The sequence below is a fragment of the Rhinolophus ferrumequinum genome, chromosome 9 (genome assembly GCF_004115265.2).
Source record: "Rhinolophus ferrumequinum isolate MPI-CBG mRhiFer1 chromosome 9, mRhiFer1_v1.p, whole genome shotgun sequence".
NCBI classification, from domain to species: Eukaryota; Metazoa; Chordata; class Mammalia; order Chiroptera; family Rhinolophidae; genus Rhinolophus; species Rhinolophus ferrumequinum.
Window position 1 is genome coordinate 8,864,418 of NC_046292.1, and position 72,089 is coordinate 8,936,506.

The 72,089-nt window shown below is 43.9% G+C and overlaps 1 protein-coding gene and 1 non-coding gene across 3 annotated transcripts; both read left to right on the plus strand.

The window, feature by feature from the left end:
• Positions 1-5,572: 5,572 nt before the first annotated feature.
• On the plus strand, positions 5,573-32,279 carry PDPN (podoplanin). Of its 2 annotated transcripts, none has more exons than XM_033113209.1 (6): positions 5,573-5,854; positions 22,334-22,470; positions 25,722-25,848; positions 29,364-29,390; positions 29,957-30,068; positions 30,840-32,279. In XM_033113209.1, exons 1-6 carry the CDS (start codon positions 5,794-5,796, stop codon positions 30,844-30,846), a joined length of 471 nt encoding a protein of 156 aa, XP_032969100.1. In that variant the 5' UTR covers positions 5,573-5,793; the 3' UTR covers positions 30,847-32,279. The 2 variants fall into 2 exon arrangements, with proteins under 2 accessions (XP_032969100.1, XP_032969102.1); XM_033113211.1 differs by having other exon boundaries at positions 29,957-30,062.
• Positions 14,400-14,503, plus strand: LOC117027914 (U6 spliceosomal RNA). Its single transcript, XR_004424028.1, has one exon. It is a non-coding gene; the product is annotated as a U6 spliceosomal RNA (small nuclear RNA).
• Positions 32,280-72,089: the final 39,810 nt, after the last annotated feature.

The following is a 72,089-nucleotide window of genomic DNA, read 5'->3' on the forward strand; positions in this document are numbered from 1 at the left end:
AGACTCAATCCTTTAATTACAGCACGAGGGTGAGGTGGCCCTAATGCTGGGAGGAGGTCCAGCCAGGCAGGGGGATGGGACAGGGGTCTCCAACTGGGGGGGGGGGGAACCTACAGATTTCCCCAGGGGCATGCCAGCAAGAGATGTGCTTCCCAGATCCTCAATGTGCATACGTTTTCCTCTAAAACTGCTGGAAGAAGGCAGCACCTTCACAATAAGCTTTCTCCCATTTGTGAAAGAAAGGCAGCTCCTTATCCATCCCAAGTCCTATTATGGAACATTTTCTGGGTGTGAAGGAACGCTTTTGTCCCAGACCAAAATATCGTGAAATATTGTCTGTCCTCATTTGGCAAACATGGCGGAGTTGGGTAATCTGAATTCAGGATAAGATTCCTGTAACCAAAGGGTCAAAGGTAATACTCCTGAGCACTGGGCACTGACGTGTGTCCTGGACCTCCTCAGGTGACTCACTGAGAAAACACAGCATTACAATATCCAACCAGAAATGCACACCTGCATCTAATCATGAGCAAAGAGCAGACAAACCCAAACTGAAGAATGGTCTACAAAATAAGGCCCATAGCATTTGAAAAACATCAAGTTCAAGAAGGACAAAGAACGGCGGAAGCAGAGTTCCAGTATCTTCTGGAGACGGGACAGCCAACTGCATTGTGCGGTCCTGGATTAGATTCTTGTGCATGGGGAGCGGGGGAGGGCTGTAAAGGGTATCACTGGGAAATTTGTCAAAATGTGAATGTGCAGCGTGGATTAGACAATAGTGTTTTAATATTAGATTTTGTGATTTGACAATTCCCACTGTGACTGTCAAAGAGAATGTCCCTGACCTCAGGAAATTCACACCCAACTATTTAGGGCCAGAAGGCACCAGTATCTTCATGACTCTCAAGGGTTTCAGAATAAGACCAATATGAAAATGTGTATCAATAGAGAGATAATGATGAGGAAAACGGGGCAAAACACAAACAGATTGGTGAATCTGGAGGAAAGGTATATGGGAATGCTTGCACTTGCAACTTTTCTGCAGATTTGCAATTTTGTCAAGAGAAAAAGTAGTAAACAAATACACAAAGAAATCTGGCCAAATGATCATTTTTCTACTTTCCTGCTTTTTCTACATTTTCTTTAATAAATGTATATTTTTATAATGAAAAATTAATAAACGCATATCATTTTTAAAAAGACGGTTAGTGATGCTAACCCTTTTAAGTGTAACTGGAAAGGTTTCCAGATCTATCAAAAAAAAATTATCAAGCTGTATGAATTAAAATTCACAGATAAGGGCCGGCTCGGTGGCTCAGGCAGTTGGAGCTCCATGCTCCTATCTCCAAAGGCTACCGGTTCAATTTGCACATGGGCCAGTGGGCTCTCAACCATGAGGTTGCCGGTTCGACTCCCGCAAGGGATGGTGGGCTGCGCCCCCTGCAACTAGCAACGGCAACTGGACTGGAGCTGAGCTGCGCCCTCCACAACTAAGACTGAAAGAACAACAACTTGAAGCTGAAGGGCACCCTCCACAACTAAGATTGAAAGGACAACAACTTGACTTGGAAAAAAGTCCTGGAAGTACACTGTTCCCCAATAAAGTCCTGTTTCCCTTCCCCAATAAAATCTTTAAAAAAAAAAAATTCACAGATAAAAATTTTATGTAATTTTTTTTCATGGTCAGTGTGCTTACTCGGCCAATATTATTGTCATCTCATTAAATATGTTTTCCAATTACAGTCAGTCTTCATCTTTCTTTTTATGAAGTGTTTAATACCTTGTTTCCCCGAAAATAAGACGAGGTCTTATATTAAGGTTTGCTCCAAAAGACGTACTAGGGCTTATGTTCAGGGGATGTCATCCTGACGAAATCATGTTAGGGATGATTTCCCAGTTAGGTCTTATTTTCGGAGAAGCACAGTATGTTCTACCTCCAGTGAAACATATACTTATTCAACTGTTCAATGAAGATTCATTGGTACCTAGTTTTTAAACATTCCTTGAGGGGGTCTGTACAATTGTGTGCAGCCCACTGGAATAGGGCATGAGACAGTTTGAGTGTGACAATAGGAGGGGTCACTAAGCACTGGGGAGACCCCTGGCAAAGCAATGGGGTGTTCTGGCAGACAGAGACAGCCCAGTGAGTCAGAAATCCAATCTAGCTTCCTATTCATGCAATGAATGCAGGAGCCAGCCTCCAAGTCGCAGTGCAGAAGCTAGCTAGTTCCTGGGTGGAACTGGGAGGTAATCTGCATCCCAGAGGGGACCTTGGACCCAGAGAGATGAACAAGGATCCAGGTGGGGCCTCTCAGGAATAAGGCCCAAGGTGAGGGTTGGACTAGCAGAGAGGACGAGTTGATGCTGAATCCCTGTGTGTGGGACCAGCTGGGTTTCCTAAGGTTGAAAAGAACCAGTTCTATTGGGTCCATGTCAAGAACCTCTGCCCTGCAGGTGGTGCTGGCCAGTGTTCGGGTGAGGACAGGTGGGCACCCGAGGACTCAAGAGGCTGAGAACCAGGCAGGACAAGGCAGGGACTAATCATAGCAATCACAGCAGTCACACTCTTTGCTGTGCATAGAACTCTCCAAAGTAGGAATTACATGCCCATTTTAAAGAAGCAGAAACTGAGGCCTATGCTGCCCAAGGCCACCAGGGAGCTGAATTTTGATTCCAAAACACTGAGGCTTTTCCCAGCAAACCAAGCTGCTCTGGGTTCCTTCAGTCCCCGTGCCTCTCCCCACTCACCATCCCCGCCCCCGTCCCCCGCAGGCTTGTTCCATTCTTGCTAACCCCAGCTCGTACCTCCAACTGCAGATCTATTCCTGAGTCACAGAGGCGCCTCTGACATCAGAGATCCCATCAGGTGCTGCCTCAGCTCCGAGGGAGGGTGTGTTGGGAAGCCAGGGAAGAAGCTGAGAAATCTTCCCAGGCAGCCTGGGAAGCTTGGCCCGCTGCTCCCAGAATGCAGGGAACATGAGAGATCCTCATTCACTCTCCAGCATCCCTCAGTGTGGAGAGTCCCAGGCTGGATGCTCTGGCTGGATTCCTTCTCTTGCAGCCTAGTCCCCAACCCCGGGGGACAGGGCAGGGACTCTTGCTTCTTAAAGGCAACTTACAGACCTCTCCCCCTAGATCCTGAAGCGAGACACAGCACTAGTCCTGCAATAGAGGGACGGTGGCTCCATCTCTCGTTATGGACCACCCCCACCCCCACTGCTGGAGAATTTGTGTGGTCTCTAACCCAGTGCTTCTCAAAGTAGGGCCCCAGAAACTTGTCAGAAATGCGACTTCTTGGGCCCCACCCAGGCAAATCGATGCACACGCCTCAGAAAACCACTTTGCTCTGGAAACCCGTGTCCTTGTTCATAAAGTATTATCAGTGTTCTCACCCTGGGTCGTTTCGAGAAGTCAGGGAGATAGTGCTGGATTCCTGGAGTTCCTGGTGTGCTGGGTAAATGTCCCCGCTATCTAACCAGTCAGCACTTTAGGAGCCCAAGCTGTTTCACAAGCAGGGAGGAATCTTCTGGTGTGTTCCCTGCTTGTCCCTTTCTTCCCCTCATCTGGGCTGGTCTCAGGCTTCTGAATTTCACCCGTTCACTGACGCCTCTTTACTTACCCCGAGTCACTCAGGTGCCCCACTCAGGTGCACTGAGGCTGCATCCCCTCCCTCTGCTCTGCCGTTTGCCTTGTTGAGGAAGGTTCCCCACCCCAAGCCCAGCCATTCTCCTCAGTTACTCAAACCCACAGCACCAGGACCCCGTCCTTACACTCCCCGGTCCTGGCCCCTCTCCCCATCCCCAGGATGGCCTCCAACACGATGCAATTCCCTGTTACCTGCTCCTCCATCTTCTACCAGAAGGTCAGGTGATCAACCTGGTAGAATCTAGACACTTCCCTGCGGGGGCAGAGGGTAGAGGAGGCATCTCTGTTAATAATAACCTGGCCCTAAGCAGCCTCTAAATCAGCGGCACTTAACCTGTTCTCCCACCTAGCTTCATTTCATCTCCATTTCCGAGTGAAGGTGGCCTTTTTGTTTTTTTCTTGACTTTGGAGTGGATTTGCATCTATTCTCCGTCTAGCGGTTTCAACAGACAATGCCTGCTCTGAACATGCAGTAATAATAATAAAATGTAATAGCAAGGTGGGCAAGTCACTTCAGATTTGATCTATTTCCAGTTTTCTCTTTACCTTTCCACTGCCTTGCCTCTCTGGGCCCCTTCCTCTGCTTCCTTCAGGTGTCAGCTCCCGGACCAGGCATCACGTGGGGGATCTTTGGAAATGCAGACTTCCTTCCTCCCCCCCAGACCCATAGAGGCTGCACCTGCATTTTAACACTAAATATCCCTGTGGACAAGTTCTCTGGGGACACTGGCTTCAAATATGAATTCCCAAAGGGTATGGATAATGAGTAGGGGTGGAATCCAGGAATCTGAGCTCTTAAAGCAGTCTTCCTAGGTAACTTTTAAGTGAATTTGGATAAGTAAGTCTAGGATAAAGATCTGAAAACCACCAATTTTCACCCCCATATGGAGCTTTAGGGTGTTAGTCTTCAGGTTTTTTATTGAATGAAATTGGTGACAGCTGGGAGTGGGTCCAGGGCCACTTCCCCAAGTCCTCTTCTTAATTTTTTGTGTTTTTCAATTCCAACAGTTCAGAAGGAAATAAAGTATTAGGTTGGTGCAAAAGTAATTGCGGTTTAACAGGTTAAAAATAATTGCAAAAACCTCAATTAGTTTTGCACCAACCTAATACAAACTCTGCTTGTTGCTAGCATCCGGTACTTGCGATCAGGGTGATTGCTGAACAGGCAGAGTGGGGATTATGGGGTCAAACTCCGGGATTACAGAGAACCAGCTGGAACTGGAAGTGAACACAGGTTTGGTGACCAGGTGGGCCTGCTGACGTCCTCGGGCTGCAGACCTCATCCCACTGCCCACAATCAACCATGGGCCCCAGCATCGCAGCGCTACTTCCAAAATCAGGAGGGCTAGTCTGGAGCTCAGCCTTTTCTCTGGAACTGCCACAGCCACAGCGTCTGCCAAGCTCTCTGCCAGGTCTCTCCGGCAGCTACTGCTCCAGTCCCCCCTGGACAAGGGCGCAATTTACCAGCATGAGTGGCCTCTGGCCCACCCAGATGAGGAGCCCTCCCCCCCCCCCTTTTTGAAGCCATCCAATTCAGTGTTTACGAGAACAATCCCATGCTTGGTTCTAAAATTACTGGCCACACAAGGAACAGTTTACTTCTCATAACAAGAAAAACCTAGGCTTTGTGCCTTGCGCTTAAAAAACCAGAATAATAAAATAAAGTTTAAAATTTTTAAAAAATAAATCGCTTACTGCATGCGCCCCCTTTCCCTCCTGTTGGGGAACAGAGTAAAAACAATTTTGCCAGCGCTCAGGGCCCTTCACGCGTCCTGGCAGCCCCCACAGCTGCAGCCCTGTAACTTTAAACCTGGCCTGAGGTCATCGTTTTCACGCTGGCCAAACAGAGCAAGAGGGCGGTCCCAGGGAGCCCAGACTGAGACCACCTTACAGCGGGACGCTCCCGCCCTCCTCGGGAGAGATAAATGCTGACTCCACTCCCAAAGTTTCCAACTGCAAAGTTTGCTCCTCCAGCTGCCGCGGGCGAAGGAAGCTTAGGGACCCCTCCCGCGCTGGGACTTTTGCTCCCCGCATTCCAGCCCCCACGTTCGCGCTCTGCCAGGAGAGGCCTGTGTCTGCAGATTTTTCATCTTCCCTCAGCACAGAAACGAGCTGCTCGACCCCCAAGGGAGCAAGTTAAGGAAGAAGATGTGGAAGGTGCCAGTTTTGCTGTTGGTTTTGGGAAGAGCATCGGGAATTCTGGCAGGAGGTAAGTAAGACTCGGTGCGAGGCGCTGGTGGGGGTGAGCTAGCCCTGACTTGCTGAAATGCCCGGGTCTGGGATTTGAGGTTGCCCGGGGGAGCAGAGGGCGGGCCGGGAGTGTGTGAGTACTCGAGTCTGGAGGACCCAGGAGAAGGAGAGACAGCGGCTTATCGGGTGCCAGGTCCCATAGAAAGAGCTGAGCGGGATTCGAGGAGGAGCCCCGGAACCCTACAGGCAGCAAGGGTGGGGAGCAGAGGGGGCCTCTCTCCCTGTCAGCCCACCTCCTGCTGTCCCCTGCTCGGCTCGCAAGAGGTAGGGTGACAGATAAGAGCAAGGAGGCTTCCCACTGGCAGGACTGGGCTTTCCTACAGGGCTGTACTGGAGAAATGCCATGGCCTCAGAAGAGATGGGGCCCATGGAATGGGGAGGGACATTCAGGAGTGCTGGGGTTGGGGGGAGGGTTCCCCCTGTGCAGTGGTGGTCTCTCTCTGGGGGCTGCCAGGTCTTACACCCTGTGCACCCACATAAAACACACTTAGGACCCAACCAACAGGGATGAGCTGGAAGAGGCCCCGTCTCCTCCTAGAGAGGGGTAGTGTGGATGGACAGGACTGAAGTGGACGGCTCCTGAGTAACGCAAGCGAATGGAAGGTGGCTCTTTGGGGCTGTGTGTCGAACTTGGCCAACAATCTGAGTTACTGCAGGAATGCTGGTGACTCCTTAGATTTCAAATGTATCAGATCCGATGCTGGGGGCACTGCCTGCCGGTCGCCTACATCTTTCCATCTCATTGCCCTCTTCTTCCTCTCATCCTCTTCTCATTCCTTTGCGTCTTTCTGTGGAGCGCACTGCGTGGATGGCATCCGTGAACATTTGTCATCACTTTATTTCTTTTCTTGGGTCTTTATTATCTGTTTTCCCCCGTAGAATATAAGCGCCCAAGGACACAGCTGTGTCTTAGCCTTGATCCCCAGGAACAAACCAATGTCCTGCGTGCCAGAGTTGCTCACTCAATGTTGGCTGAAGGAGTTGTAAGCTAACGCGTGATCTTTGAGGTTGGAGCTGGCCGAGCTCTGTGCTCTGAAAAGTAAACTCTTACATGGTCCAAACTGAAGATCCAGGTTAGAGAAATCCTTGGAGGGCGTGATTTGAGGGAAGAGCAGACGTCACCTAGGCTTCCTTATTTCCACACAAAGGAGAGCATCCTTAGCCCTAGGGAAAAGATACCGGGAGTAGTGTGCTCAGTGCTGGGCTGGTTGCTTTGGAGAGAAGGAACTACTCTGTCTATAGGCCCGGGGGGGCTATTCTCGTGGTGGCCCTATTTTGGAACTTCTCTTTCCACTGTGATATAGACAGCTCTGCCTTTCAGTTACATTTCCTTTTTGGCGAGACAGAGTGCACATGACACCATTTTGTGCTCACCAGGGCGAGGTGTGGGAGGTCCCCCAAACCGAGCCACCTCCCAGCCCTGCTGAGCAAAGACGGCATTCTCTGTTTGTGACCGGGGAAGGGTTAGCTGTAATTATCTTTAAGCCAGTTCCTGAGTGTCAAAGGGACTCCTAAAAGGTAGCGGTAAACCTTGTCTGAAAATACAGCCGTGGTTGGTACTAGAAACTGGACTGCTAAAGACGGAAGCCCCCTAGGCTGTGGGGGGTGAGGGGAGATGGCTGTGTGGGGACACTGATTTGCTGGCCTGCTGGCAAGGAGCTGAGGCCCAGGAGGGGTTTTGTCTGAGGATAATGAGTGAGGCAACTTGCATATGGATGAATAACTTCATTGAGCTGAGCTATTGTCGGCTCTTGTTGGGGAGCTGGGGGCGGGGGGGGGCAGTGGGTAATTATGGTGATGAATTTTATGATCCGTCTCACAGGATCCCACTCTCCCACTGGGCTTCCCTCCTCTAGTGTTATAATCTGGCTCAGTTTTATAATCTGGTCCCGTGGGTTGTCTCTTTGGATGTGCGTGGACTCAAAGGCCCTCTGTTGTCCACACATCTGGCATTTTCCTCAATTGTCAGGCCCCACCCTCCCTCTGAACTTTCATCCAAAACATACCTCAGGGCCTCTCCATTAGATCGTTTGTTTGGTGAAATTCTGCAGGCTGCTGCTTGCTGCAAACCCACAAGTGCGTGCTTTTCCGGGATCAATCCACCCAGGATTAATCATGAGGCAAACAAACTTGCCTGTGATTTCCCCGAAACCCTTGCCAGTTTCAGAGGCCTTGAAATCTTCATCGGTTGCTCAGACTGTGTGTAGCACATAAGGCATTGATCAAGCATTTAATAAAGATCAGATCTGTTAGAGCCTTCGTGAGGGAGGCCTATCCATTACACGGGTGTGTAGGAGCCAAAATAGCATTTAATACAGAAAAGCACATTTTAAAAAAGTATCCCAGCACGAGAAGGCTAAGTCAGGACATGGCAGACAGGGAGGAGGAGCCCTGGCTGAGCAGAGGTATGCGGCAGGCCCCTGGTCTCTTTCTCTGGCCTCTGAAATCAGTGGCCCATGAGTAACTCCATTCCCTAGAATGATAAAGACCCCAAACCTTGGCATCACGTGGATGGTCTGCCCAAGTAGGAAGGATGTCACCTCCCAGCTATTCCCGCTCCCTTCCCCGCCACGCGCCAGGTGTGTCACAGTTACCTCATGTAATCATCACCACTCCTTAAATTTTATTTTAATCTTCAGACTTTGCCAGAGTTGAGATTAAAAATGGGTCTAACTCCAAACCCCAAGCTCTTTTTGCTACCGTCCACTGCCGGAAAAACAAAAACCTGAAACAATAACAACCACCACAAAATGAAGGTTGAACTTGAAATTAAAAGTTAACCTCACTTTAAGCTCCTTAAACTTGAAAGCAAAATTTTTTTAAGAGATGTAAGAAGCCCTTTATGTTAAATACATACCGTAATAGTCCTTAACAATGAAGCTGTCACAGTACATTGCAATACGATTCATTCATTCATTCATCCCACAGATGGTAATTCAGCATCTCCTGAGTGCTTGGTATGTTAGATGCGGACTTTCCTGTACTTTTGAGAAAGGCACACCTACCATTCTAAAGTGCACTCTGAATTCTTCACCAGCAAAGCAACAGACCTGTGCTTTAAATTCCATTGGCTTATCTGAATATTTGTCATATTTCTGGCTGCTAAGAACAGGCGCACCAGGTTAGAACTTGTGGAAATATTATAGGGGAGGACATGGAGAGAGGAAAGGCTCAAATACCTAGGACTACTCTTGTGAAGCTCCCTTGAGGAATCTGAATAAGATCCTGCCAGGCTCTGCAAGGACGCCTGGCCGTTCCTGACGCCTCTCAAGGAAATAGCCAGTGAGAGCATTTTGTTGGAAAAGAACCCAATGTTTGAGGGGATGGCGGTACGTAGGTGGGGGTACTTTTCAAGCCAAGTAAACAGTTACTGAGACACGTCTTAGGATTCCCATGGGGTGAGCAAGAGAGAAAAACAGCTCTCGATGGGAAGTTTGAATCCTTTCCCTACTGATTTCTTAAAACTTTCGGAGAGGAAAGAGAACAGGTATTTTATCTGAGGGCTAGGCGAGGGAGCCAGGTTAGGGAACAAGAGGTATGCTGCCAAGGTCATCCAGCGCAGGAAGACAAGGTGTCTGGCTTTTTCCTTCCCTCCTGTCTCACCCCAGCACCCACCAACCAGTCCACTCACAGAAGGCCAGTCAGGACGAGTGCTCCCTTGAGCTTCTACCTATGTGTGGGTGGGCTCTCCTTTTCTTCTGCTTTCCCGTTCCTTTGCCTCGCTTGGGAGGAGATGTTTTTTCTCCTTTGAGGTCAATCCAGCTGAGTCCAGAAGGAAACCAGCGAAACTGGTCATCCCATTCACCTAGCTGTCTGAGGACCTGCAAACTGAAATTGTTAGGGCAACACTAAATTTCACGCAGGGGAGAAAACAAAGTACACACCAAAACAGCAAACCTGCCAAAAGGATGATCACTTTTCCGGAGAAAGATGTGCTCCTGACCTCTGTGAGTAGAGAGAGAATATCCCTGGGGTAATCGTTGCCATTGTTACATTGGTAGCGGGCAGGGGAACGCCAGTTCCAGAGAGTATGGATGGGAAGCAGGGCAGGGGGGCATGCTAGAATGTGTGTAAACATATGACTGATGAGAATGGAGTATTTCCTGCAATTCATCAAGGTGTCTCCATCTGGGAGAATAAACCACAACTAATACTAACCAAAGCTATGACCCAAGGAATAGTGTCCTGCCCAACGGAGATGGGAGTCAGTTTGCCTCGAATCTGGAAGGGCCGAGGAAAGGAACGAGGATTTGGTGATGTCAGACCTGTTCCAAGGAATGCATTTACTGAACAAACATTCCTTGAGTAACTGCTTTGCAAGTGAGGGAAGGCAAACATTATGCCTGCTTGCAGCTAGTAAGCAAGAGGTCATATCGGGTGGCTGTGGGGATTCAGATCTCAGTGATGGTTTTTTTTTTTTTTAATTTTTTTTTTTTGTTAATTTATTGGGGTGACAATTGTTAGTAAAATTACATAGATTTCAGGTGTACAATTCTGTATCACATCATCTATAAATTACATTGTGTGTTCACCACCCAGAGTCACTTCTCCTTCCATCACCATATATTTGATCCCCCTGACCCTCATCTCCCACCCCCCAACCCCCTTACCCTCTGGTAACCACTAAATTACGTTCCCCAGATTAATTTTCAAAACCCCGTGGCCATCTTGTGGTTACTGATTGTTTTCTAATCCCCTCACCTTCCCCTTTACCCCCACACCTCACCCCACCCCCCACATCTAGCAACCCTCAGAGATGCGGGTTTTAGGATGAATCAGAGATGCCTGTTCTATCACAGTCTGGAAATGATTCCACTCACCGGCCTCACCCTTTGCCTGTGTCCTGTATACGCCGAACAGCATCCCAGGTGATTTCACTCTTGAAAAGGGCATGCCAGGACCGCAACTATGTGTATAAAGCATTGACAAAAATGATTTCCTGTTCTATTTAAACGATTTGGTTTCCTGGTTTTCTTGTGAGTTTGGCCAATGTGAACCAGTTTCATCTGAGCTGGATTTTCCCCTAATGAGATTAATATTCTGAATCTGTAAAACTAAGGGAACTAGACTCTGGGTGGACGGTGGTAATAGCGTGACTGTGTAATAACTGCTGCCCTTTACTGAGCGCTTAGCGGGCGCCAAGCACTTTCCAAGCCTTGCTTCACTGAATCTGCACAACGGACCTACAGGGTGGGCACTATTTGTGTGTTTTATAGACGAGTAAAGAGGCTCAGAGAGGTTCAGTAACTTACACACAGACACAGAGCAAGTAAATGGCGGTGGTGAGACTTAAATGTAGGCAGCCAGTCCCAGAGTCCCTAACTATTCAGCACAACAACCAGCTATGCTCAGAGTTGAGGCCGCAAGGACACCCAGAACAGTCAGCCAGCTGATTTCTTCAAGTGCTTCTCTTAGAGCAACACTGCTTGTTATTTGTTAAATACATCATTCAGATGGAAGAACTAGATGGCTCCAGAGGCACCGAATTGAAGAACCCGGTCCCTGGCCCCTTAAGCATTTACAGAGCGTGCTTGTTATTAAGAACTTGTTATTAAGAATTAGAGAGGAAGCATAAAGTGGGATCACAGCTCGCAAAGAGAGGCAAGACAGATGCGTGTGTGGTGTATAGTACGTAAAAGAACATATGAGGCCGCGTAAAATGTCATGCCCTGAGCGGCACATACGGTTATCTGCTGCTAGGAGTTTGGAGATGAGATTCCTATGGCCTATGGGAGCCAGAAAAAAGCCTTGTGGGGAAGATGGGACTTGATCTTGGCTGTGGAAAGGGTGGGGTTGGTTGGACGGGTGGCAGGGAAGGGCAGTGCAGGCAGGAGAGACTCCCTGGCCTGAGAACAATCTAGAGTTTATGTGGGAAGAGGTGTGGGTGTCAAGGGCTGGTAAGGGCCATGAAGGCTGGCCGTGAAGGTTGTCGGAGTCAAGGTGGTTGAGTTGGCAAGTGGCAGGAAATCAGAGAGAAGAATGAGACCATGTTTAGTGGAAGAGGTGAACCTTCTTCTGTAGGCAGTAACAGAAAATGGGAGTGGGGAAGCCATGAATAGTGGTTGTCAGAAGAAAATGATGAGGGCACAATACGGGATTGAGTCTAGTTTATGGGACCAGTGTTTTGGGGGAGGAGAGATTCAGGACGTAAAGAGACTGAGTGTGGTGACACTAGAAGAGGGCGTGAAATCAGATTTGGGGGAATAAGAGAGAGCAAGACTCGCAGCTCAGTATTTCCTGATTTCTTGTTATTCATCTCTCACAACACTCATCACTCTAATGAAAACTTTTTTATTAATATGCATTTCACGTGTCATAAAATTAACCCCTTGAAATTGAACAATCCAGTGGGTTTCAGTGTATCCAGAGTTGTACAACCGTCACCACTGTCAATCTTAGAATGTTTTCATTACCCGTCCCCCCAAACTCTCAAACCATTAGCAGTTTCTCCCATTCTCCCCTCCCCCGTCCCCTGGCAATCATGAATCTTCTTTCGGTCTCTATGGATTTACCTATTCTGGAGATTTCTCATAAACGGACTCCTACAAGAGGTGACTTTTTGTGTCTGGCTTCTTTCATGTAGCATGATGTTTTCAAGGTTCATCCATGTTGTAGCAGGTCATCATTTCATTCCTTTTTATGGATGAATAATATTCCGTTGTATGGATAGACCACATTTTGTTTATCCATTCACCAGTTGATGGACATTTGGGTTGTTTTCCACTTCGGTGGATGGTGGTAATAGCGTGACTATGTAATAACTGCTGCCATTTACTGAGCGCTTAGCGGGCACCAAGCACTTTCCAAGCCTTGCTTCACTGAATCTGCACAACGGACCTACAGGGTGGGCACTATTTGTGTTTTATAGACGAGTAAAGAGGCTCAGAGAGGTTCAGTAACTTACACACAGACACAGAACAAGTAAATGGCGGTGGTGAGACTTAAATGTAGGCAGCCTATCCCCAGAGCCCCTTTTCTGTTTTTTGTTTCTGGCTTCCCCACTCCCATTTTCTGTTACTGCCTACAGAAGAAGGTTCACCTTTGCCATTATGAATAAAGCTGCTCCCAATATTCATGTACAAGTCTTGTGTGGATATATATTTTTATTTCTTTCAAGTATATACCTAGGAGTAGAATTGCCAGCTCATATGGTAACTCTGTGTTTAACTTTTTGAGGAACTGCCAGGCGGTGTTCCAAAGCGGATGCACCATGTTACATTCCCACCAACAATGCAAAAGTGTTCTAGTTTCTTTACATCTTACCAACACTTGTTATATTCTGTTTATTTTTAATAGTAGCCATCCTAATGGATATGAAATGGATTGTCATTGGTAGTTTTGATTTGCGTTTCCCTGATGACTAATGATGTTGAACATCTTTTCATGTGCTTCTTGGCTCCTTTTCGGCTTTTAAAATTGGGTTGTCTTTTTATTGGTGAATTTTTAAATATACTCTGAATCCTAGACCCTTGTCAGACATAGGAATTGCAAATATTACTCCCATTCTGTGGATTGTCTTTCCAATCTCTTGATAAGTGTCCACGGAAGCACAAATTTTAAAAATGTTGGTAAAGTCCAATTTATCTATTTTTTTGTTTCCTATAGTGTTGGTGTGATACCTGGGAAGCCATTGTTTAATCCAAGGCCACAAAGATTTACTCTTAGGTTTTCTTCCAACAGTTGCAAAGTTTTAGCTCCTCCATTTAGGCCTCTGATTCATTTGGAGTTAATTTTTATATGTGATGTGACGTAGAAATCCAACTCCATTCTTTTGCATGTGGGTATTGAGTTGTCCCAGCACTATTTATTGAAAAGATGATTCTTTCCCCCACTAAATTATCTTGGTGCCTTTGTCAGAATCAATTGCCCATAAATGTATGGGTTTATTTCTGGATGCGCAATTCTATTCCATTGACCTATACGTCTGTCCTGAGGCCAAGACCACAGTCTGATTTGTGGTCAGCAGCTTTGTAGTAAGTGTTGAAATCCGGAAGCGTGAGTCCTCCGTCTTTGTTCTTTTGCAAGATTGCTTTGGCTTGTCTTGTCACTGTATTTTAATTACCTGTGTACATCCTGCCCCTTAGAGAAGAGAGCAGGACCCGTGTGTTCTTCAGCACTTTAAAAGAACCCATGGTTGGTACAGAGCAAACATTTGGCAGGAGGAAGAGGGAAGAAACTCAGTGACCCAAGCCTTTTGGCAGGAATGACAGGAAGACGGGTGATAGAACTCAGGTGGGAGGGTGAGAGGTTCGGATCCCGTTTGCTGAGAAGGAGCAGCTGTTTATGCACTCTGTCACAGACACACGGAGTTTGCAGTAATAGTAAGACATCCAATTTGTGTATCTGATGAGTTCCTGGGGAGATGCCCCACTAAAATGACATCAGAAATCAGCCCTGGAGACAAAGTTTGCTGCCTGAATTCCCCATTCATTGGAACAAGGGGAAAAAGATGACAGGGAGGGTCAGAGAGACCCTCCCGGCTAAGAACAATGACTAAAAATCTAGTGCTCGCTTCGGCAGCACATATACTAAAATTGGAACGATACAGAGATTAGCATGGCCCCTGCGCAAGGATGACACGCAAATTCGTGAAGCGTTCCATAATTAAAAAAAAAAAAAATCTACCACAGCACACTTCAAACTCTCCAACCAGGCTCAGGATCAAGGCCAAGGGCAGCTCATGGAAACACTGCACATTCTGCGCATTCCTGCAGGCCCTCATCCTCCTGGGCTCACAGCTGGGCTGTCTGCAAGCTGCATGGGTGGACGGTGAGGTCAGATCCAAAGGGGCTTCTCTTTTCGCTCTTGCAACATCAGGGACTGCTCAGCTGACGGCCCGGAGTGAATCAGTTTCCTAGCAGATGGTGTGTTTCCCAAACACTCCACCACCCCGTGGAGATGCCTGCTCGGAGCAGCACTGAGGAAGCCGGCTTTAGTCATTTGGTTATTCGTGTACTAAGCCATCCTTCCTGTGAAGTGGCCTTTCATGTAGGACTCCAGCCCCAGCGAGGTCTAGAAACGTGAGACCCGAGGTGCTGATGCCAGTCTGAAAGACCGGGAACTCGTTTCCTCTTTGAGAACATTCTGCTCTTGGTCAAGAGGGAAACGTCTCCCCAGGTTGAGTAATCTTGGTTGAGGTCGTAATCAGCAGCCCCTCGTTTGAACATTTGAGGACTTCTGAGCCCAGTTTGTGGTTGGGGGTGACTGGGTAAGTTCCTGTGAACCCGGAACCTAGTCATTCATTCAGCGCTCAGAGACTGTGCTGGTGGTTGGGCCATAAACCCACCACAAAGCGGAATGGGATGTGGCCCTGAAGGAGCCTCTCGATGACAGCAGGGAGAGAATAGGGTATGCCCAAGGTGTCAAGTCCTAGACGAGTTTAGAGGAGATAGCTTTCTCCTGGCCCCTTGGGAGGGCTCTGAAGGAAGAGGTATTTGACCTGGGCCAGGTAGAACAGTAGGTAGGGTTTAGATGGCGTTGAAAGATGAACCTGCATGTGACCTTGGTGTTCCGAAGCCCACAATCAGAGCAGCTCCAATTCTACTCCAGCCCTTTCCATGTGGAGTAGAGAGGGATGTGAGTGGGACCTGTGGGAAAGTGGCCAGTACGTGCAAAGGCTGTGTAATGTGGTGATTAGAGCGGGGCTTTTGGGGTCTGATACAGCCTGATGTTTAACGTCTGCATCACCACCTGCTGGCTACATGGGCAGTTTACTCTCAGGCTCATCACCCTCCTCTACAAAAAGGAGGAGGATATTAGTTCGCAAGGCTTTTGTAAAGATGAAGGGAGTGCTTAGCACCACGTTTTGCACATTCTCCTATAAATTCAATAAATAGTAGCCATTATTAAAACATCTGCCTCGTGGATGGTCCTGGAGATTAATTGCAAAGATTTGTAAAGGGTCCACAGTAGGTCTCCGTTCCCTTTCCCCCATCAAAGGGCAGAGAGAACGGATGTGGACGGGAGGCCTGGTGTCGTTTTATAGACTGTATGTCCTGTTCCTTCCATGGCTGGTGACCTCGGGTGAGTCCCTGCTATTGAAATGAAAGGAAGTCCTCAGCCTCTCTTTCATTGCCCATCTTCAGCTGCAGGGACCTGCAGAATGCTGGGGTGAGTCAGAGGGGCCACCCCACCCTCAGCCCCCTGGAAGGCATCCTTGGGCCATTGTATATTAACCACCCGGCTCTGAAATCGGGGTGCTTGCTGCTCCAAATCGGAACGTGTAGCACTATTCTGATTTCTCTCAAGGAACTCGTACTACTCATCTGATCTCCTCAGCCTTGACATGTTTCTCTTGAATTTCATGGGAAAGGCACACGTCCCCGATGCCGCCAGTGGGCAATGAAGTCTCATCGTTGGCCTCGGCCTCCAGGGGCTGACGGGACCTGACAGTGAGCAGACAGACTGCTACTCATTAAAAATTAAACCGCAGGGCAGCCCAGTTCGTCCTCAGCGGTGGATTGTTCTGTTTTCAGCCACGCTGTCTCTTTCATCAGGGGAAAGCATTTAACAACTCTTGGGTGAAGCACAGCGGACAGTGGCGGGAAGTTTATAATATAAGGGATAACTGAAAAGAAATTGCCTACTTGGCTGTAGGGGTACTCTTTCAGTCAGTTGCTCAGTAAACATCTGCTAAATACCAGTGCCAGGTCCTGGGGGGTATGTACAGTGTGGGCTTTAGGTGGCACTTTGCTGCCTGGAGGAAACATGAATGTGCCATTTCTGTGGGATACTGAGTGGCAGGGCCAAGTCTTCTAGGAGTTGCCTAGATTTTTCCATGATCAAACTTCTGATCCAGTAAGCAATGTGCCAGGATCCATGAAAAGGGTGGGCGTGGCGGGGAAGCCCACTGGCCACATCAGTGATTATATTGACCACAACCTAATGTCTGCCAGGAGTGGAGGGTCCGGCATACAGCTCTGGGTCAGAGAATGGCTTTCAATATTTCATAGAGAGGCTTTTACACAAGGTGAGGAGATGGGCCAGCCTATAAGACATAGGGCATAACTCGAAAGATGTGGTAAGTAAAAACAGAGTCCTAACACCTTTCTTCCGGTTACAGAAATCCACTTCACGGTAACTAAGGGATCACCATCGAAAACAGCTAAATGTGGGATGTTGTGAATTTAGGTGCGGGACTGTACAAAGATCTGAGTATCTGGGTGCTCACCGTGGGTGGTCTGCAGAGTCCTGGAAAATGTTGGGGGTTGGCATCTTTCTCCAGTTTGGGGGTATATTGATTCTCCGGCTTCTGAGCACAGTATTGAGACATAATAGGAAAACAATTTGCAAAAGCCTGTGTCTGGGCAAAGGAACGGAAGTGAATGTTTTTGTTTCCCAAATAGATGTTTTGACTTCCTTCTGAAAGCAATACTTCTTCCCAAATGTAATTGGAAGGAGGGGGAATGCTAGAATTAATTGTTCATTAATTTTCCTACCGGGGGAAACCAGAACTTCCCAGGATATTGTAAGAAAAAAAAAAGAGATTCTAGTTCTCAGTGGCCACAGAAGTCATTCCAGGGCTCTGTAGTCAACCATTTCAAAGGCTTATTTGTGCATTTAGACACTAGCGAAGCTCAATAGTCTAGAGAACAGCAGGCAACACGAAAGAGGCCTGACTCTGTTGGGTAACCCCACAGGTTTTCTTTGAAAACCCCGAGGGTAACTTAGCTTGTGACTTCTTTCTTTTTAAAATCAACTTTCCCATTTCAAGATAAAACATGGTTGAAGCTGCTTCTCCAGCTGTCCAATTTTCAAGCTTCAGGTCAGCAGGCGTAAAGCAGAGGAGACCTGCATCTGCTCACGGAGAGATGGAAACGGGCAGGGGCTCTGTACCTAAAGTTATGTAGGGGGCGTCTGTGGCTGTCCTAATAAAATGAGGTGAGGCCCAGCAAAGGACTCAGCATCCCGTAGGAACATCCTACTTTCCTTTGCTGCTGCCTTAACTTGTATAGTCAACAGGAGAGTTGATGCTCAGAGAGGTGCACCTTTCTCAAGCAAATCACACCTTCTTTGTAATCTGCCACGTCTGAAAGCTTAGTCCTAGAAGGGGGCTCATTTAAGGACATTGACATTGTGGTATCTAAGCAGATCGGAGCATTCTAACAAGATGCCCGAGCAGGCGGTTGCTTCTGACAACCAGAATTAAAATTTATGAAAGGATGAGGACGGGGGCCAAAGAGGAAGGATGTCAGAACCCAGGAGGGGGCAGCGGGCTTTGCAGCCCACAGCTGCCAGGGTGGTGCAAACGTGCTTCTGGATGTGTTTTGGTGAGGACTCACCAACCAGGCAAACTTGGGGAATCATTTCACTTGGGATGTTGTTAAAGAAAAAATTACTTTGACACTTGTTAAAACAGTGGGAAAACTATTGCAATAGGGGAGAGAGATAGGGCTCAACTCTGGATGCAACAAAGACGGCTGGGGATTTATAGCCAAGGAACAGAACCGAGGGCCAGTGGATGGAGAAATTAACTAAGAAGAGACACCGAGGATAGGGAGATTCTTGCTAAAAATAGCCTAACAGATCCCTACTAAAGGCAGGCCAAGGACTTGGACATCAAAGTTGGGGGTTGGGGAACTTGATCAGACACCAAGGTTAGGCAGAGTCTCTCTAAACTGACTTAGCAGGGTTCTTGCTGAAACTGGACTATCCAACGACGAACATGGAAGCCCAGGGTCGTGGCCTCATTGAGAAGGGCTCAGAGGAGCCTAACTAAAGTCTGGTCAAGGAGAGTGTCAACCTCACTTTCCTCATCTGAAAAATGGAGACAATAATGCCAGTGCAAGCCGCCCAAGGTGCCGTTGTGAAATAAAGTCAGCCAGAAGGTACCATGTAGACCCATCCATGGCTGAACAAATGTGAGAGAGGATCTGGTTATAAAGCTGTGCCTCCTGTGTTAAGGAGAGCCTACAACTCGGAAAGACCTCTGGGCACTTCTGTTCTCTGAGCCCCACTCATCCTCCTGTTCTCTGTGCCCCATGTTATTCTAGCGACATCCTTGGCACTGAATTAATTAACTTGGCAGTGACCAGCTGATGTGAGGGAGGAAGAGGAGCTGATGTGAGGGGCATGGATTTAGGAATTTGTTCTGGAAAGAATATGTAGACAGGGCAGTAGATAACCGGGGGCAGTCGGCAGTGCTCAGGCCATTTAATCAGTTCCTTGTGCTGAAAGGTTTCTCCACGACCGTGACATAGTGTTAGAAAGAAGACATTGTCTCCCTGAGAGCTGATTTTGAAGCACTAAGGCAAAGAGGATTTATTGGAATGACAGCCAGATCTTTTGGGGGAAATCCAATGATATTCCCATTTCACAATATACTTCAAAATAAACACTAGACAAATAGAAATATTAAGTGTAAGCACAAAACCATAAGGAAAATATAGGTGAATATTTATATAATCTTGAAAGTAGGATTGGTAACTGTGACATCAAAGGGACAAAAGAAGCTTAAGTTTGATTAGCGACAGAACTTGCCACTTACAAAAGGGAGGCAAATGCCAACTAGTGAAAAAAAATGTTTGCAGCATTTATTGCAAAGACTATATTCTTAAGGTTATAAAGAACACTTACAAAACTATAAAAAAAGGTGAATACCGTAAGAGAAAAATGTTCACAAAAGAAGACATTGTTAAGAGCCAACAAACAGATGGAACAACTCACTACTACTAATCAAAAGAAATGTAAATAAAACTGAAAAATTGAAAATGCTTATTCAAAAGATTTTTATCAAGAATGTGGCATATTACATAAAGTGATAATAGCAGTGTGATTTAACATGGCATCTCAATTTTAAGTCTTTTTAAAGAAATGCCATCCCATAAATGTATGTAAACTAGAATAATTTCTTTGGCGACATTAGGCTTTAATGCAAAGATAAAAATTATTCGTAATTAGCACTTTCGTACCAAGAAGCCTCTCTTCAGTTTTTGTTTGTCCTCAAACTTAACCTTAAGGTAAAATCAAGGTATCCACATCGTCTTCTCAGAGGTAGTATAAACTTAGGCCTAGCTGAAGAATAACACACACACACACAAAATTCCAAAGCAAATGGATGGGTTGCCACTTTATTTGGAAACTTCCATTGGTTCTGACACACAGCTGGGTGAGGCTGGGTGTGGCAGGAAAATGTGTTCATGTGAGCATGAGGGGACAGCGCTTCGGAACTGACAGTGTTATTGTAGGTTCATCACTGCACTTAGATAAACAGTTGTGCGTGTCACCTGCGCACACGTACGTCTTAGGAAGACAAAAGGGATTGGAGAGTGTAGGCATCAATATGTGATTTGAATTTCACCATTCAAGGGAAAAGGATGGCAAATACTGGCTGGAAACTCGGCAGCTGGGCTAGAGGAACTCTTCACCCAGGAAAGCCTTTGGCCAAAATAATAAGAGGGACAATTGAGTATCTCTTGTTAAAGATCAACTTTCCCATGGAGCAAAAAGAATGCCTGGGCAGTGAGACAAAGGACATGCATCTTAATCATGGGTGTCATTCATAAAACGCCCTTTGTCTATTCAGAGCGATTTTAGTACTTGGCTCTGTGGACCAAGAGTAGAAAAGAACCAGAAGGAATTTTTATCAAGTTACGCTTTCAATGAACTGAACTTTCTATGAAAGAATTCAAACCAACTTCATTCAGTACTTGTGTTTTTTGTTTTTGTGTTTTGTTTTCTTTTTAAGCAAGGGTGGTTTTGTTTTGTTTTTTTCAAGTCAGAGGATGCCCTGTAGTAAGTGATTTTGCTGAACAGTCCCAGAAAATGTTTTAAAATCGATAATTTGTTCACTGAGTTCAAAGAGGGGAGGAAGAAAAGAAAATGATATGCTTAGGGGTTTTTTTTTTAATGTTTTTTTTTTTCTTTTTAAATTAGGACTACTTGCCCCGCAATGGGGTATTTCCCCCTTGAGCTCAATAAATGCATTCCACATTTGCCTCCACCAGAGTCATAAATCCCTGTGGGAGCCAATCACTACCCCCACCCCCACCCCGGCAAATAGCCAGGAGGGGTGGCCAACCATTTGCCTTCACTGAGGTATTCAGTTATTGCTAACTGGTGAAAGCCTTTCGCCACCCAGACCGAAAAATAGATGCATGTACTTAAGAGGTTCATCCAAAGCCATTGAATGGCAGCACTGGATTAGGTCTCTAGATACAAAGAGAATACACAGATTTTAGAGGCTTTCTCCCTCTGTGTATCAGCAAAGAAGTTGTGATCAAATATTTATTAGCTGTGCCTTTGGCTGGGCCGTCTAAGCTTAGGGAGAAATACGGTATCTTAAGGCAAGGACAGGCTGCTGACTGCAGCTCTGTGATACAAACCTCTGCTCTAATGACCCAGAGCAGCCCCCGAGCACCTCCTCCCGCTGGCTCCTGGGATGTGCTGGCTCCTGGGATGTGCGTGCTCCCTTATTTTGCAATTGTATGTAGTCATGGAATTTCCAGAGCCACTCTGAGTCTGGGGAGGCAGCCTGTGGCCAATGAGTCAGACTTTTAAATTGTGAAAACGTTTATTTGGTGAGTTGAGATGCTGCTCTGGCATGGTCATGATTAGTTCAGATCATTGTGACAGAGATGGAAGAAGAGGACGCTGTTGGTGATCTGTTCTCTGCCCGGTCGTGGAATTCCACCTGCTTCCCCACCCTAGCCATCCCCTGCTCCTCTGGAAACCTTTTTCCTTGGCATAGCAGGGTCATTCAGCCAATGTTAATGTAGTAAAGCCAGGGCCAGGGCCAGTGAGGTCTCTTGTTAGTATAGCTCTTGATGTACTAAGCGTTGTTAGTTGTCTCCGGCAGCCTTAAATCTATTACTGACCTTCCCCTGTAGATGTTGACCCAACTGTAAAATAAGAGGTTGAACTCTATGTGATCCCTGAGGTCTGTGGTCAAAGCCAGAGGTGCTAATCACTCAGGTACACCGCAGTCTCAAAATTAAATGGAGAGCAAGCGTGATTTTGAAAAGATGGAGACCCTGCTTTTGGACAGTCTGATTCAGAAGGTTTGAGATAGAGCCTGCAAATTGGTATTTATGGAAGTCTTTCAAGGTGACTCTATCTTAGAATTTTTCCAGGTCTAAATGATATTCTATTAACCAGATACATTAATTGATTGTATGAAATGACACCAGGAAGAATCTGGTTCATTACTGCAAAAGGAAGGTATATATCCCTCTGTTCAACCTGTCTCAGTGGAATACAGGGAGGCTGGGTCCTTCCCCTTTTTGTGTTTGCATCTTCCTTTCTTTGGCAATGGAGACAACCAGGCCATCATATGTGCCAGAGGTACAGCAAGGAGAATGGTTTGTGGTAAGCAAGAAAGGTGGCCCCCCCCAAAATGTCCCCAAAACAAATAGGAAAAAAATTATCTTATTGTACCCAGCCAGTTAGTTCTGTCCGCACTACTTGCACCAAAAGCCCTGACTCAGTCTTTCTTTTTTAGCCATCACGGTCCTGCCGGAAGATGACATCACGACTCCAGGTGTGGAAGATGTCCTGGTGACCCGAGGTGTGGAAGATGACGTGGTGACCCCACATGCCAGTAAAGAGCCCTATTGGTCTACTGGCTTGACAGCTGTGGTGAGTGTCCCAGGAAGAAAGGAATTTGTTTTGTAGGCACACAATTACATGCACGGATATATATATATGCATATATATATACATATATATATGCATATATATATAATATTCATTCAGCAGAAGCCACCATACGTAGAATTGGTACATGGTTTGCAACAAAAGCTACTTCCCAGTTCCATCCAACTAGCAGGTAGCTGGTGTGCTGATTGCAGGTGATTTGAGAGTGTACACCAGGGTTCTCAAACTAGTAAGGAAGTAGGTTTATAGATGTCCAATCTATTACAGCCCAGTTTTCAATACAGGAAAAGTCTTGGATCTTGCAGCACCATTATTGCTATAAAAGTTTCTGAATATGTGTTCACAGTCTCTTGCCTTTTTGTAGACTAGCAATAAACACAGACTAGAGCCCATCCACAGACCGTGCTGGTATAGACTATGTGGAGTCTCAACTGACACATTCTTAACCTAATGAATTTTAATTAATTCGTAATGTGTCTTAAGCACCTGCCATGGTCAAAACAGGATGCCAGGCTCTGGGAGGCATTGAGGAAATATACAAGGCACACTCTCCACCCTTGAGTTTATAATTTAGTTAGTAACATGGAACAGAGGCTCCTGCCTGCCTCTCTAACCTCATTGCACCGCAGCTCCCCTCACTTTCTCTATTTCAGCCATGTTGACCCTTCTGACCTTTGAACTTATTCCAACTTAGGTTTTTGTTTCCTGTGCTTAGAACACTCCCCAGATCTTTACATGGCTGACTTTTTCTCGTGAGTCTCAGGAACAAATGTCATCTCAAAGAGGTCTAAAGTATTCCTGTCCCTTCCACCCTCTTTTCCCCTCAGGAGTTACTTTCTAGACCTGAGGTCAGCAAACTACCCACCACCTTTGGCCCACCACCTGTTTTTGCAAATAAAGTTTTATTGGAACACAGCAATGCCTATTCAATTGAGAATTATCTGAGGCTGCTTTCATACTATAAAAGCAGAATTGAATAGTTAGTTGCAATAGAGACCAAATGGCCTACAAAGATGAAAATATTTACCATTTGGCCCTCTACAGAGAAGTGTGCCAACCTCTGTTCTAGTATATTCCCAGGGTTTGGAACCATGCCAAGCACTCAGTAGATACTCATGAGCACATAACATAAAATTTACCATCTTAACGACTTTTAATTGTACAGTTTGGTGGTGGTAAGTATATTCATCTTGTTGTGAAATAGATCTCCAGAGTGTTTATATCTTGTTTAATCTGAATTTCCACACCCGTTAAACAACAACTTTACTTTTTATCTCTATGATTTTGACTACTCTAAGTACTCCATATAAGTGGACTCATACAGTATTTGTCTTTTGGTGACTGGTTTATTTCACTTAGCATAATGTCCTCAAGGTTCATCCATGTTGTCGCGTGTGACAGGATTTCCTTCTTTTTTAAGGTTGAATAATATTCCATTGTATGGGTGGATATACCGTTTTTGTTTATTCATTCAATGTTGATTTATACTTGGGTTGCTTCCAACTTTTGGCTAGTGTGAATAGTGCTGATATGAACATGAGTGTGCACCATCTCTTCAAAACCTTGCTTTCAGTTCTTTGGGGTCTATACTCAGAAGTGGGATTGTTGTACCATACGGTAATTCTATTTTTAATTTATTTTTTTTTTAGGAAACTCTGTCCTGTTTTCCCTAGCGGTTACACCATTTTAGAGTCCCACCAACAGTGCACAATGGTTCCAATTTCTCCACATCCTTGCCAACACATTATTTCCTGTTCTTTTTTTTTTGTAATTTTTTACATTTTTTAAATTTTTAATTTTTTTTTATTGGAGAATATTGGGGAACAGTGTGTTTCTCCAGGGCCCATCAGCTCCAAGTCGTCCTTCAATCTAGTTGTGGAGGGCGCAGCTCAGCTCCAAGTCCAGTTGCCGTTTTCAGTCTTTAGTTGCAGGGGGCACAGCCCATGATCCCATGTGTGAATTGAACCGGCAACCTTGTTGTTGAGAGCTCGCGCTCTAACCAACTGAGCCATCCGGCCGCCCTATTTTCTGTTCTTTTGATAGTAGCCTTCCTAACGGGAATACTCTCATTGTGGTGCCGATTTGCATTTCTCTGATGATTTGTGATATTGAGAATTTTCATCTCCTTGTTAGCCATTGTATATTATCTTTGGATAAATGTCTAGGCAAGTCCTTTGCCCATTTTTAAATCAGGTTATTTGATTTTTTTGTTGTTGAGTTCTAGAAGTTCTTTATATCCTTATCAGGTATATGATTTGCAAATACTTTCTCATATTCCGTAGGTTGCCTTTTCACTTTGCTTTTGGTTTTTTAATGAAAGTTTATTGGAGTGACAATGATTAGTAAAGTGACATAGGCTTCAGGTGTGCAATTCTGTAATACCTCATCTATATATCACATTGTGTATTCACCACCAAGAGTCAGTTCTCCTTCCATCACCATATATTGGATCCCATTTATCCTCATCAACCAACCCCGTCCCCGCCTTTTCACTTTGTTAATTTGTGTCTTTTAATGCATAAAGTTTTTAAGTTTGATATCCTATTGATCTAGTTTTGCTTTTGTTGTCTGTGCTCATTGGCATATTTGTTGAATGTTACTCAGGCATAAACTTTGGAGTCCACAGAACCAATCCCAAGTCTTGTTCTGTCATTCGTTGGCTATGTGAGTTTGGTCACATTACCTAATCTCTAAGCCTTGTTCATACTACAGGACTAATAATGGGATCTACTTCATGTATGGGGTGTGTGTGTGTGTGTGTGTATGTGTGGTAAATGAGGTGTTTAAATGGGCTGGCACATAATAAGCTCTCAATAAAGTCTAGCCTATTATTTTCATTAGTAGAGGGTGGGCATTGAAGGGTGATACAACATAATATGTACCCAGTAAATGTTGCAGGGAAAAAGTGCCATTCAACTTCAAGGGAGAGAAAGAATTAAAGCTAAGTGATCTGGTATTTTTTGAAGAATTAAGACCCCAGGAAGTCAGCAAGAATTAAGACCCATGGAAGTAAAGAATTAACACCCATTTGGCATTCATTTCTGGAGGAGACTTGGTTTTATTCTTGTTCCCCCTGTTGTTGTTTGTTTTCTTATTTCCACTTTAAATGTATGTCGTCATATATTTTATGTATTTATGCCAGCTTAAAGAAATTCTTTTCTGTTGTAAGGTAGAGGATATATTTTAAAACATTCTGTTCTATTTCTGTTTTGCCTCATTTGCATCTCCAACAGGTGCCCACAAGTACAAAGAGCACAGCCATTTATAGAGATGATCAGTCAACTCCAGAAAGTACAGTCCATGCCCGAGAAGAGAGCCAGAGCACCACAACCTCGTATGTGGCCACGAGTCACTCCATGGGTAAGAAAACAGGTCACCCCATAGGGATTGATCTCTTTTTTTGCATAATCAGCGTGTTCCGTAAACTATGAACAAATATAATAATCAATGCATAGTGGAATGCACGAGCAAATTCTGAACCGAGCTTTATGTGGTGGGTTCACAATTCAATGTCTTAGGTTGCTAAATCAACTTCCATTTCTTGGGTTGCTGGACACAGCTTTCTACCTTGAATGGCAACTAGTGATAATGCCCCCACAAGGGCAAATTAAGTAGCTCCTGGTGTCATGTTGCTGACCCTAAGATGATGCTACACTAAGAACTTTGTGTTGACACCCTAGGCCGTAAAACTCAGCCAACCAATGTAAATCTTAATTGATTCTGTACTAATATTTACCATTACATATTGAGTTCGTGTCTGTACATATGGAGCAAGAATCTTTTTCTAAAACAGTCTTGCCAGGATTTGGGGTTGTAATTGTGGTTCATAGTTGGCACCTGCTGCAGTGTGAATAGAACACCTTGGAGAGAAACTGTGAAGGAAGACTTTGGGTCTTCACCATTATTATGAGGTTTAAACCCTCCCTGATAAGCACGAGGAAAGATCATTGCCATTACAACTCAGCAATACAAAGAGATAGCTTTGTATTTCTAGAGCTTTCCTAAGAGAAACTCAGTTGTTTGGGATTTTAAAAAAAATAAGCCCTAATTTGTAGCAGATAAGGATGGCAGAGGAAAGGAACTAATCCTTCAATAACTGCAATGAGTGCCTGCTCACTTGAGCAATTTCATATAAATCATTTTATCTTGACAGGTATTTCTACCTTTAAATGAAAGTAAATACAGAGACCTTGCTTAACGCAGGGGCCCCTCAAACCAATTTGCACATCTGAACACCTAGAAAGTTATTTTTTATTGTCAATATACATTCCCAGACCCAAAAGCCAATTTGGTTTTACAGACTCTATAGCACTTCTGAGACTTTAAACCTTTACATTTGTACACCCATGTTCATAGCAGCATTATTCACAACAGCTGAAATGTGGAATTCATTGACAAATGGATGGATAAACCTAAAATCTGTGTAACTTTGCTATTTAGGTGGGTGCAAAAGTAATTGTGGTTTAGAAGGTTAAAAATAATTGCAAAAACTGCAAATACTTTTGCACCAACCTAATAACAGTAGTCACCCCAATGAACTTTAATTAAAAAAAAAAAAGGGTATATGCATACAATGGAATATTTTTCAGCCTTTAAAAGGAAGAGAATTCTGATGCATGCCACAACATAGATAAACTTTGAGGATATTATACTAAATGGAATAATCCAGTCACCAAAAGCCAAATGTTGTATGAATCCACTTAGGTGAGTGGTAAAATTATGGAGACAGAAAGTAGAAGAGCGGTTGCCAGGGGTTGGTGGGAAGAGGGCATGGGGAGTTACTGTTTAACCGCTATAAAATGTCAGTCTTTCGAGATGGAAGGGTTCTGCAGATGGCTGGTGGTGACGATCGCACAACGGTATGAATGTACTTAATTGTACACAAAAATGGTGAAAATAGTAAATGTTATGTGTATTTCATCACAGTAGGAAAAAAAAAGCTTCATCAAATGCGTTGAAAATAAAGCCTAAAGGTCACTCCAAAATGCTAAAAAAAAAAAGTGGTTAACATTTAAATACCAGAGAAAACCAAATAGGGCTACGCTAGGAAAGAATCATCATTGTAATTGATCATTAGAAAGCATTTCAAATTTTTGGAGAAGAATTGATCATTTGTAAGATGAGTTGACAGCTAATCAGCAGCAGGAAAAAAAATTCACTTGCCTGAAAATACCCATGGTTACTCTCCTGTTCTGGCCCCTGCCCCACCCTGTCACAAAAAGTGTGACTTATAGCATATTCCTACTTCAGACATCCCAAGAAAATTTCGTATGTGAGTTAATATATAATTAGAAGCACTCGGGTTGTTTAAGAGGTAATTTTATTAGGGCAGCAGGTCTTTCCCATGAAACGCCCAGGTTCGATGATGTTCTCATGGATGACATATTTTATGATCACAATCATATAATTAATTGGGAGGGAGCTCTGGAGTACAGGACTAATGAGGTCTAATTTAGTAAGGAATCTTCTATAAACTTTATTTTTGGTGTTTTCTAACCAATGGTGTCATTCATTGGTGGTGATGGTGGTATGTGATGTAAAGCTGGAACTGGCAGCCACCAGGGTAAAACGTGGTAAGCAAATGATTGACCTGTTTCTTTGTGTAGTTGGCAGCCAGGGATGACATTTTGGGAGTTGATTCGATGACACCTTTGTTCTGGGCAGGACTCAGATCCAGCATTCTTCCAGCCGCTTTTTTATGGTGGGATGGCACCATCAGCTCCGTGTAAATGCTCCAGAGCCATGGGTTCAGCTCATGCAGGGAGAGTTGGGTTTGGGGACCCCTGCCCTGGAGCCATCTTGGAAAGGTGTCTTTCTGAAGAGATCCTTGGTGCAAAGAGGATGGCATCTCCCAAACCCAACCATTCAAAAAAGCAAACATCTTGTAGGTGATGGTTGGCTGGTTTGACCTTTGATTATGTAAGAAAGCTATTGTATATCTGTGGTGGTCTGCTAGTTGTGAGCTAGGGTTCTAGGGAAGGACCTGATTTACTTACTTCTCTCTATCTTGTCATTACTCAAGGCACCTTGACTTTTTCTTCATCTGCAAACTAGATAAACAAACACCACTCAGAGGAGTTAGGGACTCTGTTGTTGGGAGAAACAAAACAAAACAAAAAAACCTTTATTTTTAAATAGGAATTATGTAAAATTATCTGAAAGAAGCAAACAATTGTGTTACTCACCTACAGCAAGGTACTTGTGAGCGAATCCCTTCTACCCAGGTGATAGGTAAATGAAAATATTCACATCGTAATTATTGGACTAGGTTTGGCTGTAGATAGAAATGCTAAAACAACAATGGCATGAACACAAAGAGTGTAATCTCTCATTAAACTGAGCTGGTCATATTGCTTCCTGGTGAGATGTGGATTTTGCTACTAAAGAAAAAGCAGGGAATTAATATCACAAAACAGATCCCAGTCTTGGCCACATCTTCTAAAACTAGAGTATAAGGCTCTCAAAATGAAAACCCTTCAAAATAGACCTCATATCTCAGTGTGTTTTCCATGATCCAAGAATCATCAGCCTTGGGTTCTTTTGCTACTCTAAGATCTAAAACTTTTTGATCATTTATTTAGCACCTCTCTGGGAGCAGCTTCCTGCTCTCTAAAGTAGATGAGAGAAAAGCAATGTACACAAAAGTACTATGGACGCATAGGCGTGAAGAAGCTTTCATAAATTCAATAATAATAGTTTTCAAGACAGGATCATGTCAAAGCTTGCGTAAAAATCCCCTGATCCAATTTATTTCAAAAATTATCCTCTTTGGTTGTGTTTTGCTACTTTCCACTTAGGGTAAATTCATCTTTTGCCAATTGTTAAATTATAGTTATTAAATCCTAATAATTCTATATCATTATATCTCTTTACAGAGGACACACAGACAACAGTTGAGAAAGGTAAGCTAGATTTTGGTATCAAAATATTCTTTGGGGATTAAAAAAAATTTCTTTGAACCTAACCTTTGTGATGAATTACATTCTTTCCTGGATTGTAGTCAACAAGAGCAGAATACAGACCCTTCCGAGAACAGGTTTCAAACATCTTTTAAGAGAGAAAATGGAATTGCCTGCATTTGAAAATAAGCAAACCACAAATGAGTCTATTCACTTAATGACAACTATGGAGAATGATGTCATATCATAATTTGTTACTAGGAACGAAAATGGGGGCAAATTTAATAGCTGTACACAAACGCTACCCAATAATTAACAGTGAAGCCACCCATGTGAATGGTGTGCTTGGTGGATCCTGAGACCCAGAAATTTTTCTATTCATAAGATGGGATTAGAATAGCCCAAAGTTTCTCCTCTCCTAAGACAATTTTCACTAGATACAGGAGAAGCAACATGGAACATTATTTGTTATCTAGAGTGGGGCAGTGGCATTGTGTATAAATGACACATTGTATTGTTGCGGGTGTATTGTTTATCTGGGGCTCATGCCTTTTCTCCCTCTCATTCAGATGGCTTGGCGACAGGGACCCTGGCTGGAATCATAGTTGGAGTCTTACTAGCCGTTGGATTCATTGGTGGGATCATCACTGTGGTTGTACGGAAAATGTCAGGAAGGTACTCGTAAGTAAATAACTTACACCCATGTGATAGGTAAATACAGGTGGTCACTGTAGGGCTCCAACCTTTGAACTAATGGAAACCTCTCAATGAAGGTCGTGGTCAGAAGTGCCCTACCTCCATAAGTACTACAGCAGAAGTTTCCCCAGAAGGACAAGTGTCTACTTGATCCTTACACGTTTCCGAGAAAAGAGTCAGAGCTGGAGGTGGTCCTTTGGTTGACTCCCACTGAGGTCTGACTAAATTTGACTTCTTGTCTTCATTTTCCAACTAACTGAACTTGAGAGAAAACCCAAATCAAGAATGAACTTGATACCTCTTAGTCACCCTGCTCCCAATCATCAGAGGTGGGAGGTTTCCAGAAGAGCATTTGCTATTGATAAGGGGAAGGGATTCTTTCTCTTTATTAAAGCTTCCTAAGAATTCAGGACACTCAGATTCACAGCCAGAGGAAAACTTTTTATTATTTCTGTTGGGGAGATGATACAGGATTGGGGGGTAGGGGGAGTGGGGAGAGGACAAATGTTACACAACTGTGGGGTTGAGGGACACAAGTGACAATACAGTCACAGATTTATGTGTTTGGAAATGCCTGGGAATCTGACCCTGGCTGTACGAGGACCAGGCATGGAGGAAGAATGAGTGGGAAGGAAGAGCACCAGGTTCCAGAACTGGAAGACTTAGAAAACAGGACAATAGAAACATGACTCACAGGATGACTATTCATAGAGCCCATAAAAGAAGTGACAGTCACCTTTCTCTTTGTTTTCACAGGCCCTAAAGAGCTGAAGAATTGTGCCCTTCCGCCAACATGTTAAAAGAGAGAGTGTCCCACCGCCCCCATCCCTGAGCACGTGGGAGAAGATGACCCATGGAAATGGCTGGCCACCCCACTCAAAGTCCATGGTGATCCCTCCACTTCCCAGAAGTAACCGACGGAAACACAAGTCACCAGACTTGTTCTTCTAGCGTTTGTCTTTTGAGAATTTTTTAAAAATATGCATCTTGTAAAAGATGATTTAAAAGACAAAAATGCATAGAAAATGGAGCAAAACTATGTAAATTGATTTGTAACTAAGGTAGATAATGTAATTCCATCGATGTTAGAAACTGTAATCACGTCTTGGTTCTGACCAGTCTCTGTTATTGTTAAAATGCAAAGGACCCTGAAAAATATTTATGCCAGTGGAGTGCTTGGGTCTAGCACTGTCAGTTAAGTGGCAGAAGCATTTTGTAATTTCTGATCTGTTGAAATGTACACATTCCAGTCTAGTTTGGCCGACTTTTAAAGCCTGACTTGGTGTGAATAATCAAGTAGGAAACCTAAACCTGGGTAATTTGTAATAAGCAACTGCCTTTCACTGCCAGATAAATAATTTCCAAGGCATCTACTTTAGATCATAAACAGGAAGTCCATACTTTAGAGAAGCCATTTTGCTTCTCACAACAAGGCCACCCAGGCAGCCTGCAGGCTTGCTTTACCGTCCTCTCCAGTGATGATTTGATGACTCAAAGGTTTGCTCCTACTTGCCCCCTCCACTTCCCTCAGATGATGGAGAGCCAGAGCTAAAGGGATGGCCTTTCATTCTCATGATGCAACTCCTTCAGGTTGGCTGCGTTGTTCTGGAATACAGAGATCTCAGCCCTGATGATGGCCAAAGAGGCTGAGGGGGTCCAGTGGTGCCAGAGGCTCAAGTGTTCCAGAAATCAACAACCCTGGTAGTCCCCAAACAGAAAGAAACCCTGTGTATGCCTCCGGCATGGGGCATGGAAACTGCCAGCTTCCTAACATTAATTTTATGCCTCAGAGGAAAGATTTGGGAAGCAAAAATAATCTTGTAAAATAATAATTTTTAAAAAGCAGCTGGACTTAAAAATAGAAGATATTCCCCATCTTCATGATATACCACATGTTTCTGTGGGGTCGTAATTGAGAGGATCAAAATAAAGAAGCCTAAGCTGCCATTCTGTGTTGGCACCATCCAACTCAGTACATTTCTTCCCAGAGGTCAACGGAATGGATTTCCCTAAACGAAAAGTTTTTATACCGAGCAGATGCTCTGTGGTGACTGATCGTGCAGTTCTGACATCCTCTAAACCAGGGGTGTCCAAACTTGTTTCAACGTTTTTCACCAAGGGCCCTATGCGGTAAAATACACAAACAGCCGGGCCACTCACTCGAGGTGAAGTACGTATTGCCTCACCTGGTTTATTTAAGTAAACTAAACATATTTTTGGAATTTGCTGTGGGCTAATTAACAACTGGATCATGGGCCGCAGTTGGCCCGCGGGCCGCAGTTTGGACACCCCTGCTCTAAACTTATACAAGTGCATAAAATAGGAAAAAGTAAACTATCAGTTGGAAAGCAGAGCCTGATCCTCCCATTTTTTGCAGTAATATGTGGATGTTATTTTAAACAGTGTGCCTTTATGTTGCCCAAGTCCAGCTGGTCTACCAGCCCAGGTTCCATATTTGAACATCAACTGATTGAGAGAAGGGGATTTAGAAGAGCTTTATAAGCTTATTTTTCCATTTCATCACTCAGATTCCTGAACAGGAGTTGGGAATAATGTCCATTTTGTCTGTCCTATCCTTTCTTTTTTTTCTCACTGTGAAAAATAACAGTCCACACCCCAAGTCATACACTGGACCCATTGCCTGCTGGGACAGGACTGTGGGTTTCTTAGTCACATCTGTGTTGATGCTCAATGCAGTGTAGACATATTTTAAAATAAAACATGACGGCGTAAAACATTGAGTCAGCTTTGATTGGAAATCTCGATCGACTCTGGGTCACACTTAATATCTGCAGATAAGATTATAAATTATGTCAATATCTGCCTCTTGGCTTGATAGGGAGTGAATTATAAATGGTCATAGGGGCAGCCGGATGGCTCAGTTGGTTAAAGCACGGTGCTCTTAACAACACGGTTGCTGGTTCAATACCCACATGGGCCAGTGAGCTGCACCCTCCACAACTAGATTGAAGGACAACGAGCTGCGGCTGAGCTTCTGGAGGGTTGGCCAGATGGCTCAGTTGGTTAGAGTGCGAGCTCTCAACAACAAGGTTGCTGGTTCAATCCCCGCATGGGATGGTGGGCTGCCCACCCCCCATCCTCCCCATTCCCGCAACAGACTTGGAGCTGAGCTACGCCCTCCACAACTAGATTGAAAGACGACTTCACTTGGAGCTGATGGGTCCTGGAAAAGACACACTTCCCCAATATTCCCCAATAAAAATTGAAAAAATAAAATGGTCATAGGAAGTACATCCATTGGAAAGAGATGTAACTATGCCTTTCGCCTAGGGTTCTGTGAAAGGAGAGCAGTTAAGATTAAGCAGGTGAATGGGACGGCACCTTGGGACTTCTTTTGCCCTCTGGTTCTGAGGGATTAAAAAGGTTTTGCCTGGCTCCTGATTTCTCTGCTTGGGAGGGAGGGGCCGGGGTAGGGAGCAGTTACACCTTGCTCCTGTCCGTCCTCCCTGGGAACCTGACCTCAGGTGTGTTGGGCTTGGCTATGCAAGAACAGGCGGTAATAACCCTCACGAGCGTGTTTCAACTGCTTATGGGCCTGGGAGCAAGTTGCTCCAGAATTCCTGTTCTTGGGACCTCTCGGTGCTCCTCGGCCCTCAGCTGCAAAGGCTCTGCCTGGTCTGGAGTTTGCAATGGCCCAGGTGCTCTGCTGCGGTCCCTCTCTTGTTGGTCCATCTGCTCCTCCCACCGCCACCTCCACTGCTCCGTAAGAATCCCAGTGCCACGCTCTGGTCTCTTCCCTGCCAGCCCTATCCGCACTCATAAAGGTTGGATGAGCTGTGAGGATCACGCCTTCCTCATAATAAACACTCGGTTTTGTCAAATCAGGATTGGTGAATTTCCCAGATGGCAGAAACCCTGAGTGCCCGTTTCTTACGTGATGACGCCAAGGGAACTTGACCAGGATTCAAGTCCTGTTCTGCTACTTTACAGCTGTAATCCCTCAGACGAGTCAATTACTACAGTTTCTTTGTAAGAACTCCCATGCTATGGTTCAGAGAGCATGCCTTTTCTAGCAGAAAACTAACCACTTCCACCTACTCCCACAAACTGCAAGAGAACGGCCCTCAGCTATGTCAAGTCTAAATTTATGTTCCCTTACACGCTCCCTGCAGATGACGGTGAACGTGGAACTACCAAGGGAACTGGAAGTTGAAGGAAACTACTCTTCCATCAGAACCATCTGGGGGGCAAACAGTGCTGAAGTAAACTGTATGTGCCCTATTAAAGCCTTGTTTTAACCCCAATCATTACTTTCGTTTGTTTCAACCTGGGAGAACCAATCGACCACCAGGACTTCATGCCACTTTTAATGAAGAGGGAAAGAACAAGTAACGTAATCCTTCGCCCTCTCCATGTTTTAATTCGTATTTATTTAGTGTTCAGGGCGTGGGGCGTGCTTCTCTGGGGAACGATGTGTAATCTGACATTAAAACTTTTCTTGCTAATTGAAAGTCCAGTGAAAGTGGGAGAGGCATCTCCCGAGTGCAGCTGGAAGTCGACACAAGCTCTCGGATCCCACCAGCATGCTCCAGTGAGGATCAGACGACGTGGCATTCCCTGAAACTCTGCATTTCCTTGCTCTCCCTGAGGCTTAACAACAGGTGCGTGTACCAGATCCTAGGTTTTCAGTTCAATAAATGTGAACTAAATAACCACTGTGAGTGGGCTATAATGCAGAATAAATTTAAAATCTTGGAGTAGAAGAATAAAGACTGTCCTACTGGTGTGAACAATGTATAGTCCTGCTGTACATGTATCCATCTGCTTGACACCCGCAAGTACCAGCCTGGATTCAGCCCTTGGATGCTCCCTGGGGGTCATTTTTATCAGACACCGATGCAAAGCGCCAGTGTATTCTATTTCCGGATCAAGGGCGCCAGACCACACAACAGACAATCCGGTCCATGATTCTGAGACCTTGTTTCTTCCATTTTTTTCCTTTCCTACCCGCTTCTCTCCTACTGCCTCTAACTTCCCACTGATACAAACGTTTGAGATAACAATCAGACACCAGTCACACGCAGATGTTTCTGAAGCGATGCTTACCCTCCGGAGGCCACTGTGGCGGTCTAAAATAAATGCTTGAACAACCCAAACCACTTAGAGTGCCCATGTGTATGTAACCTCAGGAAGGCTAAGAAGGTTCTGACGGAGGGAAAGGTTGAGCCTTCCTTTTGCTCCTCCCCCCCCCCCCCGCCCCCCTCCCTCCCCTTCCCCCTCCCTCCCCTCCCCCCCTCCACTGGCGCCTTGTAGATGAGGACGGGCTACGGATGGCGGCACAGGGGCTGTTGGAAAGGAAATGCGTGGTGTGGATGTTTGTCCAGAGGACCCAGGGACCAAAGATACTCACTTGGATTGGCAGGGGATTTGGGGCTGCTGGAGAGATACTCTCTTGTAGGACACGGTCAATCTGTTCATTCGTTCATCAAATGTTTATTGTCAGGCCCTGGTCTAGATACCGGAAATACATAATAAACAAGCCCACAAAATTCCTGCCCTTGGGGAGCTTTCATTCTATCGTGGGAGACAGACGGTACCCTAAACAAATAAGCAAATCATAGAGTATGTGGAAAATGAGGGGCAGCAGGGGAAGGAAAGTGGACGTGCAGGGTGGAGGGGAAGGCCCCACTGAGGTTTGAGCAAAGTTCTTGAAGAGGCAGGAGCGAGCCCAATGGACATGGGGGGGGGCAAAGCATTTGGGCAAAGGGAACATCAAAGGCCCAAGGCAGGAGCATGTCTGGTGAGTTTTAGGGCACGCAGGAAGCTCAGAAGGCGGGGGCAGAGTGAGCACAGGGGAGAATAGTAGGAGATGAAGCCAGTGAGGTGTGGGGGGGCCCTTGCAAATGGGAGCCATTGGATGGTTTGGAGCAGAGGAGAGACACGAGGTGACGTAGGTTTCCAAAAAACTCACCCTCGCTTCTGCTTGTGAACTGGCCAGTTACAAAGCCGGTGTGAGATCCGAGCACTGGTGGACTTCAAGGCCAAGAGGTCAGGGATATGCAGAGGGTTCACCAGAGACGTTTTCCACCACGGCCTGGATGGAATACATCTCAGGATTAGCCGTTTCCTTTTGTTCTCTTTCACGCCATCTAACAACCTTCTGATGAATAATTTACCTCTCCAAGGAGCTTCATACTTGGATGGAGTGGTGCCCTCAATAATGGACACAAATATTCCCATCCCTGGAAAAGAATCTCACTCATGGAAAATCAGCAACCTGGAATGTGGTGTTACAAATCAGTTTCTTGTGGGTTTGACTGGCATGAATTAGGCCCTAGAACCTGTTCAACTCTTAGGAAATAATTTCAGAATTATAAATCCGAGGATCAGATCTTCAGAGAATGAGAACCACACTAGTTACCACTGCTGGGGGGAGGAGGAGCTGGGCACACAACTCTCCACCCTACGCAGCAGTTGTGTTGTAAATCCCAACTGTAATAGTCCTATATGACCTCGCACAATCGGGCTTCCACCCACGCCATTGACTTGCTTGGTCCAAGCGTCCAAACGACCTCCATTTGTCAATGCCCCGGCCTCTTTTGTGTCTTGTTCTCAGTAATCATTGGCAGCAGTCAGCTCTGTTGACCCCCTTTATGACACCGTCTTCTCTCCCTTGGTTTGCATGCCTGGCTACCATACTGGTGGCCTCTCCTGGCTCTCTGCTTGCTACTCCACTGGCCCTTTTCTTGTCCTCACTTCACCCTCTTTCCTCTTGGTCGTACCTAAGGCTCACTTTGCACTTCTCTCTCGTCTCTCCCTTGGAGAGCTCATCTACTCTCACAGCTTCAACCAGCAGAAGTTTCAGGAAGACAGCAGACGGTTGGGTCCACAGCTACATCTTGAGCCCCTGGAGCCATGCCTGGCACATAGCAAGTGATTCTCTCACCTTCTAGGTATACACCGCCACCCTTCTAGTTCAGATCCTCAAGCAAAACCTTATCGTTATTGCAAAGCTAAACACCCACTAACGCCCACCTCAGATTACAGATGGGCCAGTAGTGTCCCCCAAAACACACCCACCCCTGCCTCTGCATCCTCTCTCTGTGTCTTCTCTGCGCTTTGGTTTCTGCCACCGTTGGACTAATTCACTCTGTATTCAAAGACTTTTGGTGTTCAAGGGAATCTGCTTAGCCTGGCCATTCACCATTGCCTTTGCTGCTCAGAACCTCCTGTGCCAGGCCACGTGGGTCACTGACTACTGCTGTGCCCTCACTCCCACGTCATCGCCAATTCCTTGTTTGCAGGCGATGGTTCTGGGTGGAAGAGCTTTGGGAAAAACCATCTGTTTCTGAGCATACTACGTTTTACATGAAAAAACGTGGCACATAATACCGACATCAGAGGGCTGTTATCAGCCTTAAAGAAAATAATGAATGTTTAGTGCCTGTCTAAAAACACAGTAACTGCTCAATCATTAGCAGTAATTACTCCAACGGCCACTTCTTACTTGTATTATCACAGCCTCATTTACTCACACATATCCCTGTGAAGCAGGCAAGACAGAGATTATCCCCATTTTACAAATGAAGAAATTGAGGTTCAAACAGTTTCCTAAAATTACAGAGTTACGAAACGCACATGCAGGTGTGTCTTGACTCACTCTCTGGCCTCCCTTTCTTTTGTTTAGTCCACAAGTCCTCTTTTAAAATTAATGGTCTCCCATCAGCTCTACAGCAGTGCATTTTGAAGACAGAGTCTCTTCAGCCAGTGAAAAAAGTAGGGAACTTATTTTTCTAATTATGAAACATTTTAAACATACAGAAAAAGACAGAGTAGTACCAAAACCCCATATACTCACTGTTCAGCTCTAACAAACCCTACCATTTTCTGATATTTTCGACCTAATTTCTTTTGAGAAATAAAAACTCACACATATTGTCCCTCGGGTACCCTCTGACATTAGTACCTTTATTCTCCCTTTCCCTGAGGGACCATTCTCCTGTACCGGGTGCATTTAATTTGGAAATATGTATATTTTTCTACCATCCTTATTTGATGTTTATGTATCCATAATCAAAATATAGCATCGTTGTACATGTCTGCAACTTTTATATCCATGGACTCGTTCTCTGTAACTTGCTTTCTCCTTCCACATTATTTTTGTGAGATTTATCCTCGCTGATGCACGGAGCTGCAATGCGTCTGTGTAGCTGGTGTAGAGTTAGATTACGATTACACCACCATTTACTTAGGCTTTTCCTGTCGATGGATATTTAGGATGCTTCTACAGTTTTTAATTTCACACAATGTTGTGACAAATGGGGTCATAATGAAAGAACTTCCACTTTTCTAGAGAGCAGCTTGTCTTCTAGGAAAAATAAAAGTAAAAATGAGGGTTTTTTAAAAAAGCATATTTAAATATCAAGACTTGACTAGGAATTATTTGGAATTTTTCTTAAACGCCTGATGCTCATAGAAAGAGGTCTAAATTAATCAGGTTTAAATGGACAATACCTTCACAATCATCCTTTACCTCTATCTATCCATGTTTCTTCAGATGACCCCCTGATCTGACTTTTCTTTCTATCTGAAAACATTTGAATAAAAATACATTTATTATTTCTTTTAAAATGATAAAAAATGTTTCATCTATATTCCATGAAATCATTTTGGGAACTAGTTAATTATTTCTGATAAAAATACAACAATGAATTTCAAAGTCAGCAGTTTTTTAAAGTACAAAGTGATGGATCAGATGATGGAAGAGATTTTCCAATATGTAGAAGAAAAAGAATTTAAAGATGTAAAATTGGCTGCTGAGAAAAATCCTTCTAGTGACACAGAGCCCAAAATATTAATGAGGAAGATGTCAAAAATGGAAAGATTTCATAACAGGCAACTGCTCTGAAATGCAAAAGATTTGCGAGGCACACAGAATTAAATTCAACTTTTTCCTCTTTTCAATAAGAAATAAGGAATATGCTTAATGTTGATTGGGAATGTCTCAATGACCTCTACAAATCATTTTTCAGCATCACATTCAGAAAGCAATCAGAGCCAACCCCAGGTAGAGTGGGTTGAACTGTGCCCACCTTAATATGTCCCAGTCTCTTTGGAGGTAACCTTATTTGGAAAAAGTGTCTTTGCAGATGTAATTAAGTTAAAGATCTCAAGATGAAATCATCCTGGATTAACTGGGTTGGCCTTATAGCCAATGACAAGTGTTCTTATAAGAAGAGGAAAACATGGCGGCCAGATGGCTCAGTTGGTTAGAGCGCGAGCTCTCAACAACAAGGTTGCCGGTTCAATTCCCGCATGGGATGGTGGGCTGCGCCCCCTGCAATTAAGACTGAACAATGGCAACTGGACTTGGAGCTGAGCTGCGCCCTCCACAACTAGATTGAAGGACAATGACTCGGAGCTGATGGGCCCTGGAGAAACACACTGTTCCCCAATATTCCCTCCCCCCCAAAAAAAGAGTTAAGAGGAGAACACACAGAGGAGAGGCCATGTGAGGATGGAGGTAGAGATCGGAGTGATGCTGCCACAAGCCAAGGAATACCTGGGATGCCCAGAAGCTGGAAAAGGCTGAAAGCTTCCCCTGGAGCTTCCCCCTGGGGCATGTGCCTGCCGATGGCTTGATTTCAGACTTGTGGCCCGCAGAACAGTAAGGGAATAAATTTCTGTTTTTTTAAGCCACCCAGTTGGAAGTAATTCGTTACAGCTGCCTCGGAAACTAACACTCCCTGTGAGTAACCTTCCGTGAGGCCAGCTCCCCTGCCCCATCCAGCCCACCCTCACGGAAAGCAACACTGACCTCTTCTGCTCTGACCTTGGGCCATTCCCTTGATTCGTCCAAACAATGGGTTGGCAGCCACCATGCTTCCTTTGTGACAGACAGATGTGACTAGACCTTCCCATACTGTCATTCCCATTTTTCAGTCACGTTGGAGGAATCCCTGGTGAAAGAAATGTGGCCTAGAACAATAAGCAGAGCCAACCCTTGTATGACGAGTGGGATACGAAGGCAGGCCCGGCCGCACCCTCCATGGTGACGAACCCTGATACGCTTTCATTTCATTCACCACTCTCCCTGAGAGGTCAGAAACACTTCCACAAAAATCAAATCCCAACGTCTGTGGACTGTGCATTCAACAAATATCCATAGAGAGCCTCCCGTGAGTCGGACATTGTGCCATAGATGTTAACAGTGAGATGAAATTATTCTCCTAATTCATTCTCCTAATGAAGCATGCCAACGAAAGTATTCCTTTGGGCTTGTGGCTTGTTTGAGGTCTAGGGAGCATTCTCCGTTCGCAGATCTCCAGTGGGACTGACAACCACGGTGGGGTTCACAGATTGCTGTCAGACAGGCAAACACACAGCAACATGATTTCAGAGATGGTTGTGGCAAAATTAAGAACTTGTTTGGCACCTTCCCACCTGCCTTTGTTCACTCCTCCTCCCCAGGCTCCTCATCTGGGCCCCACGGATGGGCCTGCCCTCAGCAGGTTGCCAACTGACCCACCTAAGGAGAAAAGACCATGGAAGAGAAGGGACACGGAGTCAAGTGTGTGGAGACCTGGCTTGCAGTTCACATACAGCACGTTACCTGTCTGTTTCCTCACCTGTAAAAATGGAAATAATAACATCGTCCAGCTCAGCTCATAAGATTGCATCCAGAGCAAATAGTGTGTGTGAAAGTGTTTTATGAATTATAAAATAATATGCCACAGCGATAGGAGTTACCGTTTATTTGGCAACTATCACACCCAGGCACATGGTAGATCCTCTGCACCCAACACATGTAATCCTTACAACAACCCTGAAACGTGGGTGTGATTCTGCCCTTTGTCAGGCGAGGAAGCCAAGAGCCGGAGTGTTTGAATGACCCAAGGCCACCCAATAGGAGGTGAAGGAGCTGAGGTTTCCAACGCATGGCTCTTTCCCTGTGCCCCAAACATCCGGTGTTCTCCCAGTAGAGGCTCACTTGGATGACGTACTATGTCATGTCTAGAAAACTAAGTTCTTTTAAAATTCCGAGAATCAAAGGAATCTCACCAATGGTGAAATTTCAAGAACTAGATAGGTAGTAAAAGACCTTTTGAACAAAGGCCCTGCCGGTGTCCCTGAAATTATGCCACAGAAGCAGCCACGTGCTCCCTGCGTGCATTTCGATGTTGATGTCATAAGCCTGGGATACGGTGTAATGCCGTCTTACTCTTGGTTGCAATCCAACTTACCACCTCTCCTGTTTAGTAAGGTCAAGTCATAGCTGTTGTGAATTCAGCAGCCTAAGTCTTGGTGCTGTGGCAGGGACACACAGACTGACGGCGCTGCTTGTCACTCGCACCCCAGCTCCCAGGGCTGCCCGGTGCTCAGATGTAGGAGCAGGTGGAGTGTTGGCTGCCTTACACCTGCTCTCCTTCTCCTTATTTGGTGAGTGCAAAATGGCTCCTCCAGGCGAAGGCCTGACAGAAAGAACCAGGGTGGGACGGGAGGGGTCCAGGGAGGGTCTGGGAAGAAGAGATCACTTCGTTAGGTTTGGGCTCAGGTTCCAGTCACACGTCACAGCCCAGTGCCCAAAATCATGATACTCAGATTTCCCAAGGCTCTATCCAAGAGGAATGCAAGGAGCAAAACACAAACTCAGGGAGCTTTTGCACTGAGCTACGCTTACCAGGGCTCAAGGTTAGAGATGTGACGGAGACTAGAAGCACTAAAGGCTCAGTTCCCATGATCAGGGCTTATGATCCGATTTGGGGACACAATAGCAAGGGAAGACAGCCACGAACTCCCCTATATACTGCCCGCAAATTTGTGATGCCCTGCAGTAAACACTCTGTGCGCACTCACTCCCGACGTAGTATTAGGCTGAAGCACAAGAAACTGGCATTTTTGTAGGACCAAAAAAAAAAAAAAAAAAAATTCCAGTAATGACAATTTCACAATTGTGAAACCCAATGTATGTTAATAAATTGTATATACGTGGACCTCTGCCAACTTACATATTGAATTTTGGTAAGACTTAGTTTCTTTCTTTTTCTTTTTTTAACGAAAGTTTATGGGCGTGATAATTGTAAATAAAGTTACATAGATTTCAGGTGTACAATAGTGTTTTCCTTTTTTAAAGAAGCAAACTGAATATAAAGAAAAGTTCTCTAATCTTCTTGTCTCCCCGGTGATCTGTGTCTGGAGGTCATTGCTACAGATGAAGGAGTACCAGGGGCGCTCTGACTAAAAAGAAGGGACATTTGAGCTGAGCCTGAAGACTGGGTGGAATTGTCTAGGCAGAGGGTTCGGTGGAGGGTCTTCCTGGGGCGGAGAACAACAGAACCAAATCACAGAAGTGTGGGGGGCTTGTGGGTTGAGAGATGGAACCTGTCTATCAAAGTACCAGGGCCAGCCAGCCTGCCCACCGACACAAACATGGCCAGCCCTCAGCCTTCTCCTTCAGCTCCCTGAGATACTTAACGCACTTCTAAAAAACTTTATCTCGCAGGACAGATACCAACTAGATTTGTTTTCCCCATGTTGTGGTCTCTAACCTTCTCTAGGGGACACAGCACACTGAGACAAAAACCTGTGTCTAGGTGTAGTGGGTACAGTGGTGGCTCCCAAAATATATAACCATGTCCCTAGAACCTATGATTGGGACCTCTTTTGGAAAAGGGGCCTTTCCAGATGCAGTTAAAAATCTTGAGATGAGACCATGCTGGATTCCCCAGATGGGTCCTAAGTCCAAGGTGTCCTTATAAGACACAGAAGAGGAGAGGACAGAGATAGAAAAGGAGGAGGCAGAGATTGGAGTGATGAGGTCATAAGCCTTGGAACAACAGCAACCAGCAGAAGCTGGGAGAGGCATAGAGTGGATTCTCCCCTAGGGCCTCTGGAGGCACTACACTTCTGCAGCACCTTGATTTTGCACTTCTAGCCTCCAGAACGATGAGAAAATTACTGAGATTTTGGTATTTTGCTGTGGCAGCCTGTCACGCAGGGTCTCAGCTCCCGCTCCTCGCATAAGAACGCAGGATATGGTGAGGCCAAAAAGGAACGCCAACGAAGCCATGGATAAGGGGTTCATATTCTCGATGGCAGTTGGGCTGGAGACACATGAAGCAAACATCTGCCAGTACCCCAACAAGAGGTGTTCCTGCACCCCAATTTCGCTGGCGGCTGGGCGAGACACACAAAGTAGGATCTACAAGATGCACAATCTGCCGTCTGGTTCTCTGCCTGCCAACCAACCAACAACCAACGGAGTCACGGCAGTTATACCAGTGGCTAATTGGCTAACTGGTTACAGCTGATGGCCATCTACTACCTGAGCCAGAACCTGTCCACGTGAGGCCGAGAGCCTGGAAACTGCTCTCTGGGGCTCTGTCCCCACACAGCCACAGGAAAATGTACTCCAGTTTCCTTTCTGGGCTATCTGCCATTGTTACATCATGTACAACTGATGGGGGGAAAGGCTCATCTTTCAGTAGCTCCCCGAATCCCTCCCTAGAGGACCGTTTAAATTCGATCACCTCAGCACGACGTGTCCTCTCACCGAACGAAGCCTGCTCTCTTGCCCGAGTGTTGCACAGGCAAAGCACGCCTGTTTATAGGGGAAAGTTTTGCTCACCCAGGTCAGGCCACCCCCAGTGACCCCAAACCCTAAAATCAGCTTCCTGCTAATCCCAGCCCAGCCTGAGACATCAACCTGTAGGTTATGAAGGGCTGCACCGGTGAACAACAAGGTGGGGAGAACATAGCCTGGGGGACCAGCAGAGGAGGTGTGGGCAGTGACTGGGTCTGAGTCATAGCCTTGTGCCGTCCTCCAGTCACAGCCTGAGCCGCTCAGTAAATAAACCCCACATGGCACCAGCTATGTGTCTCCTTGTCTGATTCTGTAGATCTAGGCATCAGACCAAAGCCACAGACCCTCTGGGTAACAAACACTTGGGTAAAAGTACAAAGATCTCCATTCAACCTCCTTGCTTGTTCATTTCGCTGCACTGAGGAGAACAACACTTAAACCCTGTGCAAATCAAATTTGAGGTCATTTTAACAGGCCGGCTCCTTTTTATTTCATACATTTTGGAGGGGACCTCAGTCCTGCTCCCTGAGTGTCCTGGGCACAGAGTGGGAATGAGCAGGGGGGTGGCGGATAGAGGAGCTGGTGAGTGTTATTTAATAAAGACGTAATATGTTAGGAATCCCCACCTCCTGTAGTTCTTGAAATCAAAACATCTCAGCACATTGGATGTGTCCTTGATAGAGGCTATGGAAACCAGAGATCTTCTGGAAAGAAAGCCCCAGGGTCCTTTGAGACCTCCAGGGTCACTCACAGTAACTGGAGGCAAGCTGCCACCACGGGCCTTGAGTTCGGGCAACGAACAGAGGAACAAGTGGAGCCTGGACTAAATGGACTCTGATGTCCTTTCCTGGATGAATCTTCTTATCGGTTGACCTGGAGCTACAAGAGCAAAGAAAGCCGTGGTGTTGATCCTAGTGATCAGAGGGTGGGTTCCCCTGGGCACAACAAAGCCAACTGTGTGACAAGTTTTCTGAAATCCTTAGGAAGCCATAGGAGTTTAAATGTCTCTTTTCAGTCACCCTCTCCCCGCCCCCACACAAGCCCACGTTCACGCCTATTACAACTGCCCAGGCCCTGGCAGGCACAGGCACACATCTGAGTGTGACAAAGCCTGGGGCCTCTTTCCTCTCCCTGTCTTGAAGCTCCATTCCATGTCTTGAACCCACCCACTTTGTCTACCCAACAACTTCTGTCACTCTGTCACTTCTGTCACTCTGCGGGGCAGATAATAACAGTAAACGTGCACACAGCCTTGTTCTATGATAAGCATCCGTCTACACACCTTACATATCCTCATAACACCCAGGAGGCAAATGCTGTAATTCTCTCTGTTTCATAGAAGGGAAACTGCAGCATGGAGAAGTCAAATAGCCCAAAGGCACCAGCATAAGGAGGCAGAGCTGAGGTCTGAGAACTTGGCCTTGGTTCTACTGTGTCTCAGCTTCCCGGGGAAGCCTTCCCCACCCCCAGGCCAGGTGGGGCCCTCCTCACACAGGCCATGAGCACACACTCCTTCGCTATCAGTCATCACGAATAAGCATCTGTGTGATTACTTACTTCATGTCTTCTCCTGTGCTGGGCTGGAAACTCCGTACAAGTTTCCTGCGGCTGATGGAACAGATTACCTCAAACCAGGCTAGGAGTCCAAGATGGAGGCTGGGCAGGGCTGCTCTACCCCTCACCGATGCAGGGAAGGGCTCCTTCTTGCCTCTTCCAGCTCCGGGTGGCTGTTGGAGTGCCCAGCTTGGGGCTGCCTCCGTCGAGGCATGGCCTTCTCCTCTCCGTGACTTTCCTCAAACTCCCGCTGCTGCTCCCTTATTAGGATGGATGTGATTGCTTTTAGGCCTCATCTGGCTAATCCAGGATAAACTCCTCCTCTCAAAATCCTTGACTTAATCACATCGTTTGGCAGATAAGGTGACACTCACAGGTTCCAGGGGTTAGGACATGGTCATGTGTATTGGCAGTGGGGAGGGGCTCCCTTTTAGCCCACTGTGATTCTCGAAGAGCAGGAACTGTGTGCCTCACTCCTAGCTGTAAACCCGTGAGGACAGGGCACCCTCAGGGGTTGGGGTCCCCGCAATGCATTCCTGTGAGCTTGTCAGAAGTCCCAACCCTCTCCATAAGGGAAAGTTAGGGCCGCAGCAGGTACAAATTCTCCTTTTCTGCCTCTTTGGTGCCATTACTATTGCCTCCACGGACTGAGTCTCCAGCTGAATCCCCTACAGGGAGGGGAACTGGGGATCACCCCTCCACTCCAGGACTCACTTCTTCTTGCTGAACCCCGTCAGTCAGTGCGCATTTGTGATCACGCCAGACCCCCAGGAGGGGCATCTAGAGAACAATTGGTTCAGAACTTATCTCCCTGACTCGCTGGCCACCATCACAGAGAGTCAGTTTGATGTGTCTTCTGGACAGCAAGCTTCTCGGGGATTACATGGTTTGGGATACGCTGGCTTGGCTATGCTGCCGATTTCCAGATTTGATGGGTACTTGGGACCCTGTGCCTGATCAGGCCTACAGAATGCCTTCAGAGACACAGGTTTGTCTCCCTCACCCCCACAGCTCCCACCTTCCAAAAGCTTACAGGGCTTGTCCCCTCTTCCTCAGTCCAACTCCCTTTAACAGAACCCTCATGGCCAATCCCCTTTCTTCTTTAAAGCCTGAGTGACTCTTGTTTGCCAAGGAAGTGCTATTGCGGTCATGGAAACTAAAACACCAGGGTATGAGCCACACTACCACCAGGGGAGACAGTTCCTGGGGTCCTTAAGGCTCTGAACATGTGGGAACAGAGAAGCGAAAAGAGAACATGGAGCATCCACAAGATAAGGTAGCAGCCTCAAGAATCAACAAACAATCTGTTCACTGCTTTGTGGACTTCCGGCAAGAGCTCCCATGCAAATAAGCTCGTTTCGCATTAATGATGAGTCCTGAAAGGGTAAACACTGTCTAGTCTTAACTTACGTATGGAAGAAATTCAATCAAAGTGAACAATAGTAGGATAGAGAGTGGACCCTTTGATGGCTGCAAAAGACTTGAAAGTATGTTTAACACATTACATCCGTACAGCAAAATTGCATTTTAAATAGCAACTTGAGAAAACAACATTCTGCATTTAAATACTGTAGTTCAGGGAGGCACCTCAAAAATCTCTTTTCATGGCACATAATATATTCTGGCACATCACTGAAGCTTGGACTTGGTTTTCTGGGCTTTCCGGCTAATACTTTTACACCAGTTGCATGACTTCATTATTTGAGAAGAAAAATAAAGTCTTGTCCTGAATGTTGAAAGTCAGGGTATGCATTGCAAAGCCCTGCAGAGTACACAATTCTGTGTGAAGATGCAAGCTTAGGTCCTCATTTTATTTAAAATGATCAAGGGATGCAATGTTTTCAGAATGTACCTTCAATCCTTGATCAGTCACCATTTATCCCCAAAAGCTTTAATTGCATTTAAATAATTTTCACGGGAAGAAACAGAATCTGGATTTTCTGTGTGTTTGGATCAGAGCTGACACACTAATTTTAAAACCTTTCAGTTTAAGGTGGTGTGAGTATAGATGACTCGTTTGCAGCATGTGCTACGCGTGGGTCACCATGTAGTAAGCTCAACTACACCAAACTGGTCGATAGTAGAGACTTTCTATTCGTTTCAACAGGATCAGTCCTGGCTGTGAACTTGGAAGTCACAGCAATGTCCAATTGTCACGAAAGTGTCTTCATGTTTACTCTCAATTTCTGCATTTTCTGTTCGGGAACCAGTATTAGTTCTCCGACAGGCACCAGTCCACAATCACTCATTTATTCAGCACATAGTAGGTGAGTGTCAAGCACGTACCACTTCACAGAAGGTTGCTACCCTCATGGCACTTACGCTGTTGTGGGGGAGACAAATTTTAAACACAAATATGCAATATAATTTCAGGTTATGACAACTCCTATTCAGAAACACAAACCAGAGGAAAGGGATAGAGAGAGAAGTGGTGAAAAGGGTGGTAATCTGAAACGCGGTGTTTGTGGACGGTCTCTCTGAGGAGGTAGAAGAGATGAACATCCGAGTCGAGAAATGAAACGAAGCATGGGAGGGAGCCATGCAGGGCTCTGGGAGAGGTTTCCAGATAAAATGACAAATGCAAATTCCTGGGAGGGGAAAGAGTTTGATGTTTTTGAGAAGGAGAAGAAGGTCAATGTGGCTAGAGGAGAACGAATGAAAGAGGATTTAGGAAATGAAGCTGGGAGGTGGGAAAGGGCTAGGTCACGTAGAGCCTTGAGGTAAGGCGTTTGGTAAGGACTTTGGATTTTGTGCTATGGGTTACGGGAAGCTGTTGGAGGGTTTTGAGCAGGAGAGTCTGATGTGCAAACAAGGGGGCCGATTACTCAGTTAAAGTTGAGTAAGCCTATAACAATGGCTCCCGATGGTTCTCATCTTGTGATAGTCAGATCCTTGCGTACACACCTTTAACATTAGATAGGTCTGACCTGTGTAACCAATTGAGTACTGTGGAAATGGAAGAGTATGACTTGAGAGGCACGTTCACCAAAGGCCTGTGGCTTCTTTCTTGCTTTCACTCTTGGATCACTTGCGTGGGTGCTCAACAACCCTGTGGGGAAGACAGAAGACCATGTGATGAGCTGAGAGCCAAGTCCTCCTAACACCAGCCAGTTCTGACTAGTGGTCAGGTGAGTCTGCCATCTTGGAATTGGACGGTCCGGCTTCAGTCAATGAATCAGCTGACCACAGCCCAGGTCAACATTTTGATGGCAACCTCGTATGAGACCCTGAGCCAGAACCTTCCAGCTAAGCTGCTCCCTTATTCCCAACCACAAAAACTGAGATAATGTGTGTGTTTCTTGTTCTTTTAGGAGGCTAGCCTTTGAAGTAATTTGTTGTGCAGCAACAGATAACTCATACAAGGAATATTTTTGGAATCTTGGAGACTCGTTTATCGAAGCAGCATAGAAGGTAAGGGGATCCTGAAAGGGAAGTTTTTCTGGGACATGAAGGTAAACGGTGTTTTGAAAAGGGTGCCAATCCCAACTCATGTCAATGAGAGTTCTAGAAAGCAGAAGGAAAGGTGCATTGGGGAGGTACAATGCGTACTGTGGCTGTCATACTAAATACTTGGGACAGCTCAGTAAGGATCCATTTCCTGCTATAAGCTGTGTCTAAAAAGAGAATGATAAACCCTTTCTGAGGAAAGGCAAGTATGTGGTAAGTATTGGAGATCAAGCAGTAAACACCACAGACATGGTTCCCATCTGTATGGATATTTCTGTCATGGGGGCTGGGGAGACAGACGGTGATCAAATAATCCCCCCGACACCTGGGCGGTGCAGGTGGCTGAAGGAGAAGAAAATATATGGCAGGGACATGAAAACTAGTTGTTGGGGGGGCCGGGGTTCACAGAGGCCTTCCTAAGGAAGCAATGTTTGAGTTGGGTCTGAGGGCCTGGTAGGGTTAAGAGGACTAGTAAGCCAATAACAGGAGAGAGGAGCCTTCCGGTGGAAGGAACACCACATAGGAAGGTCCTCAGGCAGGAAGGAAAGGTTTGAGGAATCCACCCTGTGGCTGGGGTGCAGAGAGCAAGGGGAGAGAAGCAGCAGAGGAGGGTGGTGGGTGCACCCAGGCCACACCTAGCCTCGCAGACGTGTTAGGGATTTGGGTCTTCATGCCGGGATCAGTGGGAAGCCTGATAGTCCTGGTTCTGTTATTGGATCCCATTAATTTTCATCGATATTATATTGATCCTGGAACTCATTTTTGTGTTTTCTTCCCAACAAGGTAACACATCCATATGGGACATTAACCAAGTCCTACAATGAGGGGATTATTGGTAACGATGGTAGAAGCTGGTACCCAAAAGGACACTTAGTTGCCTTTGATTACAGATCAGCGTGTGCTCTGAGTTCCCAATGCCACTGATCCTCCAGAAATAACACTGTGAGGAGTCTGGGAGAAGCAATTTGTGGCTTGGCAGCATCGCTCTGGGTTTGACCTTTGGGTGAAATTCAGTCTGTCTATCGTTATTTCAAAGAGGCTCCTTTAGAATAAAGGCTGCTTGTCTCCAGCCTTGCATTGAGCCCTGAGAACCTAAACACATACTTGCATGTATTAATTTTCCTAAATTTGTCAGATGAGTTTTAGCATCACCTATGATTGACGCTAATTATTCTTCCAAGCAGGCAGTTTTCTTGCCTCAGAATGTGCGTTAAGGAAAGGGAAGTGATCACTTCTTCAACTGAACTGTTGCTCTGGAACTTAGAGCGTTTCCTGCTGTTGTGGGGATAGTCAACAACTATAGATTTGCATGCTGAGGCCACCTCATTAGGAAGTCAATTAGAGCTGTATTAAAAGGACTTGGACATCACCAGCAATCACGAAAGCCCCAAGGCGGGCTGTGAAGGGGGCAGATGGACACAGAGGCTGTGCTGTAGGACACTGAGGCTGCCAGCTAATTGGAGATCATATCCAAACACTGAAAGCTAGTATCATGGGATGAAGCGTCCTGTAGCCGGTGAGGATGGTCTGAGCCATAAAGAGATACTGCACCTTTCTCTGGCCATCGTCACTGTATGGATTTGTCATTTATCAAGAGAATGGACACTCTGTGGTTACCTCCCCAATATCCATTATTCCTAAGCAACAGTCTGAGTCAATCATGGATCTCATTCTCCTCGCCAGTGATTGATTGATTTACAACAGGCGTGGGAACTGACCTTGACTCCTGAGAAGACAGGGGACGTGTGCCAGGGCCGTGGCCTCTGGACAAGGCACTTTCCCTCGGAGACTCCAGTGTGTCATCCGTCTCTTCCTTAAGAAGCTGTTGCGAAGATTGTTTCTAACTTACTAAGAAGAAGCAAGAAGTAAAATGGGGTCAGAGTTTTCCAGCACAGCTGTTCTTAAACTTTTTGATCTCAGGATCTCTTTACACTCAAATGTTATTTAGCACCACAAAGAGCTTTTGTTTATGTGGTATATCTGCCAGTATTTACCATATTAGAAAATAAAACTGAGAAAAAATTTTAATGTTTCTCTATTCATTTAAAAAGACAGTCGTAAGCCCGTTACATAGTAACATAAAAAGCACATTTTTTAATGAAAAAGAACTGTACATCCCAAAACAAAAGCAATGTCACGAGAAGAGTGGCATTGTTTCACATTTTTGCAAATCTCTGTAATGTCTGGTGTAATAGGGGACAGCTGGATTCTCATTTCTGCTTCTGCAACTAATCAATTGGTTTTTGCTGGAAGAGGATCCTGCTTCACATCGATAGGTTGGAAAAGAGCGGCCCCGGCCCCAAAAAAGCTTCAAGGATCCCTCAGGAATTCTTGGACCACACTCTGTAGTTAGTGTGCAGAAGATATGTCTAAAATGTAAAGCCATTTTCTACAATGTTATCATCTCATCTAACTTAAATTCAAAACTCCTTAATAAGAATGATCAGTCAGTCTACACTGTAATTTTCCACTCTTCCCATTTCATTCTGAGTACTGCTCTTAAATCCTTTTTGTAATCTAGACCATCCCCTTCCTTTTTACCCTATTTCTCTTATGCTCTTGTTTAAGAACTGGATCTGTTTTTCTATAGGTGCCCCACATTCTGCATTTACTCGATTACTTTCTTCTGGAGTCATTTAACTTGTAGGGTTTTCCCTTGTTTCTCCTGTAAACTAAACGTTAGGTCTAAAGGCTTGATGAGATCCTTTGGTAAGCATGCCTCACCATGGTACGTTCTATGGTATTCTATTTATAAAATACTTTCTATTGCATCTCATCAATTGGTACGTACATAATCTGGTTGTCCTACATTTGGGGATGCTGAGATTGGTCAGTGGGTTCAGGGGATGGTGGTCTGGTGTCGCCATTGTGAACTTGTCAACCATTCTCCGTGAGGTTTTGCATCGATTTAATCTCTGGACCCATTATTCAATTAGGAGTTGAAAATGGTGATTTTTCTACCATCAACTAGGGCTATTTAGTAACCCAGAAATACAGTTCGCATGGAATTAGCAAGCTACATGCTTAATTCTTTCCTTTTAATTATAAATTCTTGGAGTAAGGAGTTTGTATTCGTTAGCTCAGGCTGCTGTAACAAGATACTACAGACTGGGTGACTTAAACAGCAGACATTTATTTTTCACAGTTCTGGAGGCTGGAGGTCCATGATCAAGGTACTGACTGTTTCAGTGTCTGGTGAGTCCTGACTCGTAGACAGCCACCTTCTTGCGGTATCCTCATATGGTGTGTATGTGTGTGGGAGAGAGAGAGAGAGAGAGAGAGAGAGAGAGAGAGAGAGAGAGAGAGAGAGAGAGAGAGCCCTACAAAGGGCCCACATGCAAATTCCTTCCCGTTGGGAGTTAGGGTTTCAACATGTGAATTTGGGGGTGGTGTAACAGAGTTAGTGCCCGAGCTTCCAACAATAGCTTCAATGGTGACCAATGAATTTTTTTGAGCTGCTATTGCTATTCTTCTCTCTCTTCGTCTCGCTCTGATTATCATTATGAACTTGTCGATGCTTACATACCTGTTATATGTTGATCAGTTACAGTTATTCTTCTGTTTTAATGCTCAAACTGTCCCATCTTAGGCCATGGCAGCTCCACAAACTGGCTTGTTGACACGACCCATTAGTTTTTGATAGTTTCCTTGCTTTCTGAAACAAGATGAAGCCCCAGGATCAACTCAAACATTTCCTGCCTCCAATTTAGACTTCTGTTTCTCTAAGAATCCCTGTGTGTTGTAGTAGTGGGATGGTGTCTTCATTGCTATGATTATTGCTTCTGTTAATTGATTTAGAAAACATATTTTTCAAAAACAGAAAGACTAAAATATTCATAGTGGTATTTCTGTTTCAATTTAACATCATTAGGTTTTCGCTTAACTTCTTTAATTTCATATTGTGTGTTTTTCTGTTATACTAAATGTCTTGATTCCTATAATAATTTTTATTGCCACAATGACTTATTAACCTACAATACACATATAATAATTTCAAAATTGCAATCTCAATATTGCTATTAACAGAGAGACTATTGAATGAAATTCAAACTTTCTTTGCAGTTCTTTTCAGTCTTACAATATTCCACTAATGATGTATAATCCCAGTGATGCACCCAAAAGTAACTTGAAATAGCTCTTTTTTCTCTGTGGGTGCCACTTCAATTTGATATATAATTTAGTAATTTTTTTTTGTTTTCAAATTTTAAGGTATGCTTTTTTTCTCTCCTTTTGATTTAGTTCTCTTTCTTTTTTTTTGAATAAGTAAAATATTTCATGATTCCAAAGTCAAAGTTTTATAACAAGATATATTCAGAGAGGTCTCATTTGTATTCCTGTTTCTGCTTCTCATTCTCTCCCTCTTCTTCACAATATTTTTCCCACTGGTTCATCCTTCTTGTTTCCTTTTGAAAATATGAGAAAGTGTGTGTGTGTGTGTGTGTGTGTGTGAGTGTGTGCGCACGCGTATGTGTTAGTATTTCCTTCCCTTCTTTACTCAAAAGATGGAACACTATATACACTATTTTACAGGTGATATTTTCTTTTCTTTTACCAATACGTCCTGGATTTCACTCCATCTGAGTATATAGAGATATTCCTCATTCCTTTTTATAACACTTTGTGCTCCACTGTGTGGATTTCTCATACTTAATTCAATCATTTCCCTATTGATGGATATTTGGGTTGTTTCTATTTGTTTACCATTACAAATAATGTTGCAATTCAGTAGCTTATACATATGTCATTTTGTATGTTTGTTTGTTTTCTATGAACTATTTGTAACTTTCATCCATTTAAAAAAAATCACTCTTTTTCTTCTCAACTTTTAGAAGCGTTCTCTATAAATTCCTTATCTATGCCATAAGTTGCAAATACTTTTCCCTGTTTATTATTTGTGTTTTGCCTTTGCTTATAGTATTTTCACCATTTAAAAGGTCTTTGTTTTGTTTTTGAGTTTACAATCTTTTTGGTAGTTGAATTTACAATCTTTTTTTCTATTGCTTCTGGATTGAAAGTCATAATTAATAAGGTTTTTCTCCACTCCTATGTCACAAAGGAATTCACCCACCTTTTTCCTGGTATTTGTATGATGTTATTTATAAAATTTAGGTGTTTGATCCAGTTGGAAATTATCTTGATATACTGTGTGAGTGACAGGTGGAATTTTTTCCAAATGTCTGTGATTGATTGTGTTTTGGACTCAGTTAGTTGAAATGATTGACTTCTGGTTCATCAGATGTCCTTAAAGTAAGGTAATCTCTATTTCAAAATTTTTTTAGCGCACTGTCTGTCATTGATGCGTTAAAACTCAAGAATATTTTAAAAGTTACAAGTCAATATTATAGGAAACAGTTGTTATCTTCTTTCAGCCTGTTGTTTTAGAGTTCTCTAACTACACTACTCACATTCCTATCTCAATATCAGTGCAATGCATAATGTTACACAGGAAGCCAGAAAGACGCAACTGTTCTTGTCGGATGAGAATTTGTGATGCAATATTATATACCAGATATAACTCGGGATAGGAGACTCTAACATTTGCTGTGGACAAACACAGTGGCTCACAGGCACCACGAAACATTGCCCATGAGAACATTTTCAGCCCCTGCTCCCCACTGGGAAAATTGTTCTAAGTTACTTCTAGAAATGCCAGGTGACACTTTAGATAGATTAATTTAGAGTATGACAAATCACAATATTTCTGACTTATTTCAATGCTTTTTAAAAGCAGAATTTATAATGATGAGAGTGTAATAAAATGAAACTCAACGTATAAACATTTTTAAGGTATTTTGAAGGGTGACATCTGATACATCAAACTCAACCAGAAATGAAGTTGTCAGCATATTTTTATCAACAGATGAAACTTTTTTTCTGTTTTTTGGTCGTAAAATCTGCTATCCTTCACTTGTGGAGGATAATGGAAGTAACCAACAGATAGAAGGACATGAACTGCTGTGTTCTTTTTCCATCAATGTGAAAGACTAACGTTCCCTAGTCATGGTGAAAGACCCCACATTTGCAGGCAGACTTTCAATGACCTCTGTAAGGTAGTTTAATCATAACCATAAACTTGAAGGAAGTTCATCAGCCTAAGGAAGAATCAAAATTTCAACCTTAGCCTGTTTTGTACTATATTGTAGTCAACCAAACCAGCAATGGAATTCAGGTTAAGCAACTGTTATTTATTATCAGTAACAGATCGGTATTTAAAAACGACAATCAATTTATAAGTAAACATTAGTTGTGGGATAAAAAGATAACCCCCCCCCCACACACACACAAATCACGAGGAAGAAAATAATAATAATAAAGAACAAAAAATAATTGGAAGGAAATATAGAATACAGAAAATCAATAAAGCCAAAAGTTAGTTCTTTAAAAAAAATTATAACATTGACAAAAATGTCTGCGATTAAAAAAAAGACAGAGAGAATTCACAAATAACCAGTACTAGGAATGAAGAAAGGGATATAGTACAGGTGTCACAGACATTAAATAAAAAATAAGATACGATAAACAATTATATGACAATAAATTTGAAAATATTTTTAAATGCACAAATTTTACAACCATTGATGAAACTGCACTGGTAGTAAAAAAAATTTCCATTCAATATTCCAGGGGCAGCCGGCCCGGTGGCTTAGGTGGTTGGAGCTCCGAGCTCCTAACTCTGAAGGCTGAGGGTTCAATTCCCACATAGGCCAGTGGGCTCTCAATCACAAGGTTGCTGGTTCAACTCCTCAAGTCCCACCTGGTATGGTGGGCTCCACCCCCTGCAACTAACAACAGCAACTGGACCTGGAGCTGAGCTGCGCCCTCCATAACTAAGACTGAAAGGACAACAACTTGACTTGGGAAAAAAATAAAAGTCCTGGAAGTACATTCTGTTCCCCAATAAAGTCCTGTTCCCCTTCCCCAATAAAATCATAAAAAAAAAAAAATTCCAGGGGTGGCTGGTTAACTCAATTGGTTAGAACGTGGTGCTTTTAACAACAAGGTTGCTGGTTCGATTCCCCACATGGGCCACTGTGAGCTGCACCCTCCACAACTACATTGAAACAACTACTTGAGTTGGTCCTGGGAAAACATTTAAATAAAATAAAATAATAAAATAAAAATAAGTAAAAAAAAAAAATTCCAGACTCAGATGGCCTTACACCAGTCATACAAGACATTATTCTAATCTCACACATACTCTTTCACAGAATAGAGGAGATTCCCCAACTCTAGCCACAGGGAAAACAAAACCAGCCAATATCACTCATGAACATGCAGGCAAAAATCCTACAAAAATATTAGTAAACCAAATCTAGCATTATAAGAACTGGATAACATATGATGAACAAGACGGGTTCAGACTTGGAAGGCTAGGTTGGTTTAGCCTTTAAAAAATTAATTAATGTTATTCACGACATTCAGCAAGTAAAGGAGAAATAACACACGATTGGTTCCACAGTCGCAAAAAAAGAAAAAAAGAAAAAAAGCATTTGCTAAAACTAAACACATATTTATGATAAAGCTTCGCAAAGTAAAAACCTGCAGCAAGCACATTAATGGTGAAATGGGGAAAGCTCTGCCTTTGTTATCGGGAACAAAACAAGACATCTGCTGTCATCATTTTTACTCGGCATTGGAAGGGAGTCCAGGAAAACACAGCAAGACAAGAAAAGGAAAAAAACTGTGAATTGAAACATATGAATATGAAACAGGGGAAGAGAAAAAGAGCCCTGCGATGGTGGATTGAGGGCAAAAAGGGTGAATTTAGAAGAAAATATGTAAATGCTACAATTACATCACCTATAAATGTTCCAATGTACAACTGTAAAATGAAAAGAGTTCTGGCCAGCTATTTAGCTCTGTTGCTTCCAAGCAGCACAAATTTAGGGATTAGTCTTTTTATTAGGATACTTTGTCTTTAAAATCTCTAGCAAAAGAAAAAAAAATGCACCATTTATATTATACTATAAAATTCAAGAATAGTGAAAAAATTAGCGTGTGTGTTAGAAGTGACAATAAAATCAGAAAAGTCTAGTGTTGAAAGAGACTTTAAAGATCATCTCATTCAAAAGAAAAGCTCGCCGATGTTTATAACGGCCAGTGTGGGGTGGCAGCCACCCAGGGTGGGATCAACTGCTTCCTCCACTTGGTAAGCTAGACGGTGGCAATGATAGAAGTGCATGGTGTCACACAAAGAGGAACGACGCACTTAGGGTGACAGATCGCGGCTGATTCAATGTAATTGCATGCTTACTAAGTGGTATCCTAGCACCAGCTAGTGGCAAGAATTAATGAAGACATTATATGCCAGGAAAAATAGAACATTTGTCATACTTGTAAGGAAATCTCACATTTCAATTTCTCAGCCACTTTTTAGGTGCCTTCCACAGTACATAATTTTTACCCTCTTGACTAAATAATTCAGACGTCTTTTTATAAAATGCTGAAGGGTGCTGTTTTGCTGAAACAATGCTAAGCAACTTACACACACAGTTGTCAGAATCCTGGGAAGAAGGTCAAGGATGCGGGTGGGTAAAGATGAGAATGAAAAATCATTGTGTTTGGAATAAACTACCCTTGACTCTATAGCTTTCACGGAGCTTGTGAGTGTGTAGCAGTTCCTTGGTATTTCACCCTAATTCAGCCTGAAGGATACCCTAGCTGTCCTTGAGAGCAGTTATTAACCATCAGGCCCCAGCCCATTTATCACGTCCAACATGACGGAAAACCTAGAATTTCAAACAGACTCACCAATCACATTCTGAGCCAGTTCTGACCCGGTCTTGCTCGGTCTACACAGACAAACAGAGAATTAAGGACTTCTGTGGTGAATTTGACATTAGGAGCTAGCCTGCTATACCTTGCCAATGAAGCCCAGTTTTGTGATTGTTTACCTGCCCCCAAAATCTAGTGAGTTCCACACTAGAAGTACGTGCATGCAGCATTAATTCATGATGATCGTGAGGTGGGATTAAATTGGATGCAATAGCTATCGTCTGGGGCTATAACAGAAAAAACTGGAAAACGCACCTCTGTTATCCAAGGAAGATTCCTTTAGAATGAAAATCCCAGGAATAAAAGTTATCCTGGGGAAGTTAAAACGCATTTCAAAAGATAATTGTTGAGGAATAAAAACTTTGCTGGTAGAACATTTTGTTCCATAATAGCTCTAGGATCTAACAAAAATTAAAAAAAAAGAAAAAAGAAGGTGTACAAAACCCACAATGTAATCTGTTTATATTGAGAAAAGAGATAGGTATGTATATGTGGATCATTGTGTGTCCAAACACACAATGGCATCTCTACTGGGGCGCTTTTGGCTTCTGGAAGGTAATTGACTCAAAATATATTGCGAAAAAAATACTTTCTAAACAGTGTTCTTTAATGATTGTGGCTTATATGATCTACTGATTGGTTAGGGGATATTAATTTCTGATATGTTTATAATATTTAAGTTGGCAAAGCACTGGGGGATGAAAAGGACAACTTGAGTGTCCTGTTTTAGCTCTGTGGGTTGGACAAGTGGAGAGAGAAACCTTCAAATCATCTTGCCAAAAGAGAGTCCCGCTTCTTTTTGAGGTCCTTTGTGACAGGAAGCTCTTCCGCTGACTACCTACTACTCACAGGTGAGAAGAAGCTGCTCACAGACTCTGCACCTCCATCAGTCAGACTGTTAAGACCTTGGCAACATGCATGTCTCCCTCCGAGACAGAAACCATCAAGGGAATTACCCAAAGCAAGTACTCCTTCCATCAGAGGGTTTGATGCCTCCCCGTCTCCCTCAATCCCAGTGCTCAAACGCAGGACTCCCAGTTCCTTGACGCCACTGTCTGCAGCCCGTAGGGCCACAATTCTGATCACATTCACACAGTCAGCCCTTTATTTATTGGTTCATTCATTTGTTCAGCACATGCTTATTTAAAATTACTATGTAGTGAGTGGATGCTGATATTTCAGAGATAAGGTTCCTCACCTTACTGACCCCACAGTTTGGAAGAAGTTCTTAAATTCCTACACTGTGCTAGCACCATGTGAAGAGATTTAAAGGGATTATCTCATTAAATCCGCATACAAGAATAAGGTAGAGACCATTACTATCTTCATCTTACATGTGCAAAAAAAAAAAAGAAGAGAAAAGAAAAGAAAGATGGTGGCAATAAGAGAGGAAGTCACTCTGACCCCAGAGTCTGCATTATTACAGTAACATGTCTCTTACGGGCATCTTTTAAGAAAAATAAAATTAAAAAACTTCCTCATCCTCCATTCAGGCTAGATTTATTTATTCTTCCCCATTGATTTATGTTGGTATGGACTCATGGATAGTTATTTTATACTTCGATTTATAATCCACTACTACCTTATTTATTGTGTTGTTCAAATTGTTCCAGCTTTTGCCATTGAGAGGTCTTGCCGTTGGCTCATGTGTCCCTTTGACATACACCCATCATTGTATTTTTCATTTATTTGAGCACTTTCTTCCTTTCTGGCACTATACAATGCTCCAGTCTCACCTTCTAGATGTCTCTGTTGGCAGTGTTTAAAAACTATGTTAACGCTACTAATTTGATCAGGTGCAGTGTAAGACACCATGTGTAATTATGCCCGCATTCGTGGTTACACATTGAGTTCTCACAGTCGTATTTTATCTCTGTATTTCTGCCTTCCTTTTGGATGGGGTCGGCAGTTGTTAGGATTTGACCACAAACCTATGATGCTGGATTTAAACCCTTGAGTGGCACTGGTTTACAATAGCAGAGTTAGTGCAGTGCTTTCCATTGCTCCCAATAAATTGATGCAATTATCCATCTCTTATCGTCACACTTACTATAGTCCATATTCTGCTTTTGTTGAACACTTCTGGAAAAGTGTGAACACCATTCCATTGCCGCAACCCTGAAAATAAAAATCCGCTGTCCTTCCTCCATGTTGGAGTAAAACGAGACCAGAAGAACCTAACAGCTATATGCCATCTTGTAAGGTTTCTCAACTTCAGCTTGGCACTACTGATGTTTGGGGCTGGGGATTTCCCTGTCGTGGGAGCTGTCCTGTCATTGTAGGATGTTTAGCAGCAACCCTGGCCCCAACCCACTAGATGCCAGTAGCACTCACCAAGTTGTGACAATCAAGATGGTCTCCAGACATTGTCCAATGCACACCCACGGGCAAAACCACCCTCCGTTAAAACCACTGTTCTACAATCATAACCTGAGAGATTTCTATTTGCAGCATTACCACAGAAAGGAGACTCAGAAGTCTTGGAGTCAACAGCTGGGCCCTCTTCCGTGTAATCTGACAAGCTTAGATTCACTGGGTGGGACTGAACTGGGCAAGTCTTGGCAAAAGCAACTTCACGGACCAACAAGGGTGGCATTTGGGTAATTTGCAAAGTGATTCAAAAAGTTGGAAGGTCGTTCTGTTTCATTCATTAAAACACCTGCACCTAAATGGCGAGCATTAGCTGTGTGGTCCTGGCAGATTTCCAGCCCAGGTGACTGCAGCTTACTTTCTTTGGTTCTCCTTCCAATTTTCGTTGCACGTGGTACCTTCTCTTCTGTTCTACACTGCGTGACTAAGCCATAATTATTCCCTTAGCTTCTACTGATTGGTTAGAGGATATTAATTTCTGATATGTTTACAATATTTAAGTTGGCAAAGCACTGGGGGATGAAAAGGACAACTGGAGTTTCCTGTTTTAGCTCTGTGGGTTGGACTAGTGGAGAGAGAAACCTTCGAATCATCTTGCCAAAAGAGAAAAATTGTCCAATACTTCCTAAATCTGTACAGGGCTTTCTTTGATGAAGACCAGGCCTAGAGGAAGCAAGACGAAGCTGATTCACACTGTCCAGATCTTTGCTGTTTAGACATTGCTGAAGGACCAAGTGTCCTTAGGTTAATAACTTCCCCCAACTTGCCTCTGATCTGCTGCCCTGCTTACACCTGCCCTTTTGGGAAATCCCGCCATTCTCCAGACTTTTCTCAAACCGTGTTCCCACTTAAACTGCCAGTCCTATATTTTAACCCCCGTATAAGCACAACAACAGAGTGAATGCGATACACCTAGGGGCACCAGCTTGTCTGGGTTTGTCCTAGAGTTGCTGGAATTTAGTGCTGAAAGTCTGGATCCCAGGAAATCCTCCAGTCCTGGACAAACCGGGACAGTTGGTTAACCTAGCTCCTTAAAGACAACCTCCATATCTCATCTCCTGTGGCCTCAACCCTCTCCTAACACACCTCCCAGCATCTAGGTAAGAAAGCGCTTTCCATCTTAAAAAATAAATGCTTGAATGAAACAGAAATTAACTGCAACTCCCTGACCACCACAAGGGGGCGCGTTCTCCCATTTCCACAGTGTTGCCTGGAAAGAAAGGAAGGAACGTTCCCCTTTAGCAGGGATCAAGTTAAAACGCTGGGGCAGTCAGTGACTGCCTGAGGAGTAAACATTTAAAAAAACGGTCAAGTCAGTGTCATTTCTGCCCCTGAAAGAAACAAAGAAAGAAAGAAAGGGAGGGAGGGAGGGAGGGAGAGAAGGAAGTAAAAGAAACCAGTGCTTATGAAACTGACCCTCCCTTCTGAGTACCACCAGGTGCCAGGAACCTTATGTCCTTTATTCCCGGTCCTCACAACAACCTGGCAAAGTGGAAACTGCAGTGAAATAGCCTAAAGTCACAAAACTGGGTGAAACGTCAAAGACCACCATCTTTCCACTCCAACACATCACCCTACTATTTTAAAGAACCATGAAACGGGAGCGACAAACTGTTCCCTTGGCGGAAGGCGGAGGGTGAGGGGATGGGCGAGGGAAGGCGACACGGATGATGCCTAACGGAGACCTTGGTCCAGGGCCCGTCACGGGGAACAGGGCTGGGAGGTGTGGGGCATCATTTCACAGTATGCACACCCACAGGGGCTGGGTGGGAGAGGGGAACACACGGGCCCCAGAGTGATGGGGAGGCAAGGACTCCCAGCCCTTGTGACCTTACAAGACAGCTGAGAGCAGAGGCTCTTACTGCTGCTCCGTGTTCAGGAGCTCAGAGAGCAAAGCAAACGGGATTCAGGCAGAGTTTGAGGCTATTCAGCGTGAGAAGTAACCACGGAATCCTTTAAAACAGCCGGGAGAAGGGCCAGGTGGGACTGCACGTGTTGCAAACGCCAAGCCACCTGTGACTGCCGCCTGCCAAAAAGAACTGGCAAAGCCAACCCGAACTAAATTCAGAGCTGAAATACCAAGAATACCCACAGGGGGAAAAAAGCATCTGGTGGCTGTGGCTGTTAAAGCAAAGAGAAAGGAAGGGCACGGCAATTCTAATGAGTTGTTCAATGTCTTCATCCTGGGGTTGGTGCAGAAGAAATGCAATGTTCTGTTATAGAAAGGGTTACGGTGGTTGGGTGGGGGGTCTCTTAGAAGAGAGACATTTAAATTCAGTTCGATTTTGATTCCTCTGCTGCTTTTCACACCTTCCTGATATGTTCAGGAGTCCTGGAGTTCATTTGCTCTTTCCTCTTTCTTTTTAAATGAAAATCCGAGGTTTCACTATGACAGAGAATTGATTTATTTTTTATTTTATTTTTTGTCAGTCTCTACCATTTTGACAGTCACAGCTTGAGAGACCTGCTGAGCTGTCAGGAAAAGGGCTCATCCTTGCATTACTTTAACCAAAACAATTATGATTTTTAAAACTATAAATTTGATTACTATATTGGTCCCAAGTGACTTGACTGCCACCAAATGAACTAGGCTAACATTTCTGAATTGCAAATAATCCCTTTCCCCATGGATATATTTTTATCCAGAGCAATATCCCTTTAATTCAAGACTTGAAAAATGAAGCCCATGTGATTTCAAGAAGATGAGCACTTTTAAGTTGTGAAGCATGTTGTAGCTTAAAAAAGAAAAATATAGCCTTCCAAAAGAATCATCTCTCCAGTAACCAAAAAAAAAAAAAAAGAATCCCTTGACTGACAGCTCTTTTCAAGTGCAAATGACAGTGACAGCAAGAAGAGGTTTAACATTCTCATTAAGTTGGATGGTACTTTTGCTCTTTTAATGTAAATTTTTAATGTAAATATTGACTTGTAATCTGGTTTTGCTTGTCAAAAATCACTTATGCATACAAATATGCTCAGAATTTAATACACACCTTCTCTGTCCCTTTCCTGAGTCCCATATTTTTCTCTTTATAACTGCCTTCTCCAAGGAACAGAGAGTATGCATTATGACCAGTTTCAAGGTGGCAGGACTGAAATGCATCCCCAAAATTTGCCCACAAATAAGCAAAAGAGCCAACATACTTACATAAGTGAAGGTCTAGCTGTTTCCCTGTCTGGTTAAAATTTTTTCACCAGACTTGTGAAAAAGGAGTTCAAAATACATACTTCTGTACAGAGCTGGAATGTTGTAAAGCCATTGTGGAAGGAAGGGTGGGGACATGAGGAAAAAACCCTCAGTTATAGGGTTTCTCAACCCTAACCCTGCAGCCTCTGCAGAGTATTTAATGGGGTTTTGGAGGACAAGCAGGTCCCCAAATTTAGGTCAACATATTTTAAATTTCTTTATAGTTCTTTGTTATATAAACAAATAAAACACATTTTAAAATAAAGAGCAATATTTATTTATATCAGTGAACAAGATAATGCAGGTCCTTCTCTTTTAAGAAGATCTCCATATTTTGTTGATCGATAGGTTGAATCAAAAGTCTGGGTGCAAATACAATTGGTTTGGCTTTTTAATGGTTCATTAGTTGCAATTTCTCTCACAAGTGATAACTCTCAAATTAGCTTAATTTTGAAAAAGAATTTGTTAGCTGGCAGAATCAGAAAGTTCAGGGATACTGTGAACTTCAGGCATGGCTGGATCTAGGTGCCCAGCCCAACCGATGGCAACAAGAATGCGTCCTTCTTCATCTCTTGGCTCCTCTCCCACCCTTTTTTCTCCTGAGTTGCCTTTATTCTAGGCCTTTGTCTATGTGGCAGCAAAGATGGTCCCATCTGCTCCAGACTTGCATGTCTTGTGGCCTATGCTCTCAAAAGGACAGAGAGTGTCTGTTTAAACAAAAGTCCCTGCAAAAACCTCCCAAAGGCAGATTGATTACAGATTCATCTTGCCAGATCTAAATGAGTCACTGTGCACAGGAAATTCTGTACCCATTGGGCAGGCCTGGATTTGTACCCATCCTTCAAACGTAGGATGGCATTCACGTGGACCACACAGCCTGGGAGCACCGAGGGGGTAATTTCCCAAGAAAACTGAGGATGCTGTTACCAAAAGAAGTGGAGCGTCACATCTGGTGGGGAAAACAACACTTATCCACTTCATGTTCTAAATTAGAAATTCCTCATTAACATTTTGTGTCATTCAGAACAGCAGAAAATGTTTGGTGGCTCTCTCAGATGGTTATGAATACGCAGCTAGAACAAGGACCAGAAGGTATGGGTAGGTCTCCCAGGAAACTCTCTTTCCAGTGCTCCATCACAGGCTAACCCAACCAGCATGTCACACTCATTCTGGAAGTTTCTGTTTGGGAAGGAGCCAAGGGTGAATTCTTGTCTCCCGTTTGGTTGCTGGGGGCACGGAAAGCCTTTCTTCTTGTTGAGTTAAGCATTTGGATGTGGTATTAAGATCATTCTCAACAACATATCATGAACTTACTTCTTCATGGAGTAGAGGACATCATTGCTTCAGGGGAAAAAGCAAATTCTTAATGATTGGACCATGGTGACCATTTTTAGTCTCCTTAAAAAAACAAATTTCTTATAGCTTCGATGTTAAAAACCATGCAACTTCATCCTCAAGTAAGAGATTGCAACCTGTGGAACATGCTCAAGCATCGCACCAGTCATGATGGAAATGGTCTTTGTTGGATTGTCAATGTTATCGGGAAATGTTTTCATTATCATTAGTTCTAAGAATTTTTTAATTTCCCTTTTTTATTTCCTCTATAACTTATAGGTTATTTCTTAATACTATTTAGTTTTCCAGACATATGGTATTTTTATGGTCATCCTTTGTTATTAAATTCTAATTTTATTGAAATATAGCTGAAGAACATGGTCAATACGGTATAGATGATCCTATTCATTTGGAATTTATTGAGGTTTCTTTTATGACTTAATTCCTGATCTATTTTTTTGATATTTTCCCCATATGTATTCAAAAAAGTGTGCAGAAAAAGACGTGTTCTGTTTTTTGGTGTATAGAGTTTCTTCTCTATTACTATATATATTCAACCTAGTAAAGATCTGACTAATAAATTTAAGGCATATATATATATTTATTAGTACTATGTATGCTTGTGTTTCTTTCATCAACAAAACAGGAATATGTCTCATGCCAGAGCTATCTAACTTAATAACTTCAATGAACTTTAAAAAAAAATAAAATCTACTGTAAGCCGGAAGTAATGTAGTCGCCTTTTGTGCCTTGCTTGTTTGGGGTCTCTCCCCAACCTCCACCCAGACTAACTTGATCTTCCTAATTTATTCCTTCCCCAATTTCAGCTATGTGGGTTAAATAAGATGTTTATATACAACACATAATAAATACTCAAAAAACACAATCAATTATTACTATTCTTGCTGTTACCACTGTAGGTATTACTGCTATTTTAAATATGTGCTTGCATATTTAGGATTATTATTATTATTCTAAATATATCTACTTAAGATAATAAATTTCTCGAAGGCAGGGACTACAGGTAACAGGTCTCCGAATAGCCTGAAGTTACCAATATACATGTTAATTGAATTACAATGTAAGTAGTTTTTAAAAGTCATGCATCAAAATATAAACTGAATTATTCAAACTAAATGGGCTAACACTGGTTTTTAACTAAAATTAAAATGTTACGCTAAAGTTTAATACATCAAATGTAAAGACATTAGAAGGACTAACTAAGGAATGTAATAAATATGAATATCATATAATAAAAATAATTAAATATCTGGATGAACCTGCAAAATACTAATCATTTATGAAATTGATAAATCACACATAATTAAAAATGTAGGTATGACCCATACATACAGTAATAGCCTTCCTTAAGAAAAACCCAAACTAGTATAAAGAGTTAGTGCCACAGGTCCTGAAAATCCTGAGTCCTTTCTACGGTTTTCCACAGTGTTTGCAGTGGAACATAATGCCTAATATAGACAAGAAAGTAGAATCAAGAGCCCACGACTGGATTTGAAGTGGCTTCACGTGGTATCATATTTGGTGTTTCTATCCAGACGTGGAGTTTCAAAGTTAAATCATTGATCTGTAAGTTCATATAAACCCTGGTTCCATGGTGAAAGGCGGAAGGCAAGGACAACTTGCTTTCTAAAGCTTTCTAAGTTTGAGGCACAGAGTCTGGCTTCAGAAACCAATGCCTGCTCCCTGTCGAGCTCATTGGGTCATCACGTGACACACTTCTTCCCGCAAGCTGACTCCCCTTCTACCCCATAGCCATGTTACTGTAACTGCTTTCTTCCCAACTTTATTGCCAAATTGGGGACAGGATTAGCCTTGATTTCTTCTAATTAGAAAAACAGTTTCTGCAGAAATTATTTTCTCAGCCAAGGACAACATCAACTTCATTTTCCGGTATCCTTTCCAGGGGGTTGCTAGAATGACAGCTGGACTAGACCTCCGTCTCCAACAGCTTCGGTACCTGAGATGTCTTGGATATAACTTGATCCTTAAGAAAACAAAACCCCACTTTCTGGATTGGCATTCAGAAATTGCCGGGTTGCATGGCATTATCCTGCCTGGTTTCTAAATGGAAAAAGAAAGTAACCGTATTAGGGATAATAAATTGGCAGTTTGATTTTGCTTCTTAAAATAGTTTCTAAAAGAATTTTACCTGAAAAATAGTTTTCTCTCTGAAATGCTGAGAGAAGCAGTAAAACTTAAATACTTTCACCTAGTTTTATTACCTTGGCAAGATCCATCTCAGCTTCAACCTTTTCTGGCTTTTCGCTCCGAGCCAGAGTGAGGAACGCTCTTCAGGCTCACATCCAGAGAGGCAATTTTTACGATGCACCAACCTCATAATCCCATCTCTCAGTTATTCATTTCACAGACATGCTTGAGTACCTGCGATGGGTAAGGCATTGTGACAGATTTAGAGGAGACAGAAATGATATCCCCGTTTAATGAGCATCTTGCTACTACGTGACAGACATGGTGATAAGTGCTTTATATACATTACTCTGACTTTGCAACCCGCTGCTGAGGCAAGTATTATTATTATTATTCCTTTGGAATCATTATTGTTATTCGCTGAGGCCTAGAAAGGTTTAGTGACTTGTCCAAAGTCATATAGCTAGTAAGTGGTCGAAGTAGGATTCAAACCCAGGAATCGCTAAGTGCAGAGTCCAGAACTGACCCAAGAGGCCGAACCACCTCTCAGTTTTACAGAGTGAAAAAGGCACAGCCCCTATCCACATGCAGCCAATGGCCCCCTGGCTGCAGATGGCATCTACCAACTAACTAGACGAGTTTCTAACGTGACGGTGCTTTAAAGAAGATAGACATCCCGGGAGACCCAAGGAGGGCTTCTACTCAGAGGTCAGGAACCTGTTCTCGAAAAGAAGGCAGTACGTTGCCTCTGGGTGACTGGGGACATGACAAATCAGGGGGAAATGGAAGGACATTCCAAAGAGCAAGACTGTCAAAGGTTTGCAAGTACAAGGTGGGTTTGAGGGACAGTGTGAACGTAACTCCATATGTCTGGGGGTGCAAGGAGCTGAGCCTGCACTGGGAGGTGGGAGCGGATCTGGAGAGAGAGCACAGGCAGCGCCTCAGAGAAGAGGACAGTTTGAGATGGGAGGGAAGGGACATAGGAGGGAGAGATTTCTGCATACGACGAAGGCGACTTCAGTGTGGACTGCCATTTCGTTATTGTCTCCCTGAAGGCTGGTTGGGCTGGAGAAGGGAGGGACCAAGGGCCAGAAAAGGTTACTCTGTGCCCTGACAGTTCAGTGTTACGAATCCAGACTTCTCTATATGATTGAGATGTGGTTAATCAGATTCTTAAACATTTACGGGAAAATGGGATGAAAAGCTGCCCTTGCAAACATTTACAGAGCTGGCAGGTTGGTGTTTGAACCCCAACTCACTTTCCCAATCAGACTAGATGAGGGTAAGTGGTTTGCCCAAACAAATCACTAATTCATTAATTTATTCACCCCATAAGCAGCCTCTATGGCGTGCATATGCAGTGAAAAGAATAAATAGCTTTGGGCGGCCGGTTAGCTCAGTTGGTTAGAGCGCAGTGCTCTTAACAACAAGGTTGCCGGTTCGATCCCCGCATGGGCCACTGTGAGCTGTGCCCTCCACAGCTAGATTGAAACAACTACTTGACTTGGAGCTGATGGGTCCTGGAAAACCACACTTAAATAAATAAAAGTTTTAAGAAAAGAAAAAGAATAGATAGCTTTGGCCCCTGTCCTGAGGTAAATAATAGTCTAGTAGGGGAGATAAATGCGTAAGCAAAGAATGAGAATTACAAGGTAGAAGGTTCTGAGCGCAATAAGACAACGAACTCTAGGGAGGACAGGGGTTTTAGAGGTGGGAGGGTCTTCTCCCCACCGGGGGATGAGGACCAGAGAGTGGCTCCCTAACAAGGCAGGAAGAGTGAACAGGAAGTGAACACACGGACGTACAGGAGAAGGGCTTCCCCAGAAGAGGAGAAGTTGGGAAGAAAACCAGTATGACAGGGGCAAGGGGCGAGTGAAGGGGAAGAAAGGTAGATGAAGCAGAAGGGTAAGTGAATGGGATGGCAAACAAGGCCTTGACTTTCACACGGGGTAGACTGTGCCTTCATCGGCGGATTGTAAATCCCAGTTCCACGAGGGCAAGGACAAGGTCAGTCTCGCTCACATGAACCCCCTGAACCTTGCCCGGTGCTCAATAAATCTATGCCAAGTGAAGGAATGAATCTGGGCTAACTGAACCTCACGTTGACACCGAGTCCGCTTAGTGATACAGAGAGCAATTTTGTCACCACGCTGGCTCAATTCATCTGAACATGAATACTGAAGTGAGAACAGGTGAAGAAGGCAAGGTGAAAGGGAAAACATGATGGGAAGGGATATCAGGTCTGTTCCTGTAGAAGTCTCAGAGAGACGGGTTAAGAGAAACAATAATGTTGACACATGCTGTGATATTTGTATTCTCATTTTTGCTTTTACATGTGATCTCACTAGAATTTTTTTCCAGTAAACGCTGTGTATGTGCACGTGTGTATGCTGTGACAAAAATGTGTTGTCCTCTAGGAACTTGGATGTTCTTTAATAGAAACACAAACACATTTATTTCTATTGGTTGATAATGTTCTTTAAAGATGTTAGTATTAAAAATAAGTAATGTATGTTATAAAATAGTACTGAAGCAGTAACAGAATTTCTCCCAGATCTCATGTCAGGACTTGTCTGAATGCCACACGTTAATCTGCAGCTACAGACATGGAAATACTAAAAGATCAGCTGACATGATCACACTTGTATTTTCTTTATTTCAATACATTTTTCCCCCATAGGAATAATCTTCACCCAGAAATTCACATGCACAGAAAATGAACAAACGGCAACCAAATGCAGAAGATTTGGCCAGGAATTCAGTGCTGCACTTTAAAGAGAAATACTGCACATCTCTGAAAAACCAAGGTTAGCCACCAGCATGGCCTCCAATACGGAAATAACTGATAGACAAAAAGACTTCTATCTGACTGTATCGTTATCTAAATTAATATGACCACAAATACTCAAGTACCATTGCGACATTTCCATGAATAGTATGTATGTATCAGATGCCATCTTATAGTATTACTATATCTTTGTGATGGTTATTGTATGTATCAACTTGGAGGATGTTCTTGGATAAGATTAATATTTAAATCGCTGAATTTTGCGTAAAGCAGATTGCTCTCCATAATATGGGTGGGCCTCATCCAATCAGTTGAAGGCCTTAGCAGAACAGACTGACCTTCACGAACAAGAGGGAATTCTTCAGCAGACTTCCTTCAAACATTATCTGTACCATCGGTTCTTTTAGATCTCCAGCCTGCTGGTCCACACTGCAAGAAAATATATATCATATGAGGTCTGACAATGTTGCTAACCTTTTTTTGATATCAGAGGGATTATTCATTATGAATTTGTACTAACTGGACAAGAAGTTAACCAAGTTTACTATCTGGAAGTGCTGAAAAGGCTGCGTGAAACAGTTAGACGACCTGAACTTTTCATCAACAATTCATGGCTTTTGCATCACAATAATGCACCAGCTCACACGGCACTGTCTTGAGGGAGTTTTTAGCCAGTAAACAAATAACTATTGGAACACCCTCCCTACTCACCTGATCTGCCCCCCAATGACTTCTTTGTTTACCCGAAGATAAAGGAAATATTGAAAGGAAGACATTTTGACGACATTCAGAAAATCAAGTGTAATATGACGACCGCTCTTATGGCCATTCCAGAAAAAGAGTTCCAAAATTGCTTTGAAGGGTGGAGTAGGTGCTGGCGTTGGTGCATAGCTTCCCAAGGGGAGTACTTGGAAGGTGACCGTAGTGATATTCAGCAACGAGGTATGCAGCACTTTTTCTAGGATGAGTTCATGAACTGAATTGTTCGACCTCGTCTATCTATATACCAGTATATCTCTATATCTGTCTACCTCCTTTTGTATACATCCTATTGGTTCTATTTCTCTGGAGAGCCCTAACACAATCTTGATGCATTTTAATCTTAGCCCTTTGCAGAATTGCTTTCTCTGATCTACACTTGGTTGTTATCCCCCAGCTTGGGGCCGTTATAAGGATCAGGTGTAGGATACTCAGTATGTTTGGACCCATAAGGAGGTTGTTAACATACTTATATAGAAACTTCTGTTGTACTTAGCTTTTTTTGCCTCCACTGTGTTTTCTTTGCCTAGTTTTACCTTACATACTGTATGCATGTGTGTCAGCCACCACCACCAATGTTATTTTTAAAATTAGGTGAAATAGAAATAAGCAAATGAACACATTAATGACTTTTCCTTTATATATTTTGCTCAGACATCTTAGCAGAAGAAATTCAGTGAAGCCAACAAGGATTAAAACACAAGTACAGTATTTATTAGTCTCATACGTACCATTCTTATAATTATGCTTTTAGAATTGTAACTACTTGTTAAAATATACATTATAGACTTAAAGAAGATTTTTTTCTTGCTATTTTCAAGTCAACTTTTGTTCTATTATTCAGTAATCTTTCAGCTCAGGGAGAGACTATGTAATAACATTTTAATTAAAAAGATAGTGTCGTGCAGGGTGTCATGCGGGGTCTCCGGTCCCACTCCCCACATAAGAACGCAGGACCTGGTGAGGCCAAAAAGGAACACCCACGGAGCCATAGGTAGGGGAGTCAAACCACTATATTCTTGCTGGCGGCTGGGCTGGAGACACAGGAAGCAGGAGCCACACTTTGCAACCCTGACTGCATCGCTTGAAGGCTCAGCCACCATCTCCTTGCCAGCCCCCATTTTCTGCTAGCAAAGCCATGGCAGTTATATTAATGGCCAATGGCTCACTGGTTACAGCTGACGGCCAACTAGCCACAGCTGATGGCCATTTACTACCTGAGCCAGCACCCCTCCAGGTGAGGCCGAGAGCCTGGAAACTGCTCTCTGGGGCTCTGTCCCCACAGATAGTATGATATATTGTGTACCTAAAACTAATACAATTTATATGTCAATTACATCTCAATAACAAAATAATAAAGATAATAACTATAAGAAAAGATAGTATAAGTTACAGTCTTTTTGTTCTGATTCAAAATGACATATATATAATATACATTTTATATCATATAAATATATTTGCTTTTCAGCAACTACTGTAGCCACAGTATGTCACCAGAGTGTATAGAAAGCACAGATATATATACAGTAGATAAACAGATATACGGTATGTCTGTGATATTAAAATTTCATGGTGTGGGAGGGGCAATTAGGAAAAAAAATGTCCAAAAAAGGCTTCTGGGATGGGGAAGGTAATGTAAATAAAAGGTTGGGAAATACTCCTTTTCCTTGATGAGTTCCTGCTCAACACTCCAACTGAGCAGACAAATGTCTGAAGGTGCGACTGGCAAATCAGGAGCAGAAGAATCCAGTGCGTTTCACAACATTTTGGTACTTGGGGCCAAATAACTCTTCGTCATGGAGCGTTGTGTGAGCTGTGTGTTGTGGATGTTTAGCAGCCTTCCTGGCCTCTCTACCCTCTAGGGGCCAGTGGTACCCAAGTACCACCGAGTTATGACAGCCAAATTACCTCCCGACATTGTGAAGTGTCCACCTGGGGGCAAAATCTCATCCCGGTTGATAAGCACTGATCTACAATTAGTTCTTCATAACTTGGCCTGTGTTTTGAGTAGAGGCACAGACAGGTCGATTTTAATGCCTATGAACCCAGTGTGTTGGCCCCGGCAGGTATTGGCAGGTC

Bases quoted from the DNA above. Each gene is read 5' to 3' on its own strand.
- PDPN (XM_033113209.1), top strand. From the start codon at position 5,794: ATGTGGAAGGTGCCAGTTTTGCTGTTGGTTTTGGGAAGAGCATCGGGA. The intron at 5,855-22,333 runs GTAAGTAAGACT...TTTCTTTTTTAG, and splicing joins ATCGGGAATTCTGGCAGGAG to CCATCACGGTCCTGCCGGAA. The intron at 22,471-25,721 runs GTGAGTGTCCCA...CATCTCCAACAG, and splicing joins CTACTGGCTTGACAGCTGTG to GTGCCCACAAGTACAAAGAG.